The 69,020-nt window shown below is 35.8% G+C and overlaps 3 protein-coding genes across 3 annotated transcripts; 1 reads left to right on the top strand and 2 right to left on the bottom strand.

Moving 5' to 3' along the window:
- Nucleotides 1-20,343: 20,343 nt before the first annotated feature.
- On the top strand, nt 20,344-26,930 carry LOC129256977 (meiosis expressed gene 1 protein homolog). Its single transcript, XM_054895212.2, has 3 exons — nt 20,344-20,457; nt 23,787-23,952; nt 24,874-26,930. Exons 2-3 carry the CDS (start codon nt 23,818-23,820, stop codon nt 25,000-25,002), a joined length of 264 nt encoding a protein of 87 aa, XP_054751187.1. The 5' UTR covers nt 20,344-20,457; nt 23,787-23,817; the 3' UTR covers nt 25,003-26,930.
- Nucleotides 26,931-31,665: 4,735 nt separating this feature from the next.
- LOC129256978 (long-chain specific acyl-CoA dehydrogenase, mitochondrial-like) lies at nt 31,666-53,110 on the bottom strand. The gene is made up of 9 exons (XM_054895213.2): nt 52,870-53,110; nt 47,226-47,378; nt 46,703-46,840; nt 45,026-45,190; nt 40,030-40,096; nt 39,256-39,420; nt 38,265-38,480; nt 37,681-37,808; nt 31,666-33,929 (listed from the first exon to the last, which is right to left on the bottom strand). Exons 1-9 carry the CDS (start codon nt 52,989-52,991, stop codon nt 33,749-33,751), a joined length of 1,335 nt encoding a protein of 444 aa, XP_054751188.1. The 5' UTR covers nt 52,992-53,110; the 3' UTR covers nt 31,666-33,748.
- A 2,354-nt stretch (nt 53,111-55,464) lies between these two features.
- Nucleotides 55,465-68,623, bottom strand: LOC129256213 (synaptotagmin-1-like). The gene is made up of 7 exons (XM_064097380.1): nt 68,163-68,623; nt 66,749-66,946; nt 65,152-65,406; nt 64,389-64,639; nt 63,030-63,159; nt 61,982-62,110; nt 55,465-60,306 (listed from the first exon to the last, which is right to left on the bottom strand). The coding sequence occupies exons 1-7, from the start codon at nt 68,364-68,366 to the stop codon at nt 60,235-60,237; spliced, it is 1,239 nt and encodes a 412-aa protein (XP_063953450.1). The 5' UTR covers nt 68,367-68,623; the 3' UTR covers nt 55,465-60,234.
- Nucleotides 68,624-69,020: the final 397 nt, after the last annotated feature.

The following is a 69,020-nucleotide window of genomic DNA, read 5'->3' as shown; positions in this document are numbered from 1 at the left end:
CCAGAAAGCTTGATATTCTATGCATTTTTGGTACCAATGATTAAGATGGGTATCTAAAAAACAATAGATTCGAGCGCGAAGCGCGAGCTTAAAATTTTGATATTTCGATCTGAAAAAAATGACAGTTTAATGGACGTTTGTAATAAAGAACAAGATTATATCCAGCAAAAGATTATTGCAAATCGAAGCGGGAGTTCTTTTTACGTTTAGTCCTGAAAACGGGACATTCTATTCACCTATTTAATCATGAAAAGTATGGGGTTTTGCTACAGAAATGATGCGAGCGCGAAGCGCGAGCTGAAAATTTTTATATTCCAATCTGAGAAGCGGATAATTTAAGCACGATTTTAAATAAAGAACGAGTTGTGTAGCTCAATCTCAATATACGACTGGTTGCGTAATTATACACTCCCGGTACTAGCAACGGGTTTTAGCAAAGTTTTGGGCTAAAATATCGAATCATCTTCATAAAACACTATAGTAGCTGTCTTAAACTAAAGGCCATAGAGGTGGCACAATGTGGAATGTGTAAAGAAGAAAAGTGACTGACCTTCTTTTTATTAAAGCATTGGAAAATAAGATCAAAATTAAAGGATTTGCTCTACGCTTTTGTATGATTCTGGGATTTTAAAAATAAAATTAAAGATTTCATGACATCTGTCATTCTGTGGGCAACTGCCCCGCCCCAGTCCACTCTGTAAGGGAATGCGATAAGCTTTGTTATGACCATTCAACAATGAAATGTATAACCAGGTGCCGCTGATCATTTTTGACCGGCGCCGATCTAGATTTGGTTGGCAATAGGCCCTTCTTCATTATTCTACCGGCGCCTATTTATTGGAACCAGGGGACGCTGATTATTGTTGACCGGCGCCGATTTAGAACAAGTAGTGCTGATTATTTTTACCGACGTCACGTAAGATTCAGGCAGCGGCAATTCATAATTGACTGGCGCCGATTTAGAACCAGGAGGCGCCGATTATTCTTGACTGGCGCCGATTTTTAACCAGGTGGTGCTGATTATTCCTGTCCGGCGCCGATTTAGATTTAGGTGGAGCTGATTATTCTTGATCGGCGCCGGTTAAGACTCAGGCAGCGCCGATTTATAACCAGATGGCGCTGATTATTCTTGACCAGCCCCGATTTAGATATAGGTGGCGCTGATTATCCTTGATCGGCGCCGGTTACGAACTCAGGCAGCGCCGATTTTTCTTTACCGTCGCCGATTTATAACCAGATGGCGCCGTTTATTCTTGCCCGGCGCCGATTTAGATTTAGGTGGAGCTGATTATTCTTGATCGGCGCCGGTTAAGACTCTGGCAGCGCCGATTTTTCTCGACTGGCGACGATTTATAACCAAATGGCGCTGATTATTCTTGTCCTGCGCCGATTTAGATTAAGGTGGCGCTGATTATTCTTGATTTGCGCCAGTTATATGCAGACAGCGCACTGCTGATTATTTTTAACCGGCGAAGTTGTTGGGAAAAGGGTAGTTAAAAAATAAGGAAGATGATATTATTGTGCTTTGCTGGGGATAGTCTTTCCTTACTGTTGCTAATATTATATCTGTGTATAACTTTTTTAAGCGGCGCCTTTTCTTTTCTTTCCTTTATTTTTTTCAAGCAGCGCCTTTTCTTTCTTTTATTTTCTTTTTAGCGGCGCCTTTGGCGCCGCTCAAATATTAGGGGGGCGCGCGCCCCCTGCGCCACCCCCTGGATCCGCCACTGAGTTAGATATAGTTTGATAACGCTATACAGGTCTAATTAGCTGCGACAACATCACATCAGCGACCATCTAGGTAGCAGCCACATCATTCTGACGTGTTTAGTATAGTCTACGCTTGTAGACCTTTATCAGTTATCACCACATTAGTCATTCATCTTATATATCTTCTCATTCTGTTTTTTTGTTCTACGTCTTCGCCTCCTCCTTAAAATGGATTGGCAAGGTTTCCACCCCATCAGGGAAATCAAGGAAATCAGGGATTTTTTAAAACGTTTTTCCAGTCAGGGATTGCCTCAAATCCGGGGAAAATGCCTCCATTGAGGGCAAAATCAGGGAATTTTGATCGGCCCAAAAGTCGAAAGCACGATAGTCAGTCAGACTGTTATATTTTGTTGTATATTAAAACAACATTCATTGAATGACATGTTATTGTGGGTTTTTTTTTAGTGTATAGCCTCTTTTACTACAATACAAGTATAGGCCTACTGGTACATTATACATGCATAACTAAAATAAAAATAATACATGTAATTCACTGCAACAACTTAGAAAACATGAGAAACTGGGAATGGGTTTAAATAATTATCAAGGAATTTTTGAACTTCATCAGAGAAAAATCAAGGATTTTTGTTTTCTTGAAAAGTTGGGAACCATGACTGGGTTAAGCCAGCGTTAACTATCTACAGTAGATCGTATACATAGAGATGGATAAATAAAAATCATATTTTTTCCACCTCAATATTATATAGCGTTATTTTACAGAAAAATAGCAAATTTGATTGTTTTCACCAAAACCTTCAAAAATCCCCTGAAACAGACAAAAATCCCCAATGTTTGTTTAATCCCCAAATATATGTTTCGTCCCCACAGGCTTTCGAAAATCCCCATATTTTCAAAATTCAGTTGGGGACGAAATATACGTCACTCTAACTGTACTCCAATATCGAGGGGCGCGCGTGTGAAGATTCGAAGCCGGCGCGCGGAAAGTAACTTTAAAAATTCCACCAGAAAATTGAAAACAAGTCACCATGCAGACTTTACTAATTATACCAAATGGCATGTAGACGGAATGAATGTTAGACTATCTGGAAATTAGACCAAGTGGAAATTAGAACAAGTGGAAATTAGCCGAAATGGAAATTAGACCAACTGAATAATGGACCAAGTGAGGAATAGACCAACTGCACATTAGACCAACTGCAATACAGACCAAAGAATAATGGACCAAGTGAGGATTAGACCAACTGGTATTAGACCAACTAGTATAAGACCAACCGACTATTAGACGAACTGGTATTAGACCAAATGCAATTAGACCAAGTGACAATGAAATACATTAGACGAAAAGGCAATTAGACCAAATGAAAATTAGACCAAGTGATGATTAGCCCAACTGGGCATTAGACCAAGTGGCTATTAGACCAAGTGGTCATTAGACCAATTGGCTATTAGACCAAGTGGTCATTAGACCAAGTGGCTATTAGACCAAATGGTCATTAGACTAATTGGCTATTAGACCAAGTTGTCATTAGACCAAAAGAGAATTGGACTAAGTGGGTTTAGCCCAAATGTTGTTAGCCCATCTGATGATTAGACCAAGTGATAATAGACCATCCGTCAGTAAACCGCGGAACGGTTGTGAAATTTAGGGGGGTGGGCTGACCATGCAAAAATCACAATCAGATGGTCATTTTTACGGGTTTTTTTGGGGGGGGGTGGAGGGGGCAGCTCCCCCCTCCCGTTTCTGCGCTCTCTGATTTGGGCGATGTATTTCATTACGAAAATGTGAAGAAAAAAAAACCGTTTGATTTATCATAAATTCATTTTATTTGATGACGAATCCAGGGATTTAGCAGTTTTTCTTATTCATTACCCCATCCCTTGACTCCCTGAAATTCAGACCCGATACATATACCGATTTCATCTTTGCAACCAAGACCACTGTAGGAAGCATGACATATACCCATCCCAGTGAGGTACAGTTGGGGGCGGGGGGGGGGGCTTGTATGGGGAATCTTGTCATCCGTCATCCCCCCCCCCCCCAAGAAAAAAAAAAGAATTAATAAAAAAAATCACGACCAAGAAAAAAAAGAGAAAAGGAAAGAAAGGAGGGTGAAATATGATATTTTCTTAATATTATATTCATTCATTCATATGCATTTATTTCGTTCATATATTGAAAATAACATTTACAAAACATATTGGAATATACAAGAAATAGAAATAATTAATGAAACGAGGAGACAGCTTAGAAGGCAGAGAAGCTTTTTTGATGCTGTCACCAAAAGAACAAAATACAAATTATACAAAAAAAAGCTTACAATATACAACGCCTAAAAACCCTAAATACGTAACATAAACAAAGTAACGATAAAGCCTGTAATAGAAAGTGAATTAAGTATTGTAGTTGTCGATTAAATATGATTTTAGTCTCCTTTTGAAAACGGAAAGGGGAGGGCTATCTTTTATTTATAAAGGAAGGTTATTCCAAATGATTGGACCTTTGAAAAAAAAAATATTTTTTAGCAACATTAGTTCTCGAATATCAAAATTTGATTTTGGTAATAATTTTTTTTGCTCGCTTTATAAATTTTGCCCGATACACCATATCTTGCCCACCCCTATAGGTTTGGTATAAATTTTGCATTGTGATCATATAACCCTATATATAAACATATATTCTGATCAAACCAAACTCGGTCAATGGCCTCGAAGTCCTTCAGCAAAGTCAAAAACCTTAATTATCTCAGGTTTTAGATCTGCACACTTGAGAGAGTTTAACAAAGTTAGAGATGGCTTATCCCAGATTAATGGGATCAATGATTGATAGATTCTAAGAAATGAAATCATTCGTTGTAAATTTCACAAAGGAAGTATTTAATCTGATTATTGTTTTATAATTTCTAAAAATAACTGTATATCTTTATGAAATATAGAACGAATACAACGATTAAAATTCAAGCATGAAATCATATGCACTTGCATTATAATCCCGCAAAATGAAATTGCCTTTGAATAATCCGGATTTGAATCCAGTGGTGTACAGATGGAGTGGGCTCCATGGAGTGGCCCCCCCCCCAAAAAAAAAAAAAATAATAATAATAATAATTAAGAAAAAATAACAAATCGCGACCAAAAAAAAAAAAAGCAAAAAAAATGAAAGGAAAGAAACTGAGAAAAGAGAGAAGAGTGAAATATGATATCATTTTCTAGAGTATGACAAAATCTTTCACCAAGTTGGCTTTTTGAAGTAAAAATGTTGACATTTTTTCTCGTCGCTTCGCTCTCTCGCAACTTTTTATAGATTTTGTCCGAAACGCCATATCTGGCCTCCTCAATATTTTGGGCTCATTTTATACGCCACTGGTTGTAATATCTTACTATATCAATGAAAAAAGGTTGCGTGACAATAACATACAAAATATTTGTAGATAAATTATGTATGTTGCGTCGGATTTTGTCCAATATAAATGCTTGTTTTATACGCAACGAAATTCATGTAAGTTCGGGATGGTTTCAGGCAGCAATCACTATCTAGAAAGCTCGACAGAGAGATGCCTGACATTAACAATCTTTACAAGAATATTGACGCATCAAAAGTTATCATATACAATAATTCCCGTTTGGTCGACTGCTCCACTCGTTAGTCAGTGCATGCAGTGCTTCAGCATCTCCAGCACCCCAGCTTCCCATCGCCATGGTAATATTCGGCAGAGAGGGTGATAAAAATTTTTTGACCTTACTATTTCTTCGGCTTATATAGTATTTTGACCATGAAAGACGATTTCTTTCTTAGCATTTTTCGGAAAGCGCACACATTCAGTAGTCGGGCGGGGGGGGGGGGGGTGGGGGTGTATAGACATTAGTGACGATGATTTTAAATCGATCTAGGCTCTGATGAGTTTTGAAGAAGAACTATTAAGAAAGAAGCGGGTTATTTTTTTATCACTCGTCGCACTCACTCGTATAATAATGTGGGCATATTATAGTTCGCCTGTAATTCAAACATCGAGGGGGTGTTACTCGATACAGCTGAGGTCCGAGGCTCAAGACCTGGGTCAAGTCTTTCAGATTTTAACATTAAAAAGACTTGAAATAATGATAATATCTGATGATAGAGAGACCTGCATGGCGAAGATGTTTATGATGAATGACAACACTTTATTAAAAAAAAAAAATTTCTCGCTCTATACCCACTGTAGCGTACAGCATGGTGATAATTATCTAGCTAATCAAAACATTTTAAAATAGAAGGACGGACATTCTAGATTTTTTGAAGAGTATGAGCATGACTGTGTATCATTTTTATGGTGAAATATGACGTTTAACCAATAAGAGTTCCCCCCCCCCTCTCTCTCTCTTGTTATTTAGTGCAAATAGGATTGTGTATGCAGGTTTATTTGAGAAGGGCAAGAAAATTCAACAATTTACAGTCGACCATAGGCCTATATATTTTAATCCGACATACGAAACACCCTTTTTTTCGCTGCAGCTCTCTCATTAATCCTAATCAAGATAGATTCGGAAACACGTCACTAATATTGTAACCCTCAAAACTAGAAAATATTAGACGAATGGATAATAGATTGTTACTCAATATGCGACGCTCAGTGACTTTACAAAATAGCAATAAATTCCTTTCTGCAATAAAACGACGAGTAGACCATACTAAAAATCCTTTGAAAGAAAGAAAGTTTTGAGAGTGATGTATCGTGAGATAACCACTCACAAAAATGCAAACCACCCTTCAAAAGATTATAATCTCAGCCCTTGGCGCAGATAATCTACTAGATTGAAGAGCGCCAACCTCCAACACCAACCAACCAACCTCTTAATGTTCGAGAGACAAAGTTAAAGGACAAGTCCACCCCAACAAAAACTTGATTTGAATAAAAAGAGAAAAATTCAACAAGCATAACACTGAAAATTTCATCAAAATCGGATGTAAAATAAGAAAGTTATGGCATTTTAAAGTTTCGCTTCATTTCACAAAACAGTTATATGCACATCTCGGTCGGTATGCAAATGAGGAACTTATGACATCACTCACTCACTATTTCTTTTGTATTTTAATATATGAAATATGAAATATTTTTATTTTCTCGTCATTGTCATGTGAAATGAAGTTTCATTTCTCCCTGAACACGTGGAATTCCATTATTTTAACATTTTGTGCTTCAGGCAAGGAGGTCCTAATCGTCAAATTCGTAAAAATTGAAATATTGTATAATTCAAACAATAAAAAACAAAAGAAATAGTGAGTGAGTGACATCATCGACTCTCTCATTTGTAACTGGCTCGTTCATATAACTATTTTGTTAAAAATAAGCGAAACTTTGAAATGTCATAACTTTCTTATTTTACATCCGATTTTGATGAAATTTTCAGCATTGTGCTTGTCTGATTTTTCTCTATTGATTTAAATCAACATTTTTCTGAGGTGGACTTGACCTTTAATACTGCTGCCAGAACTAACTTATCTCCATCTTCTTAAAATTGACAAATTGAAGAGGGGGGGGGGGGGGGGGGTCACGAAAGTTGTCAGCTCCAACCACAGTAATTTTTTCCAATCAAAGTCTTGGCAGTGGATTCATTAATTTGTCATAGCTGACAATCTCTTAGTCAGTGCTAGAGGACTACTTTTATAAATAACATTCATGCAAAAATTCACAATCTGCCAAGTAGTAGTAAAAGTAGTATGTGCTCTGAATGTTTTAAGCTGACATAAAAGTGCCGTGATTATGATACAATTTCATCAACGAATTCTGTCTGCCAGAAACTCTCATTCTACGTTCATTTGGACATCTATATATAAGCTACATTGGAAAAAGGGCGGCAGAAAAGAAAAGCAGATTGAGGACGAGATATAAAGCAATATATATGTATACTCGATCTTTAATAGGGCACCACCCAACCAGCTTCGACAATTACCCCCAACAATTATTTACCCTCTCACCTTGACACCCCCATTCTTCTCCAGAAAGATTAAAATTACACGATAATGCCGCATGAGGATATTAAGGTCGGCTTTTGTACCTTTATACTTTTGCATACTAGTATGGATTTCCCCAGGTATAAAGGTGGCTCACACTGACCATGCTGACTAAACAAACCAAATTGATATATTTAAATATTTTTTACGAGGCGTTTTAATGTTTAGTCCCGTATTCTGAAATAAATAAAGCAAAGATAATATTTCAATAAAAGGCACCTATCGAGAATATCGCAAATTTGATTTGTGATATTAGAAAGTTTGAATTTTAATGTGAAAATTACAACTAGAATACTTATCAGCAACTTGGAATAAAATGTCATAACTGATTGGCCATAATTAGGCCTACTATTGGCCAATATGTGTTGTTTGAAAACAATTTTAATAGATCATGTATATATCCACACTCTCTATCCTCAGTAGGTATTAGACTTCTTAAGTGGCTTTAAAGCATTTTACAAAGTTCAGGTTGATGCACACAATGAAGGAAACAAGCGGACAACTTGTGCATGGGACTCGGTGCTCATACCATTATTGAGGGATGTAGTAGCAAAAAAAAGTAGTCACCAACTTTAAAATTTGTTCTGACCATTTGGAGACTGCAGTTTGAGCTTGATCAAATTCCGATATTCTCGAAGACACGTATTTACTCTTGACAGGTTAATAAACATGATAAAAGGGTGCTAACGATTGCCCAATTCCGACGCAATTCCAACACTTATGACTTTGCAGGTTTTTTTTTTAATCTTGTGTTTTTCACTGTTTTATGTCTTTTATCATGATAATTGTAATCTTATATTTAACATTGTAAATTTCTATATTTTACACAATGTTCTGTCACGGTTATATGACAATTTTTATTAATTATTATTATAATTCGGATAAAGAATCGAATTAATTATTTGCGCCGTCCTATTTTGAACAAATTCAACAAGCTTCAGCAAGTAAAGGGAGTGGTATATGCACGATCACATTTTGTTTGCCGCAGTAATTGCTCCTTTTTAAAACGTTAGATGTGATTTATTTTATTAATATTATTCATTTATTTCAATTATGTATTCATTCATGTATGCATGCAGGCAGACAGGCGTGCATTTCTTTAGCACTTCCCCTGGATGCCGATTTTACTTTTAAAATTCGAACAAATGAATTGAGCTTGACAAAAAAAAGCTTGCTTTATTGAGTTGTTGGTGCATGGTTTCGATATGATGGGAGTGCAACAGCATAGCCTACGAGTGAAAGTACACGCCATCATGCTGCTTAATGATATCTCATATAATAGTTCCGAAGAGTTGTGGGCCAATAGCCGATCCTTGCGTTACACCATAATCCAGGGACTGATAAATAAATAGTACACCTTAATTCCGCACAAGTCTGTTTGTAAAAACTAAAACACAAACTGGTATTTTTCCATGCCATTGTCATGATATTTTTTGCAGAACAAAGATTAGAAAGCTGCTGATAAATCGAGCAGACCAAGAAATGCACAGCAGTCTCAGAATATGATGACAATGTAGATGGAGTTTCGTAACTTCAGTAAATGCTCAGAATCGTGGATCAGTGCAGTGCTGCCTTTCTAAGGCACTTTTTGTGTAGAAATAACAAGCCTTAAACTCGTCTTGAACCCGGGTTGGGCTTACTGATTTAACAATATTTTCTTGAGATTATAAATATACATGTGGCTGTGTGCGTATGAAAATATACTCATGACTCAATGCATTTTGGCGCAATTTGTTTTAAAAATTCTAAAACACAGACTCCTCTAATAAAATTACCATCCCTGTGTGCGACACTTCTTGTGTGAAGTTTTTTATTGCTCGAGATGAATTTTGAATACCCATAAAAGATGATGGAGATAGCTCTATTGTCAAGAATCAGCAGAAAGGAATATGGAATTAAAGTTTTGTATTTTGTTGTTTAGAAAATAATCTGCACCCTTCAGTTCTGAATTTCAGCCTATTGACGTTGTGCAAGCTGTGCAATTTTTCTTGCACAGCGTTCTCCTTTATAATTGTAAAACTATCATTCAACAGTTGCAGCACATCTACTGTTCATATACTTAGCTTGTTGGAGTTTCAAAAGGGAAGGCTCATCAAGTATCAAGTATAAAGATACTCGATCTTGTAAACTCACCGAACTATTCAACCGTATCACCAACATAAAACATTTCAGCTTATCAGCGTGGACAATGTGTGCCAAATTCTTAAGAGTTCCTGGGGATTTCAATATGAAATCTCTGACTTGATTAATCATTTTCTGTTTGTAAAAAAAATATCGCCTTCACCGGATTTTAAAATCATTTAGAATTTGGGACTTTATGCAAATTTTGTAATTTTTGTTTTAACTTATACAGGTAATATGGATATAAATTACTACAAGCTTTTTCAAGATCGTAGTCATATAGCACTGCAGGCCATATCGTTCCTGGGTGAACATTTCTTGCACATACGATAATACATAAAAGTATATAAATGAGCCTGTTATTTGCCTGTATATTTGATTTCGAAGAGGCTTTTTTGGTGATAATAAATATGAAGCAAATAAGGTACACAATTTCTACATTCATAGCTATTCAGCTCAAATATATTGTTATGATAATACACTTGGGGATGGGGAAGTATTTGGAACAAAGTAGACCTACATGAATCTAAGAATATTTGTTGATTAAGCGCAAAATCTATTGTTATATATATAGTCTTATATCGTGTTACTTTAACGTACGTCATATTGCTCATCACGTTTATACGAATATACAATTTTGCCATTTACCATGTTTATGGTGTGAACATGATTGCAAAGAAGACAAAAAATGCTGTCTATAATTGTTTCAACCATAAAATTTTAAAATACATGTACTGTACATAGAAATTTTGTGCAATACCCATAGCTGCATGGAATATTGCCTCTCTAGATAGGGGCGGATCCAGGATTTTCCAAGGGGGGGGCACATTTTCCCCAAGGAAAATTTGACAAGCAGAACAAAAAGTTCCTCACTTCACTTGTGTAAGAACGGCATAATTACATTTAAAAAATTTGATTGTGGCTCTCAAAAGGGAGGGGCACGGACCGGATTTGACCCCCCCCCCCCCGGATCCGCCACTGGATATATATTGTGAAATAATATCAAATATCGATCACAGTCATATGGAATTTTATTATTACAAGGACCTTACCTGCCGAGTGGACCAGCTTAAAATCCAGAGAAAGAAGAATAATGACAAAAGTCAGGAAAAACGGTTTCCCTTCAGACGGCAACATTTCACAAGGAGTGGACGATATTGTACGTCTATGAAGGCAAATATCCAACATCAATGCCGATAAACCCTTTTTTACAGGGGTTTGTCTTCGCCTACTTGATGACCATCATTCGTTTTAATCCAATGTATGAGAGAACCTGCTTTTCACCATGGTCTATCTATATCAAAAGAATGATGGAAATCGCGTGGAGATTAACAATTTATCCCGTTCGATCGAATGAATTGGTCTACTTCATTGTCCAGTCACGTATTACCGGCTATATGGGTTACCCAGTGATGCAGAAATTTCATATAACCTTGTACAAAGTATTCTTGGAACCTGCTCCAACTTAAACCCAACAGGGACTTTGGTTTTAAGGAAAAAAAAATAATGTCTCACGTTGCGACCAATGTAGTATTGTACAGTATAAGAAAATATAAGGGGCATTTTAGTGTGCCATTCTCGACATATATACATTATCACTTCCGAGAACAACTTTTGCTTTGCAGGAGTCCGCCGATTAGAACCGAATATGATCTGATAAGGTCATTATGATTTTGTAATGGAACAAAATAATAAAATCAATGAAAATGAAAACATAATTTATAGGAGAACAACATCATAACGCTTTTGGATTTCGTATTCTCGATATATAAAAACCTTGAACGGTGAACTTAGCTTGCTTAAAAATCAACACCCCAATTTTCTTTTCGACTTTTCGACTTAGTAAAATCGATGTAATATAAGCATTACTCATTTCAAGTGAACAAAGGAGCTGTGATGCCTTGAGTGATCACTTAACGGTCAAGTCCATACCCCAAAATAGTTGATCTGAATCAATAGGGGAAAAGGTTGGTTTAAGGCTTTAACCAGCTGAGGTTGGTTAATATCGGGGTTAATATTTGACCGGCGATTGTGAAGAGTGCATGCGTTACCCGATTTTTTTTGTATACTTAAACTGGTTTAACTTGTGGTGATTTCCTTTTGACAACAGCTTGAATTTTACCTAACTGCACTTTGCTATATAATTTCCTTAACAAACTTTTTGCTACATTTTGGTGTACCATTTATAACATAGCTAAGCTGCGTGGAGGATCAGATCTGCTGAGAGAGTGGAGACTGGACTCTAAACGTTTTAATTAAGGTAGTAATTATCATTTCGGCAACTTGAATAGCCCGACGTGCTATTTAGGCTGCGTTTATGCGACCTCAAGCGAGAATCATGATTTGAATCATGATTTGAATCATGATTCAAAACACAAACATGAATCACAATACCACAGAATCAGCGTTCAGACGACCTTCATTTTAAAGCTGTTTTTCCTCGGATTCGGACCGATCCAGTGCGCATCACAGTGCGCAGTTTGACAGAGGAAGTTAGGTCAACTTTTTCGCACGTGTTTTGGCTCTCGAAAAATCAATCCTCTACCTTCCGAATTCAGTCTATCATACCACAATTTGTTTACTTATTATGCTTCTTGTCGGTTTATCGAAAATTGTGTTCGGATGTAAATTTTAGCGTAGATCCAATTTCCTATTGACACTTGTTAACTCAACAACAATTGATATCATGGTCTGTTCAGTTAGTTCATTTACTAGTTCACTTGAAGTTAAAGACATGACCAAAAAAGATGGAAAGAAGTGGACGATGCGATGCCCAACACAGAATGCATGCATATCATATTATGTATAAATACACTGAGCACAGCGCGTCTTGAGCTTGGCAAGAGTCAAAACTAAAGTAGCCCGACACAATGACGTCATAGAATCATGATTGTAATCACGATATCGTTTATTCGAACATTTTCGTACGTGATTCTGCAGAAACGTCTTTCCAAACGCCCCTTTTTTCGTGTTTCATGTTTGTGATTCGCAATCGTGATTCTGCAGAATCATGATTTGAATCATGATTCAGATCATGATTCTAGGGTAAAAAATTGGCGGATAAACGCACCCTTAGGCTCACGCGAGCAGCCAGGATCGCCACCAGGAGAAATTGATGCCATGACTGATGGCAGTAATGTGCATAAACAATGGAGAATATAACATTTTGAGATAAAATAAGACAAATATTGTATACGTAAAATTACCAGCAGCCCCCACAAGACCGTGTGTAGCCATAGACACCGGAGCGGAATAGGAGGCACTTGCCCCCCCCCCGAAAAAAACTTTGGGAGGGGGCAACTGCGTAGCCAGGATTTCATTTTGGAGGGGGCGATAAACGCGCGCTCCCTAGGGGATGGGTGCAGGGAGGGGGAGTTTCCCCCTCCCTTGCAAAGCGCGAAGCTTTCGGTGTTTCATAGATTTAAATGAAAAGGAGCCGGTCGATCTCTCTTGTCTCTAGTACCTATATCAGCCCCAATTCAGTTGATTCTATTGTGATCTTGAACCTTGTTTTCAAAAGTGATTGTTGAACGCACGAAAAAGGGATAAAATGGAGAAAATTGAAATAATATTAACCCCGCGCGAAGCGCGGAAGCTAAAGCGTTTTATCAATTTTTTGCAAAGAAAAGTCCCGAGAAAGGGTATTCTCTAAGTTATATTAAATACTTCCCTTGGAAAGATCAGATATTTGATTACAAGCAATTTAGCGACAGTGCATATCTTAACTCGCAAAACAGAGGAGAAGAGGATATAATGTCGGGAGGAAGATATTCCTCCCGCGCAGAGCAATGAAACTCTGAAATTAAAAGGGCGGACGTTTCGTCAAATGCAGATATCTCTAATACCCCCATCGGCTCTAATTCAATTGATTTCCCCCTAAGATTATTGAACTTCATTACAAGGAAAATAGTGCGCAAAAAGTTGAAACTTCTGTGATTTATTGAAATTATATAAAACAGGATGATGTATAATTTCTTTAACTTATCCTGATGCGCTTCATTGTGAATGATAAAGAAGTCATTCAAAATTTCAAACTGAAGGCGCAAAACAGGACAGGAGATGAATGTGCAGACAAATGACATGAAGTTTAGTAGAATTTGATAAAAGATATTATACTTTTTTATTTAATACGACACGAATTTTATACCTTCCTCTATTTAAATTAGGAACCTGTTTACCCCCAAATCACGTTGTTTAGCAATGAGCTGAAAAGCGGGAGAAGTTGCCTATAATTATGGAGGTGACGGCAGAAATTGATAGAAAGATTTTACCCGCCCGGAGCCGACCCGACCAGAAGTTGCGCGATCAATTAAAAAAGGATAACTTCATCGGGCTATCCTAAGTCTAATTTCATGCCCTATTGTATATATTTGAACTTAAACTGGCAAGAAACACATATAGCTGAGGTGGAAAAACAGGGTTAGAAAAAGCCATAGGGTGAGGGAAACAAAAGAGAACTACAATATTGTCATTGAAGCAAAATTCATATTTATAAATTTAGAGCAAAAGTGAAAGTTTCTTTTTTGAGAAAAAAAAGAATAAAAAGAAAAACCCACAAAGCTACCTTTCTTCCCTTTCCTTCCTTCGCTTTTCCTTTTCTCCTCTCTTAATTTTTTCTCTTCTTTTTTTTTTTCTTTTTTTTGGGGGGGGGGGGGCGACCGCACCCAACGCCCCCCTTGCTATGCGAATTTTTGCCCCCATGTGTCCCTCGTAAAAGCAAGAAAATTATCAATTGTATTAAAACAAAAAAAACATTGAAGGTACTTTTCTTGCAATTTCATAACTGAAAAAAAAAATCGTCCCTGAAGGGGCAAATTATATATAAGTATAAAGCGTCACGTCTATCGACAAGTGTGCCCCATGGCCAGTGTTGCTTGTTGAGATAATCTGTTCATAAGAGTAACATGGGGCTTCAAATATCCCGTTCTCTAGTCAATATACACACAAACTTCCGCACACGATTCGAATTTTAGCGAGATACGAATCCTGTTCATGATGACAGAAGTACTGAATTAAAAAAAAATGATCGGTGAGATAATTATGTTTCCTTTCCATAATCACTGTAAACCACTGGCGTAAATCCCGGGGGGGATGGGGGGATATATCCCCCCCACTTTTCGAGGAGGGGGGGATGGCCTGTACAATCATCCCCCCCACTTTTTACGAAAGAAATATAAAAAAATCACAAGAGATAATTGTTTTATTGGTGAAAATTCTTCCTAAAATACCGCTTAACAAATAAAACAATATTATTGAATCATAAAATGCAAATAAAGAGCCAGTTCACCATTTCCAAACGAAATACTTATGTCCTTATTATAACATTGAAGAGAAACCCCCGTTTCTTCCAGTTCATAAATGTTGGGGTCTTTGGGAAGGGATTAAGATGGAATGTCTAAAAATTTTGAATGTAATCTCTAATAAAACCATTAAACCATCATGGGGTAAAAAGAAAATAATATTGGAGGAGGGGTATTTGCCATATGGACATACAGTGGCGTAACTACGGGGGGGGGGGGGGCATGGGAGGCACATGCTCCCCCCCCCCCCCCCCGTCGGCTGACAAAAAAAACCCCGGGGAAATGGGGAAAAAGAGAAAAGAGGGAGAAAGGAAAAGAAACGTAGTGGGAAAGAAGAAAGTATTATTCATTATAATGTTATATTATATTATAATTATGTTATGTTACATTACATAAGAAACATTTTTATCATAACTTTATGAAACATAATTTGCCCAGGGCCTACGTCTTCATTGTTCCTGGTGCTCGCATTGTCTGTTCAACGAGATATATAATCCTGTTGTACTAAAACATCCCGTTTTCAAGTCAATATAAACCAAATATATTTCCTAGCACTTGAGTTATCATTGTTTTATGTAGTGACATAGGCCTATGCTTCTTTTACGCGACTCAAAAAGTGATTGCCCCATGTTAAGGTCTTCGTATATATAAAAACATTTCCTGTCCGTGATTACGTTCGCATTAGTGGATTGGTGAGATATGTCTGCTCTCCATGAATTCCTAAAATCAGTCCTTAAAATGTCCCTTTTTCTGATCTGAATATCAAACATTTTCAGCTCGCGCTTCGCACTCGCATCATTTGGTTAATGAAATACGTATGGTCCAAGTTAATTCCTACAAAGAAACCTTAGAATGCCCCACGTCAGGTCTGAATTATCTAACTTATCTAAATTTTCTGCTCACGCTTCACGCTCGCAATATTTGATAAATTTCAGCTCGCGCTTTGCGCTCGCATTGTTTAGCGAGACAGGTACCTATCATGATTACTCAAATTTGATTATAATGGCCCTATTTAGGTGTGAATATAAAAATAATTCAGCTCGCGCTTCGCGCTCGCATTATTTGATCAGTGAGATACATATCCGTTCAATGACATTGTCCTTAAAATGTCTCTATTAGGTCAGAATAACTAGCAACTGAGCGCGCGAAGCGCGCTCACTCAGTGATTCAAAAATTTTGCTGGTGCCCCCACAATGCCGTGACCCACGGTACGCCACTGTGGACATATCAATTACAATTCCTTGCATATCTAAAAACATGATTGCATAAAAAATGCCAAAATATTTCAGTCATCCCCCCCACCCCTCAACACGGATTTACGCCAGTGCTGTAAACTGTCCTTAAAGGTCAAGTCCACCCAAATGCTGACTTGAATAAATAGAAAAAAATCAAACCAGCATATAGTGCTGAAAATTTCATCAAAATCGGATGTAAAATAAGAAAGTTTCGCTTATTTCTCACAAAACAGACAACTAGGTGAGTCACTCGATGAGTCCATCACTATTTCTTTTGTATTTTATTGTTTGAATTATACAATATTTCATTTTGTATAGATTTGACAATAAGGACCAACTTGACTGAACCACATAGTATTAAACCCCGGTATCAAACAATGCTAATTCCACATGTTCAGGGAGGAATTAATTGTTGTATCACACTATCACTTGACAATGAGGAGAAAATTAGATTATCACATTCACCCTTCGTAAACCAGAGTTGCAAGGGTTGTTATGTATTTGTTTACAGTTTTCTATATTGTATTATGGATGTCATTATACAGTGCGTCCCAGAAATAACGAAACCGAGATTTAGCGATGATTTATCATAACTTAATCATAAATAAAATAGACAAATGACCTACCAATCTAAAGCTTAGAATCTCCTCTTTCATCTGATACTACTTAGATTATTCCTCATTCATGCATGAGTGAGCAAAAACAATTCGAAGAAAGAATGCCAAAAACTCATTTGAATGTCAAAAAGAAAATCACATGACTAAAAAGTTCAATATCTGCTCTTTTCTTTAATACCTTAATCACAGAAAATGGTCACGAAGTAAAAAAGTTATGATCCCTCGAAACAATGCTTGTTTTTCCATAATTTCATCAAATAAATGTGTTTTCACCGGTTTCCCACAGAAGCTATCGCACGGTAACAAAAGACTTAATGCATGGTTGATTTATTTATTTATTTTGTTTTATTTATTTTATACTGCAGGGTAGGCCTGTTCAGTTCTTAAAACTGCTTTACAAAGGCGCCCTGCAGTTTAAAATACATGTCAAGATAACTATGAACAACAACAACAAACAACATCAAAAATACAAAATACAAAATATCTAACATCAGAAACAATTAACACCAAAATATAGAGTGGGAAGTGACAATTTAAACATACATAGCATTGTAAATCAATGGAATATCATTTCGCTCTTTATCAATTCGTATGAAAGGCTTTGCATAATTTTTTAAAAACTAACAAGGAGGTACAAACTTGTAAATTTGAAGGAAGTGCATTAAATAATTTGGGTCCGACATATATGCGAAAGATTATCTTTTATGTTCAATTCTAGCTTTGGGAAGCTGAAGGGGGCATCGTAAAGAATACCGTGTCCTGTATTTCACGGGCCGTTTACATACTAAAGGTTTTAAATAATTTGGAACTAAATCATTCATTATTTTATATACAAGAACACAATACTGATATTTTATACGCTGATCTACTGATTGCCACTTCAGTGACTGCAACAAAGAAATTTGTGATGTATTATAATCTTTTTTCAAAAGCATTCTGGCATATTTATTTTGAAGTTTTTGTATCTTATCTAAATGTATTTTTGCACTGCTTCCCCAAGATGTAATACAGTAATCAATGTAAGGTAAAATCATAGAAAAGTACAGCTTCTTCATAATATCAAAGGACAGTAAGTGCTTAATCCGCCTTACACAACCTATTGCCCGATATATTTTACAAACGATATTAGTAATATGTTCGCACCAAGTCAAGCCCGGACCTAAGTATTTAATCTTTTTTACATTTTCTAATTGTATGTTCCTGATCGTCAACAAAACGGACTGTCGAGTGAGTTTGGAGGCTTGCCTGTAAAACCTCTTCATTTTATGAAATTATTGAAATTCAAGCCTTATTTCAAATAACCAGAACTTTGTTATTTCTTGACCATTTTCTGTAATTGAGGTATCAAATTGAAGAGCATATTCTCCGTTAAAATCAGTGAGATAAAATACCCTTAAAATCTCTCCGAATTGGTATTCTGAGAACAATTTTATCTTCATTTTATCTCTGTAAGACACACCTATTCTTTAATCAATATCCAATTAGAAATGCGCTTTTATAGCTCTCTCATATCACTCAACCAATGAAAATCCATTCCGCCAGGAGGTGTGGCAAAGGAGTAAGATTGCGGCAATTCATTGACTTCAAATACGCTTGCAATATACGCTAGCGCGTCTTTACAGAGATTTCTTTAAAAAAAAAGGACAATACTCTCATCTTTTTTTAAAGGCTATATTTCATCTTTTCAAGCATCATTTCAAAGACAATATTAGTCAAGAAAAGTCTCATGAAATACTTCCTGATTGTACAGGAATAACGTTAAGGTATTATTCTCAATAAATATATAATTTTTCTTCGTTTTCATGCCAACATTTGTAGTTAATTCACCAAGAAATAATGATGAAATCAACGTCGCGGAGATAAAATAGCCCCTACCCTCTTTTAATTTAATTTAATTTTTTCTTCAAAGTAACATAAGCGCAAGCACATCATCCGCGTTGCAATGGCCAGATACGCGAAGGGTATGTCTACGCAGGCACTCCCCTGTTGCGTATCATCTGTAGATACGCAAGATAAAATTTCTACGCAAGATAAAATTTAAATTTTTATCTGAAAGATAAAATGTCATCTCAGAATACCAATTTCATTTTAAGAGATAAAATAAAATATTTTAAAGATAAAATGACCTCAGAATACCACCCCAGATATTAAACTTTTTCGAAATGTGGTTTTCTTTTGAAAACCCAGATACGGCCCGCCAAGTGACTTTTTGGTATCCCCTTTTCAAATTGTTTTTGCTCACTCATGCGTGAATGAGAAATAAACTAATAAGTAATTTCAGATGAAAGAGGAGATTTTAAGCTTTAAAATGGTAGGTCATTTGTCTATTGCATTTGTGATTAAGTTATGATAAATCATCGATAAATCTCGGTTTCGTTTTTTCTGGGACGCACTGTATGACCCGCTAATCTTGAATTGAAGAGGAATAATATGATACTAGTACCATTTTATTCCTCTTCAATTCAAGATTCATGTTTAATCTTCCGGTATTAAAGCATGAAATGTCCAAAATGTTGAGCTATCTAACGTTTATTTATTTAGGCATATCATGAAATACCTTATCTTGTTTTTATAAGAATAAGACTAAATGTCCTTTAAACTTCAGTCATTAGACTGACCCGTCAATGCCTTAAAAATGCACCAACAAAAATAAGCTATGCGTCCAATATTGAAAGGAATTTGGAAGAAAATATTTTATTTATTTAGTTATTTATTTACAGATCTTTCAACAGGATGCCCAAATCAACATAAACATTTCTCTCCCTTGGGATCCTGCATATTAAAAAATAAGCCCCCCCGGCCCCTCAGTCTAGATTCCAAATGGGCTGGCACCGGCCCCTTCCATCGTGACCCCTTTAATTATGTTGTCATGTAGTCTTAATTCTTATAGACATAATTAATACGGGCCCAGATGAGTATCTAATGATCTCGGCCCGTATGGCTGATTTTGAAAGAAAAAAAAATCCAGAGAGGTTTATCTAAATTGAGGACTCAAAACTCGTATCCAGTTGTGGTGTGTCTGGACAGGTTGTATGTCCGGACGATCAATTTTAGAAAGTCATTTGGAAAAATTTACAAGCGAAGTTTCATCAATTTTTAGTGCAAAATGTTAGGAAATATCACAGAGAACAAAATATAAGATGATTACAACTATTGAATTCAATATTTTTAGTGTAATCCAAAGACAAAAAAGAAGGCTTCAAAAATATAAAGTGTCCGGACACCCGACCCCCCATCTACTACGCGGTACGGTGGGGCGCCGGTGTTAACGTTAACGCCATAGCAACAACACAAATGCATTTGTTGATGACGACGCGCGCGCCGATATGTAGCTTGCATCATTTCAATTTGACAACACCACTGCCGAACCTCAACGTTAACGGAACTGGAAGGCAAAGCTTCAAAGTTTGAAAAAGGAAAGCTTAAATTGACGAGTTGTAACAGACTTCCTTATTTTTCTACAAACGGTAAGGAATAATATATTATGTTAGTTATTTTAGACGAGATCTGTGGTAGATCTACCATACCGTATCGTAGGCAGTAAAAAGTCTAACTTTAGTTTAGCCTAGGGCCCGCTGTAGTAGGCTAGGGTCACTTTTTACTGCCTACGGCTACGGTAGGCCCTAGCTACTAGCCCTATGCATGTCGGTCTCGCGCGCCCGCGCTGCCGGGACGTTCATTCATTCACTCCGATCTGAGCTCCGAGAAGAAACGGTCGAGCGCGAGCGGCCTGCCCGCTGATTTTGTTTTTATTCCACAGAAAATGTCAGTTGGTAATATGGTTGGAACTATAGTGAGACCACCACATATCGACCACCTCTTTTGAAACCAACCACCTTGCGCGCATTAAAATTATTGCGTACCGGTATATTTTACAAACGATACGCGCGGGAGAGTAGGCGCAGTGTCCAGGCATAGGGGGGGGGAAACAGTAAGAATCGATTTTACGAGATCAAAGAAGCAACAAAATGTAAAAATTTAGTAGAATTAATCAAAATTGTATTGACCATACCCAAAGTTCCAAACCCCACTGAAAAACCAAGAAATCCATGGCATTACTCATTAGGAAACGGCTTTAGAAGAATAGAACAAATATCCGTCGTCAATCGTCGAATCATGTGCCGGAGCTCGCAGTGGATATGTCTGTAGTGCGACGATCATTTAGCATGGTGATTTGGAAGAGTCAAAATATTTCGCCACTGCGACAAGAATCGGCCGTAAACTTAGTGTATCGTGGGTGGTCGGTTTCAAAAGTAGGGTGCAAATGAGCAACTGTAAAATCGTCGCATAAGTTGTTCGCCAATAAAAACGCGAAAAGAATCAGAGTCGCCGATCGAAACATGGGAATCTGATCTGCTCAATTTTCTGCACAAAATGAGATGAAAACTAGGTAAATCTGATAAATATATTCGCAGATACGATGCTTAGAAAATTAGGTGGTCTATAAGTATAAGGGGTAGTTCCAACCATAGGCATAACCCTTATCGACCACCTAATTTTCTAAGCATCATATCTGCGAAAATATTTATCAGTTTTACCTAGGCTAGATTTCGTCTTATTTGTGCAGAAAATTGAGCAGATCAGATTTCCATGTTTCGATCGACTCCGATTCAATTCTCGTATATCGGCGAACAACAAATATGACGGTTTTACATAAATTTGCTCATTTGCACCCTTCTTTTGAAACCGACCACCCGCGATTTATGGCCGATTCTTGTCGCGGTGGCGAAATATTTTGACTCTTCCAAATCAGTTCTATGATTTCAACATGCTAATATTTGTCTCGCTACTTCCACTGCGAGCTCCGGCACATGATTCAACGATTGACGACAAATATTTGTTCTAAAGCCGTTTCCTATCGGAAACAGGGCGGGTTCGGGTCTAGTCAAAACAATTTTGATAAATTCTACTAAATTTTTACCCTTTTCCCCTTCTTTTTCTCTCGTAAAATCGATTCTTACCGTTCCTATGGACACTGCGCCTACTCTCACGTATCGTTTGTAATACGCAATAATTTTAATGCGCTCAAGGTGGTCGGTTTCAAAGAGGTGGTCGATATGTGGTGGTCTCACTGTACATGTATACTTGGCAGGATGGGGGTCGGGTGTCCTGACACTTTTGTCTTTATATTTTTGAAGCCTTCTTTTTTGTCTTTGGATTAGGCCTACACTAAATTATGAATTCAAATAGTTGTAATCATCTTCTATTTTGTTCTCTATAATTATTTCCTAGCATTTTGTATATGACACGCACAGAAAAATCAAGCCTGTCGGAAGTCGTGTGTTGTGGACGCCAGAAGTGGCATCGCAGCATGCACAAGCCTTTACAGTAGTTAGAAATTCACTGCCAAACGCGGTTCTTTGACTTTGTGTGAGGTTAGATCCGCCTAGATCTAGGTATAGTCTACTAATACTATCCTCACACTCGTGTGAGTGGACTTAGACTGATAAATCCGCTGTTATTGAGGAGTTTTTCAACATTTTCTGTGTTTTTTTTGTCCTCTTTCACAGACGGACACAGATAAATTTATAAAAAAATAAATTCATATTAATGCAATCAGACAGCTTACCACCTTTCTGAAAAATCACCATCAGCGCAGTTCTGCTGAGCATACGAACATGCCAGCTAATCCGCTGGCGTGTCCGTACGCTCAGCTGTAGCTGACGGCAGTCGAAGAAAAATCTGGCTAATCCTGATCTGTTTTTCTTCAAAATTTTCCATCATATTTTTAAATTTCTTTTTCCTGGTCAAAAGCAAAATTTAGGAGTAATCGAGGAGAGTGTGAACTCGCACCCTTTTTTCCGTAGACGCTGTAGAGTCTAGTTACGGCGTCGGTGGAGCTCCACCACTACGAGCCCAATGGCCGTAATCGGTCTACCATTGAGCAGCTTTCGATTGTCTGCGACTGCAACGTATTCCTAGTTTACCGGAAGTGGTGACACCGCTCGTTCAGTATCACGTTCGTACATTGATGAAAACAGTTTCGACTTAATCGACGTACCCGTACTGGGCCCGTACCAGACCACAGCATATACCAGCGTGAAAGCGAGCGGGCCGTGGGCCGATGCTCGGCCGGAGAGTCAGGCGCAGCATCACTCTACGAACCAGTGGGGCGACTGAGGGTGCAACACTTGCACTCTTGCGCAAAAAGCCGGAAAAACACAGTTGTTTGGAAATAGAACATCAATTACCTATCGGATATGTAGTGTCTGAAAACACGACACACTAAATGTAATGGAAAAGCTGGTAACAAGCAGTAATTTGAAGTTTACCAGCCCTGCTGAATCAACGAAACTCAAGTGTTGATGCGGCTTCGTTCATTTTTGCGAAGCATGGATGACGTCATCATGCACGAACAAGCGCTCGTTCGAGCACTATGACACCGAACGTCAAAACCCTCAAATACGAGTCACAGATTTGGGCAGTGAACAAGAAGGCTCGTCACAGAATACTTCGCGCATGTGCAGTGCTCCCAAAATCCCTTAATCTCGTACGTCCACATGGCTCGTCTCAGAAAACGAAAGGTCTCAACTGACTTTACTTAGACTACACACGATTCAGGGATTTTAATGAGAAAGGCTGCATTTTGAGGCTGTCTAATGAAATGCCGGAAATGCAGTAGGGCCTTGAGTACTAACGTTGGACCCTATTTTCCCGCATTTTTTAGTCAGATTTTTTTAATGAATACAGTCTAGCCTAATTTTGGTCTGTGTGTATAGAACTTCTTTCACTAGAAATAGCTCCAGATTGTATTAAATATGAATGAAAAAATATTGATCTCACTTTTCTCTTACAGTTCACTGCTCTTGCCAAAGAACCATCTTAAAATGGCTGCTGTTGCTCAACAACCAAAGGGAATATCCAGACCCAAAAAATGGTCAGATGAAGTAGAAGAGAACTACAGGTTTCAACTGGCTGGATACAGAGATGCTGTTGAATATTCCTCTATTAAAAAAGATGAGGTATGTTGGAACCAGGATTCTACATAACTTATATTTTTTTTAATGAATGTAACTGAAAATGTTTACTTTCACGGGATGTTATAATTATCAGTTGACATTTAAGGATGTGATGAGAAGTCCACTAATTGTTTGTCAAGGTGCACTGTGTGTTTTAAATAAGCTATGATGTGCAATGTCCAATTATTCTAGGCCAATACCATTGACATTTGCATCTGAATGATGCTGTGAAGGCATAACAAAATTATTTGTGTATAATATTGTCTAAAACACCTTACCAGGAAAAAAAGAAAAATATTGAAAATAAAAGGATACAGATAATGCATTATGAATCATGAATCAGTGAAAAAAAGGAATTATTGTGTATACGCATTAATTTGAATTTTAGTGAAAGAAAAGAAAGGAAGGTATTTTTTCATATCATCATTGCCACATACTCTGAGCAAATCAATATTGTAAACCATGATAGAAGAGTCTCTCCCCAATTGTTAATTTATTTCAGATGTTGAAATATGAAAAAAAAAAAATCATGGGGCCAGTGCCGCCAGTTAGGGAGTATATCATTTATCCATGCCTTTATTGGGATTTTATTTTTTCATTTTCAGCTTTTTGTGAAAACTACCTTTAGATAAAAGTATATATGAGCTTTTGTAATTTCAGCCTTTTTGTTATATTGTGGTCACTCTCTGTCCTGGTATTCACAAGGCATTTAATTGTGCCCCCCCCAAAAAAAAATGCCAACAAAAACAATACCAAATAAACACATAACAAAGTTAAAAACAAACATACAACCATGTTGTCCATATTGATCAACAAAAGAAGTCTGCACCAAAACCATTCCATGATTGGTGTCTTTGCATATTTTTACTAAGTAATAATTCGGTACTTTTATTGTTATCAAATTGTTTTATTTTCTCATTACAGCCCAACAGATGGCCAGAGACTGGTTATGTGAAGAAACTGCAGAGGAAAGATGGTCTTTTTTACTACTACAATAGGAGTAGGGAATGTCAAGATAAAGATGTACACAGGACCAAGATGTACACTTATTAGACATATTTAAGCCAGTCATTCTAAATATTATATGTATACTCATCTCTGGATACTTTTTAATTGTGTTCAAAGACACCATTACTATTCTTTAATCTATTGGTAATATTCAGTGTAATGTATTAATATTCTCATACTTTTATTTTACTTTTTTGTATTTGTTAAGGATATTGTCATTCATTCCATTAAATAGATATCCTCTTATTACCTCTGATATTTCATGTGCTGTACTTACAAGTATGTGTAGTAGTCTTTTTTTTTTAGAATGCAGCAGCACATACTTTATGTCAAACCACAAATGTACTAGTATGTCATTGTTAGTGAAACTCATGGCCATTGTAAATAATTACTCATTTTCATCTGTATATTGTAAATAAGAGTTGAAGTGAGTTGTATGTATTGTATGCATGGAAAAAAACCTGTCAGTCGGGACCAATTCAAATGATGGTGCAAGATAACCATTTGTTCTACTGTAAGTGCAGGTGTGAGAGTACTAGTTTTTTTTTCTGGGATACTAGTATCGCTTTGTATTCTTGATTCATACCAGAGTGCCTTGATATCTAGCTGGTACTAGAATGAATGTTTGAATTAGACTTTGGTATGAGCTTGGAGGTTAACCATTGCCCTAGTCTAAACTATAGATGAATCTATCGGTTTAAGCATGGATTTGTAAAGGCCATAAATTGGCATTGAAATAGTGATGTGAAACTGCTTTAAAATAGCCCGGTAGTGTGACATCATTCACCTTGAAAATATAGATAAGCATAAATTTGCAAGATCATCTGACATTTCCAGCAAATGGTTGCTGAATCAGCATCCCCTATTATTAAGTCTTATGATCCAGATGTTTTGTATGTGTTTTTTAATTAAATGATAATTGACTATTTTAAACTACAATGTACATGTAGAAAGGCTAAATCAATGTCAACTACTACAAAGATGTATGAATGACATCATGAGATGTAAAGTGAACAGATATTTGAATTTCTGTAGAAAAATGCAAAGGTCGAAGAGATTAAAGGGAATTGTGAATCTTCTGAGAAGATATAGATCATCACATGTTGCAGGAGTTTTTGTCTTCATGATTTTGCTTACAGTGTTAATCTCAGTTTATTTTGTATTTGTTTCAAACACATTTCCTCTGGGAAGAATGTGAATGTCTACTAGAGTTTTGAAAATTGTTAAATCAATAGGGGTACACACATTTTCTTTTTCACTAAAATTGGCAACAATTATATTTACATGCATCTCAATATTATACTAGTAGTATTCAGGGTAAAAAGAAAGTGTCTCCTTAAAAGAGACACCTCTCTATGGGTTACTAGTAATCAGATCTTTGTAATGCCATAAACATTAGAGGGCACAATTGACTATGATTTGAAGTTTGAATCATCCCAAATTAGGCGCAGGAACCAGGATGCAATTTAATTCACAGGAAGGGAATTGTATACACTATCCTGATTGCTGTTTCATTTAGAATTGCAGAAAGATACAGAAGATACCATAAATTTCATGTTATCGGTCATGGTATAGATTAGTCTGATAAATTGTATAGTGCACCCCTAATTTACATGTAGCTAGGATTGAAGCATTCATGATAGTTTGGCAGTGTATATAGATTAACCAAAGGGGGTTGATCTAGCACATTTTTGACAAAAATATTTGAGAGAGATTTGATTGAAATACTTCTGAGCTATGAATACATGTCTAGTAAGTTTTCATAAAAAAAAATATTATTTAAGTTCATTCACAAACTTTCTGTTGCAAGAAACAGCAATGTTATATTATGACTAGGGCATTGGGGTAATTACAGTTTGCCTTGAGATAATATTTTTTGGATTACAACAACTTTGCATACCGTACTGATTTTAAACTGAATATCTGTCATTTTAAAGTGAATGTGAAATAAAAAGACAAGTTCAAGTGAATAAGTTGTTTGTTATATCTTGGAAATGCTTTTTCATTTATACAATTTGGGTCTCATACCTTACACCCCTTCTTTCTTTTAAAGTTCATGTCCACCCCAGAAAAATGTTGATTTGAATCCACAGTGAGAAATCAATGAAGCATATCACAGAAAATTTAATTGAAATTGGATATAACATAAGAAAGTTGTTAAAGTTTTGCTTAGTTTTCACAAAACAATTACATGCACAACTCAGTGATAGGCAATGAGAGAGTCAATGATGTACATCACTGTATTGTTTTTATTGCTTGAATTAAATACAATGTTTCAATTTTACAGATTTGAAATTAGGACCATTTTGACTGAGCCATAGAATGTTATTATATGACATATTCAAATTATCCCCTCCTCACCCTGTGAAACAAAGTTTTATTAACTTTGTTTCACAGGGTGAGGAGGGGATAATTTGAATATTTATATAATAAAATACAAGAGAGGGGACATCAGTCCCCTCAAACTTTTTTTTACACCCAATTTTGATCAAATTTTCAGTGTTCTAATTGTTGGGTTTTCTCTTTTTATTCAAATCAATTTTTTGTTGGGGTGGACTTGTCTTTTGAATGTAACACCATATAACATATAATTGCTAGATGTCTGTGAAAATTGATTGATTTTATCATAAAACTATGAGTTCAGAAAACAAACGTTGATTCATAATATTTTCCGTAAGTTCTTTGTATATAACAAGTGGAACGCCTCTGGCAGTCTCGCCTGCATTACGCGATTCGATATAGCAGCAGTGCTGACTTTGAAAACAGCTATTAAATAATTATTCACAAAAGAATACTATGTCCATTGACCCAACTTGACCTTTGACCATGATCATGTGACCTAAGACATGTGCAAAACAATCATTCATACTTGATTACCCTTATGTCTATGTTTCATGAACTACATGTGTAGATCCATACACTTTCTAAGTTATGATGCAAATTCATCAAATACCCCAAACATGACCAAAGTTCATTGACCCTAAATGACCTTTGATTTTGGTCATGTGACCAGAAACAAGCAAGATATTCAGGGATACACGGTTAATCTTATGTCCCAAGTTTCATGAACTAGATCTATAAACTTTAAAGTTATGATAATTCCACCAATACCCCAACATTATCAAAGTTGGTTGACCCTAAATGACCTTTGATCTAGATCGTGTGACATGAAACTTGCACAAGATGTTCAGGGATACTTAATTGCTCTTACGTGTAAGTTTCATTAACTAGATCCATAAAATGTCAAAGTTATGATGACGATTCCACAAATACCCCCAACATAGTCAAAGTTCGTTGACCCGAAGTGACCTTTGACCTTGGTCATGTGACCTGAAACTCAGGCAGGATCCTCAGTGATACACTATCACCCTTATGTCCAAGTTTCATGAACTAGGTCCATATGTAGCTGTACATTAGGTTCATTTACATGACTGGAGTTACGTTGTTTTGTAAATTCTCAAATTTTATATAGGAAGTGCAATCAATTAATAACGTATCCATCTGTTGTACACTCGCAATCTCTCTTTATGACAATCTGTCTTTTTTTACTATCTCAATTCACCTCGTTGCTTTTCTCCTTCCTCTCTCCCTCTTTCCCTTCATTTCTCTCTCTTTGATTTTCGCTCAATTTCCCTCTCTTTCTAATTCCTATTGTAATTCTCTCTGTCCTTTGCTTTGAGTATAACATTTTTAATCAGGTTATCACGGGAAAGAAAACAAGTGGAATGCCTCTGGCCGTCTCACCTGCATCACGCGATTCAATATAGCAGCAGTGCTGATTTTGAAAACTACTATAACTCGCACAAGATGTTCAGTGATACTTGGTTACTCTTATTTCCACGTTTTATGAACTAGACCAATACACTTATAGAGATATGATGGCAATTCAACAAATACCCCCAACGTGGCCAAAGTTCTTTGACCTTACATGACCTTTGACCTTGATCATGTGACCTGAAACTCACACAGGATGTTCAGTGATACTTGATTACTCTTATGTCCAAGTTTTATGAACTAGACCAACACACTTTCAAATTTATGGCTGTAATTCAACAAATACCCCAATTTGGCCAAAGTTCATTGACCCTAAATGACCTTTGACCTTGATCATGTGACCTGAAACTTGCACAGGATGTTCAGTAATACTTGATTACTATTATGTCCAAGTTTCATGAATCAGATCCATAAACTTTCAAAGTTATGATGGTAATTCAACAGATACCCCCAATTCGGCCAAAGTTCATTGACCCTAAATGACCTTTGACCTTGGTCATGTGACGTGAAACTCATGCAAGATGTTCAGTGATACTTGATTAACCTTATGTATAAGTTTCATGAACTAGGTCCATATATTTTCTAAGTTATGATGACATTTCAAAAACTTAACCTTAGGTTAAGATTTTGATGTTGATTCCCCCAACATGGTCTAAGTTCATTGACCCTAAATGACCTTTGACCTTGGTCATGTGACATGAAACTCAGGCAGGATGTTCAGTAATACTTGATTAACCTTATGGCCAAGTTTCATGAACTAGGTCTATATACTTTCTAAGTTATGCTGTCATTTCAAAAACTTAACCTCAGGTTAAGATTTGGTGTTGACGCCGCCGCCGCCGCCGCCGCCGCCGCCGTCGGAAAAGCGGCGCCTATAGTCTCACTCTGCTATGCAGGTGAGACAAAAACGAGTCTTGCCATTCAGATGTGAATTTTTAATTAATCTGTACGATTTTTTATTTTTTATTTTTTTATTTTTTTTAAACAACATTTTACAACAAATGCATGTACTATCAGTATCAATTTATTATTTAATTTAATTTATATCGTGATATAAGTGTATTTAAGATGTAGAATTTGTGTAAATTCAGTTGTTCTTTGTTTGATATTGATTGTATTTTTCATGTAAATGATTGTAAAGGGTAATGCAATTCGGCTTTTCGGCCGCTATAGAAACCCTTGTTGAATTAAACCGTTTTAAATAAAAAATAAATATACTTTAGAAGATATGATGACATTTCAAAAACTAAACCTTGGTTAAGATTTCGATCTTGAATTCCCCAACATGGTCTAAGTTCATTGACCCTAAATGACCTTTGACCTTGGTCATGTGACCTGAAACTAAGGCAGGATGTTCAGTAATACTTGTCTGTACTTGATTACACTTATGTCGAAGTTTCATGAACTAGGTCCATATACTTTCTAAGTTATGATGACATTTCAAAACTTTAACCTTGGTTAAGATTTCAATGTTGACGCCGCCGTCGGAAAAGCGGCGCCTACAGTCTCGTTCTGCTATGCAGGCGAGACAAAAATGGTTTATTCGATATCTATTTATTTTGCCATAGATGATTCTGAATTTCAAGTTGATGTAACCTCCCCATTAAAATAGATATTCCAAGGCTAAAAAGGATTGTTGATTAAACACTAAATAGTTGGAGAATCCATCCCAAAAGAAAACTTTTATTAAAAAAAGAAGAACAACCAGAGAAGCACATAAGTATAAGTGAAAAATCAGGAAAACAACAAGTTATGATTTTGTTGTAAAATGTAATCACTATACATGTACCTATGGTATGAGGATTACAAATCAACCATTTATGTAAAGACAATGTGAAGTCAGATCGATACTTTTACATTATCTTTAATATAATCTCCCTAGGCCCCCATTCCACAGAACGGAGACCGTTGAAAGACCACTGAAAGACTTAAAATTGATGAGGTCTTACAGCGGTCTTCAAGATCACTGAAATTTGTCATCTCTGTGGAATGGCTCAGAAAGACCCCTCAAAGAACTCTGAAAGACTGATGGATATTTCTTGTCTTACTGGTCTTAGAGTAGTCTTACAGAGATCTTTCAATGGTCTTTCAGAGATCTTTTATGCAACAAGTGATCTTTCAGAATTCTTTCCATGGACTTTCAATGGTCTTTCAATGATCTTTCAATGATCTCTCAGGAGTCTTACAGTGATCTCCGCAAAAATCTTGAGAGACTGCCGAAAGATCATTGAAAGACTATTAAGACCTTTGAAAGTTCATCGAAAGACCACTGAAAGACCATTTTCTTGTAAGACCGTTGTAAGACTGTTTTGAACCGTTTCAAAAAGTTTCATTGTACGATCATTGAGAGACCTCTGTAAGATCGACCAAAATTCATGGTCTTTGAAAGGTCTTTCAGCGGTCTTGCTCTCTGTGGAATGGCCCCTTCCTGATTATTAATTGCATGTGTATTACAAGTGTGTTGAGAGTTGTCCTTGCTACTTGTCATAATCTACTTGCCAAATATGCACTTAATGTCAAATTGGCAATTTGGAGAGTAGATTTTACAGACTCTTATTCAACAAATTTTAAATTTTCAACATTCTGATATTCGCACAAATGATTTCACTACCAAGGTAGGATTTTCCAGTAAAAGGTTTGTTCAGTCATTGTGTGAGAACGTCTGTAACTAAGAAAGCTCTACAAAATTTATTACAAAGTTGGAGGGCTCAATTCCTTCATTCAGGAATCTTTCTAATCTTCTGGCAGCTAAAGCTACAGACCAGTCCAATTCTGAACTAGACAAACTGTGTCATAATTTGGTTGTTACATCTTTGGACAAAAATCTTTTGAAGAAGTATTATGTGATATCAAATGTAATTGTGCATGTAGACCATGACTGAACAAACTTCTGTATAGAAGCTAGGGTTTAAATAATGAAAATAAAACCATAAGTAAATTCATTACATGTTTATTAAAACAGTACGTTCGTTCGTACACAAAGATATAATCTCTTCTCATTCCCTAATGACGAACAACAAGTAGACAAAAAATGAGTGAAATAATTATGTACAATGTTCAACCTACATGTATCCTGCCATTGGTGGTTATTCAAGTCTCCATTATATTATATTAAATCATTTGCAACTTAATTAATCATATATACACATTATGAAAATGAAGTGTACTTAAATGTACTTGAAGTGGCACTTAATAAAGCATCATTTAATCCTATGTTGATTTTTATTTCATCTTTGAATAAAAAGAATAATTCAAAACACAGTTGGTGAACTAGTAACCTTAAGGTACCGGTATTCATCCTATTACTCAGTATCTCAAGCAGTTGGTCCTCTAGTTGCTTACCAACAAGATTTATGCTTTCTTTGCAGTCGATTACCACCATCATTACTCCCAAAACTTGCTGAAAATATATCAATTATATGGCACTCAAAAGTAAGGACACATTCATGCATTTCCAAATGTATTAATTTAAAGATACTGGCTGAACAAACTGGGCTACAAATCTTGATACATTATTGCAACAACTGGGAAAACACTGATCAAGTTAACAGATTTCAAAATATTTCAAGGGTATTTGATCTAACAAGTTGTCTTCACAAAATTGGTCTCTGCATACCACATTAAGTAAATGTTTCATAAAGTCAATGGCCTTCAACCCCCCCTGTCAAACTCAAACATACTATATGTCATGAAATTGTATACTAGTAGTAAATACATGTACCAATAACAACAACAATATATTGCAAAGTTATGTCTTAACATCAAGTACATATCAGGAAGTATATATTATATTAAAAACTTTATGATGAAAATTAAGAAGCACGTCCTGTCAGAATGGTCATGAGGTCATTTAATAGAATACAAAGACAAAGCAAGGTTTATAACTACCCTGTACAGTCCTCAATAAAAGTAACCTTACCTAAGTCTGATTTCCTGGGATCACATAAATGTGTCTATGAAGTAAATATTGACTTATTTAAGAGGAAAGCAACAGGTTTAGCATAATCTGAAGTGATTTACAAAGTTACCAAATTGAAATTAATGCTTTGCCAGGCAGGTCCATACACAAAATAACTGACATTATGACATGTAAAAATAAATTGTCAAGTTACAAGCATATTAGAAAAACAGAAATATTTTGAACAAATATACTTTCCAACGACTTTCTGGAACAGATACTTTCCACATTTCTCGCTTCTGTAAAAAGTATTTGTACAATTTTCAAACCCACATGAATGCTGTCCATAATATACGTGTATTAAAACAAAAGATACATAGATCCTCGACAGGTGATTAATGCACATTATATGGCATTCAGAGAAAACAGCTGTAGCACGCCAACACATGATGCCTATTGCACACTCGAGCAAGAGAGCCGGCAGTGCAATAGGATACCAAAATCAAAGAGCGTGCGTACCATGGCCTGCACCTACAAAAACTGCATAATCGTACCCGCATTAACTGTACTACATACACCACACGCATATAAAATTAGCAAAATAAAATGCTTGGGGTAGGCTATATTTCTACTAGATTTACTTCTAGTCTATTGGCCAAAATTGAGCAAAATAGGTATTTTGATATTTCGATTTTGATATAATCAACCAAAAAATAGTTTGAGGTAAAATACCTGAATTGCAAAATTAATATGAACTATAAATGTTTTGAAAATGTAAGTAATTTAATAAGAATTACTATTCATCAATTAAATATATAATAGTTTTGACAAACTACATCATGTTGAATTCTACAATGATATTTGTTGCCTTTTCAAGGTTGGTGTTTTATAATATATTATGAAACCAATAATATTAACTTTGGATATATGAGTAATATTGATTTTGATTCAATAATATATATCACATCCCTTCACATAAGAGCAGACTTGCATTATTAATCATAATTAATCAATAATACATCATACTGACAACAAAATACCTGCGCTTGGAATGGGTTAAATATAAACCTTTATTGAAAAGACTTTATGGCACGTATTGTTAAAGCAGATCCTCTACTTTTAATCTGAGGCTATGATGGGTCGATAGATGAGTTCCTTCATAATCTCATTGCTACCACCATAAATGGCACCAACTCTCGCATCACAGTAAGCTCTGGCAATCGCATACTCCCACATATAACCCCATCCACCATGAAGCTGAAGGCATTCTGTTGATACTTTGTTAATGACATCTGAACCCCTGGCAACAACAAAGAAATTAAATAAATTGATGATTTATTCATTTCCAAGGCAACAAATTCGTCTTCTAAATTGGTGAGAAAACTTATGAAATCGTTCCTTTAAAATTTACTTTTCTTTGTATTTCTGCCTTTTGAACAGCATTTAGATGTTTAGACTCAGCCCTACTATTAACAAGGTCTGGGTTGGATTTCTTTCCATCTTTCGTTCTTTTAGTTTACTTGTTTCAAGGTCTGTGGCCATAGATCATACGTAACTATTGAAAGACAATATAATCTTTCGGCTTCTCCACACTTTCTAAATTACCTTTTCCATGTTCTTTGAATTGTAAATTTATATAAGGGGGGGGGGGTGGCTAATACAGATTAAAATGAGAATTTTTATTAAGTAACAAGTGGAAGTATGATGGCTCAATATGGTAAATAAGTTAAAACCCAATGCCCTGAAGACATCCGTCTTCTTTGCTGAGCCCCTCCCCCCCCACCAAAAAAAAAGGAATTCAACCAATCAATCCCTTGATTTCTCATGATTAGCATACAAATGCTTTAAAGCCTGTCTAAATCTTTGAGAAATGTTTGATTCAAATTATTATTTTCAAACCTTTCAGAAGTGTAGTCACTCTTCATTGATTGGTTCTTTATTCAGATGTTGATTTTTCTGAATATCCAATTTAGTGCACTCTGTCATTAATTTATCAAGATTTTCTTAAACAAACTAGGTCTTGTTAACACTTTTCTTGCAAATTTAGTAGAGCATAACATGAATCTGAAGATAAAAGCCTGAAATTTGCATACTATTCCTTGAGAGAGTAGTTTTTATCTCATTTCTAAAAAGATAGAAAAAGTAAAATTGTGGTGACCTGACTTCTCCAATTTAGGTATTTCAGTTTATAGTCAGGCAGCATATGTCATCTACCTCGACAAATTGGCTAAGTCTGATTTTTCATTTTTATGTGATTGGTGACATCACAAGGAACAACTTTCAACTTGGTGACAAATTTCTAATGGTCATCTTGACCATGTTAGGAGTCAAAATGGGGTCAACAGGGGTCAATTTTTGAAGTTGCCCCAATTATGTCGAGTGACACATCATATTGTTTGTTTTGTTATACTGAATAAGAGGCAACAACGTGCAGGCATGCTTATTGTAACTAGTCATGGATGTCCATTATGCTGATGTGATATATTCTGACCATTACCCGATCTCTGGAGCCAAGAAGGACTACAAATAACATGGCTTGTACTATTTTATCAAGTGTCTTTTTTTTCCAAGAGCATACAACATGAAACTAAACTTAACCCTCAATCTCCCGGGGTATTTTGATTCTTGTCATTCCCGGGGGGGGGGGGGGGGGGGGCCCTTAAGATCTCAGCCGTTGATTGCGCGATCACAACGAAAATTTGCATGATGGTAGAGAATGACGTAATTTACGCAGTTGCATTGGTAAATTTCACTGAATTCATACATTGTTATTTTATATGAATTAATTATGCTAATTCATTCATGAAATCATACTTTTTGCTCTGATTCACTAAATAAAGCTCCTAGAATGCTATTTTTTGGTGAAAATATTCTTTATAGCATTCCTAACAATTGTGAATGAAAAAAATTCTGGTACCAAGACCAATTTCTAATGTATTTTATAGTTTTTTTAATTTCTTATGTATTTCTCTGTTTTTTTACTTTTTGTTTTTTATTGTTTTTTCGATGGAAATCCTTCCAGATTTAATTCTGATCATAAACAAGGCAAAATTAATTAAGTTTAATCAGTAAAAGTAGAAATAATGATACATTTATGAATTCTGGCCAAATACACAATTTGCATTGGATTCGTACATGAAATCACGTTTATGAGCAATTTTGGGTCTGACATGCACTTACATAATGTTGCGTAATGTCGTAACCGCGTACCCGGGCGTCACAAATTTGGTCTCAAAATTTGCGCGAGACTTGAAAGTAAAAAGTCCGTGAGCGGCGAGGTTAAAAAATTTTGCGCAGCAGATATATCGCGAAAATTGTTGAGGGGGGGCCATTATGCCCCCCCGGGAGAATTAGGGTTAATACCAGTTCTCACGATAGTGATGTGCATAGATGCAGATTTTGTTTTTGTTCTTTTGTCGTTCTTGTTTTTTTCCTACTTGCTGAACTACCTGGATGTTGCTCGAAAGAATAATCAAATATGTCATTGAAGTAAACCACGGCCATACCGCAGCGGGGGGGGGGGGGGGGGGGGGCAGCTGCAACCAGAAATTGTGAAGACTTGCATTTTTACTGAAAATTAATATAATTTACCAGAAGTATGCACGGAATCCTTAAATTTCACGTTGCAAAATGCAAAAGGGCCCCAATGATAAGCTCAAAACAGCACATGCACCAGAAATGTCCCCAGAGATCGAGTAATGGTCAGAATTATCACATTAGCCTAATGGACACCCATGACTACTATGAGCATGCCTGCAAGATGTTGCCTCTTTGTCAGAAATTATATAACCGTCACACATTAGAATTAATTAAGGAGCAATTGGAGCCCAACTTATCATATCATCATCAATCCTAACCTCATTCTCTTATTCGTAAGTTAATCCAAATAAGATGTTAGGCATCTTTCTTAGGAGCTGGGAGCACTGATCACTCGATGCGTTCACTCTGTTAACATAGTATTACACATATACCCCAATAAATTACAATAATTTCTGTTGATTAAAATATTCTGTACAAAGCAAATGGATGAAATGTTTCTTTACATATCAAAGACTAGTAAATTGAAAATGAATTGAAATTAAATTGAATTCCTAAATCAAGAAACTCTGAAAAAGCTGGTTGCACTTATTACATCATGAAGTTGATAAGATTTTAAGGGCATTTAGGGTTTGTCAAGTCGTTTCAAGGTATTCCTGCAATACCATGATACCACACTGAATGTATTCGACGTCTATCTCTGTTTATCTATTTTGTTCATAAATAAGGACATTTGACCCCTTTATATATACTGTCTTCTTAGATAGATACTTTTCAAAATAAAGAACCCTGAAAAATAAGACTTCTAAAATTCTAACCGCTTTTAGTGTATTTTGGCTTCCAATGAAAGTTTGTTGACCTTTGACCTTTCCCTGACCTTGTCTTGACCCTTCATATCTTCTGGATAAGGACTTCTGATGATGGACTTACCAAAATCAAAAATAACAAAGTACACACATGCATAAAAACACGGAAAATGAGTTTTCTTAACACCTTCAGTGTAATTTGCCATTTATCGAAAGTTTGTTGACCTTTTGACATTTTCGGTCATATCTTTTTAACGGGAGGTCAAGAGTGTATGGTTGTGTACACTTTCTTGTTCAGTATAACAAAAAAAACAATATGATGTCACTAGAAATAATTGGGGCAATTTTAAAAATTGACCCCTATTGACCCCATTTTGACTCCGAACATGGTCAAGATGACCATTAGAAATTTGTCACCAAGTTGAAAGTTGTTCCTTGTGATGTCACCAATCACATAAAAGTGAAAAATCAGACTTAGCCAATAATTAGCCGGTAAATCATGACATATGCTGCCTGACTATTAAATTTTACACCTATCACACAAAATGTTTTTCATAACATTCACTCTCTTTCATTTTATCTGGCAATAAAGTCAAAGTTTGATATGAATAATCCTTAGGATTTAATAGCTGTAAAACTAATATTGACTACCACTTGAAAGTGGACAAAAAAGAGCACATTTAAAAGCAATAATCTTTGAGGTCTTACCAGTACTTTGACATAGATGCAGTAAACGTGTCTAGTTTGCCTTCTGCAGCCAGTCTGAGGCAATCATCTTGGAAGCTCCTTCCAATGCAGATCAATGTCTTCAGCTCAGCTAGCTTATGTTGGATTGTCTTTGGATGAAATAAAAATGAATAAAAAAAATTCAAATATTCTTTCAATACAGATCAATATCTTCAGGGTGTTTCATAAAGCAGAATAACTTCTAAATTGCAAATGAATAAGATCATTGATCATTTCTACATAACACATGGACATGTATATCATTACTGCTAGGGAACAGAGATCCATCTGCATGACATAATGTCATGATTGTTTTGTTTATTACTCAGCAATTACTCACTTTCTATTGAAACCATTTGGCACATGAAGTTTATAATATCTCTTTTGTGGTACGTTTTTTTCCAGATTCTGTTTGAATTCATGTTATGATCGTTACCACAACTGGAACTCAATGTTTAGTCATGCATAACTGCATGGCAAAACTTTAAGAAACAGCCCCAAAAATCATATCTATAAATGATAAATAAATAAATACAATGAAAATGCAAAGTACAAAAGGAACTCACCTGGATGTTAGCAAGTGTTTTCCCAAATGCTTTACGTTGCCTGACATAGTTCCTGGTCTCCTCAAACATGAACTCTGTGTGTGCCTGACAACCAACTCCAATAATAAGCCTCTCTCTAGGAAGTTGATTCATCAGCATATAAAAACCTTGGTTCTCTGGACCTAACAAAGCACTGGCTGGAAGGCGTACATCCTCGAAGAAAAGCTCACAAGTATCCTTTATTAAATAGAGAATAAAATCCAAAGTCATTACAGATTCATTTCATTTCAGTGTGGGTGTTCTTAGATACCAGCTTTTGAAATATATTTAAGTGTAGTTTCTTATGGAAAAATGGAGCAATCACTTCAAACGTCATTGATAATAATTCTTAACACATGAGCCCATTGATTGTTAAATCCACATCATTCACTTATACATAAAAAAGATGGAACTTGGATTTTGATAAAGAGGGGGAGCAAATATGAAATTTGATACTTCAGGGGGCACAGATTACATTTTTCTTACATTTCAAATATTAATGTTTATGTTCAATGGACAATTCTAAAAACACAGATGCTCGTCCACCCCTTGCGTCCCGCCTGGATCTGCCACAGTGAAATATCCTCATTCTTATTCAGCTTTATCCATAGCCTTATTCTGTAAGTGTAACTAGTCTTGGAAAAGCAAATATATTTTATTCGATCAAACAAATTTTGATGAATGGCTTAAACGTCCAGCAAATAACATGAGAAGAGAAAAAAATTCTACATATATCGTGCTCATTTTTACCTGTCGATGGATATGTCATACTGCACCTTTGTCTTTGCATTGGGCAACTTCCACTCCCTGGGGAACATCTATTGTTAATCTACATTAAATCATATCAATGACTAGTAACATGAATACAGTGGGTATGAGGCCAGACCTCATTATCCACTGATCCATAAGAATATCCATCTCTAAAAAATAAAGAATTAATTGAATTAAAGAGTGTTTAGAGATTTGTACTCACCACAGCCTTCTGTCCAACCTTTTCCAGTGGTTTACCCTTGGTAAACCCTGGCATACCAGCTTCTACCAAGAAAAGACTGATGCCATGAGCTTTCTTCTGAGCATTAAGATCTGTGATGGCTACAACAATCACCACATCAGAAAGGTAACCGTTTGTGATGAATACCTGATATGGTAGAAAATAGCAAGAGTGGCTATTCAAGAGTTATAAGAACAAGAAGTGATTACTATATATGTTACATGTCACATAGTCGCACTGTTTAGCTTTCATTTTTTGCTCCCACATGGTCATTAGAAAACCCCACAGAAATAAAATCTACAGGAAATCAGGGTGAAGCTGAATAATAATGATGCCACCGTATCGTAGTTGTCGCCATCAGAAAAGTGATGCCTAAGTCTCACGTCAGCTATGCAGGCAAGACAAAAATAGTTTGTTTGTATCATTTTGGTCTACTTAATTTTTTTTTTTACAATTCTGATCCTATATTTTTCACTTTAAAGTCACTCGAGTGAGGGAAAAATTACATTTTTTTATTAGTCTTATTAAAAGCTGGTCAGAAAGTGTCCGAGTCTGACATATATTCGATTGGCACAATATACTGCCTCCTTAATTTGATGATATATCATCATGCAGCTGAGTTAATTTAGCCGTAATCTCTGAATGAAATTCCTTTCTGAGCATATTAGTCCACTCCTTACGGATTTAAGGGTTTATTAGTAAACACACATGTACATTCATGGATTTGTAGATTTAGGAAGACTTTTTTTTATTTACCTTGCTCCCATTCAGAATGTAATCATCTCCATCTTTCTTGGCTGAAGTCTTGATACCTTGTAGATCACTAAAAAAAATTAATCAAAGTAAATTAAGTAATGACACCTTATAAAGACTACTCAAGGGAGACAAGAAGTATGTTTATAGGCATGGTCTTTATAGATAGGTTTCTTTAACTACTCTCCAGTGAATAGAAAAACATAAATAAATATTGGTATTGATGAATGGTCACATTATGAACCATGGCAGTAATGATAAATTTGATTTGTTTTTGTATGATTGAATGTGTAACAAGAATAAAAATAAAACAAATAGATAACATAAAATTATCACAAAAGTGTTAAAAAGATGTGAAAAAAAGATGTAAAAAGTGTGACAACTTATAGGCCTATGTATATAATGCATCACTGCATTGGTCATACCATGCTCAAAGGACATACACTTATTCATCAATGGGATTACGCATTGAATAACAGGTGCAAGTTGGCATGTAAACATGGCTATAATTCTTTATGAAACAACCTCCAGGTATTTATATATTGGTCTCCAATATGCAATATTGGATTTAATTTAATACTTACCGGTAACTACTGAATTATTGTAATGTACAATTCTATCATTTATATGTTTTTCTTTCTTGTTAAATGTTATACTGTATTATATTTTGTGAGACGTGAAAACAAGCCACACTCAAAATGAAACTGAATACCGATAAAAGTTCTCATAAGTTTATTTCAAAGAACAAGTGGAATGCCTCTGGCGGTCTCACCTGCATCATGCGATTCAATATAGCAGCAGTGCTGACTTTGAAAACTACTATAAAATAATTATTCACAAAAAACACTATTCATATATTGATACAATACTACGTTCATTGATATTTGACCTTGATCATGTGACCTAAAACTTGTCAGTGATACTTGATTACCCCTATATCCACATTTTATACACTATATCTATAGACTTTGAAAGTTATGACAGCAATCTAATAATTACCTCTAAAATGGCCAAAGTTCAATAATCTTAAATGAGCTTTGACTTTCGTCATGTGACCTGAAACTCGCAAGAGATTTTCAGTTATACTTGATGACTCTTATGTCCAAGTTTCATGAATCAGATCCATAAACTTTCGAAGTTATGATGGTAATTCAACAGATATCCCCATTATGGCCAAAGTTCATTGACCTTTGACGTTGGTCATGTGACCTGAAATTCGCACAGGATTTTTAGTGATACTTGATTACTCTTATGTCCAAGTTTTATGAACTAGACCAATAACCTTTCAAAGTTATGATGGTAATTCAACAAATACCCCCAACTTGGCCAAAGTTCATTGACCCTAAATGACCTTTGACCTTTAATAATGTGACCAGAAACTTGCACAGAATGTTTAGTGATACTTGATTACTATTGTGTCCAAGTTTCATGAATCAGATCCATAAACTTTCAAAGTTATGATGGTAATTCAACAGATACATGTACCCCCAATTTGGCCAAAGTTCATTGACCCTAAATGACCTTTGACCGTGATCATGTGACATGAAACTCAAGCAGGATGTTCAGTAATACTTGATTAACCTTATGGCCAAGTTTCATGAACTAGGTCCATATACTTTCTAAGTTATGCTGTCATTTCAAAAACTTAACCTTAGGTTAAGATTTGGTGTTGACGCCGCCGCCGTCGGAAAAGCGGCGCCTATAGTCTCATTCTGCTTCGCAGGTGAGACAAAAATGTTAATTAATGCATTGCAACAAGAACCTGAAATAAGTAAACAATGAAAATCGCAAACTCAAGTATCAGTTTGAAAATTAAATTTTTATTTGTTGAATTTCTTAACATTACATGCAGAGTGCAGACGATGTAGATTACTTCTTCACTGCTTCATTATGAGTTCATCCAAGTAAAATCCTTCCTTACAACTGTATGAACACTATGATTATCTCAACCATCCGCAATAATCATTACATGAATGTTAAATCGATGACTTATGTGACCTTCCATTTGTATTATTGGGCGATTCCACACTAGAACTTCAAAAATATCATAAATTTAAACATGCTTTCAATAAGTCATAAGTAGTGTAATATTTTACTATGATACCTAAATTTTATGAAAATTATGAGTTTTAACCAAAAGTGAAGTCAGATATAGTTTTTTTTGGGGGGAACAATGGAATTTTCAATTTTCAATAACTTTGCTAATTAAATAGTCAAATACAAACACTGCCTGAAACAATTATTGGCAAAGCATGAGAAGATTGAAAATATTGCAGGTCAATGGAATAATATATCATTGATGGTTCCAAATAATGTCTACAACATTTTCATGATCCATAATAGGGGCAACCCTGATTTTTCCGAACCTATTTTTGGCAATGACCCGTACGACACATGAAAATGCAAAAGTTTTTCCTACAATTTTATTTTTGATGATGCAATTTCATAATATCAGTTTCTCTTTCTTTGACCCATGGGTGATCGATTTATCCCATAAAGATCTAATTACTGCCCTTCATTTTTCAATAATTGTCCTATTAAAAGTTGTCCCGTACGACACACACTGTGTCATACGGGACATGTCCCGTACGACACACAATATATAATGCATTTAATTGCAAGATTTGGATTCAGAAACTATAAGTAGTAGGCCTATTTTAATTCAAGTAATTGATTTGACATAAAGTGAACTGAAAAAATACTTATTTTTATCTCCATAGAACATGAAATAGGTGATTCTAACCATTTTAATTGATTTCATGTGGGTGTATTCTTTTGTGAATCCCTTCAACTAAACTGGTGATTTTCACTCTTCAGAGCAGGTTTATTTCTTTGTCACTGAGCATGAAAAGAATACCTTTATAATTGATTCACCCTAACCTGGAAGATGACTTCCTCTTGCATGCTAATTAGGAATTATTATAAGATGTAAAAACAAAATTACATATCAATCAACTATTTGGACTTCCCTGGATGATCACAATTTTTTAAATACAGTATTGAAACTCCTTACTTTTTTCAAGTTGTAAAAAAGAAATCTGGAAAATAAGACAAACCATATGGTTTCATGAAATGCAGAAAGGTTTGAAAAAGTAGAACCGCATTTCTTTAGAAAAACAATATTTTGTGGAATTACAAGTGAAAGTTGTGACATATATCATGTATATATACATTTTATATGAAAAATTATAAAATTTTAGCCCCATAATTTACACAAACAGTTTCATTCATTCATTGTTTAAATAGTGTATTGGAAATCATCAATTAATTCACTAAAATATAACTTCACACAAAACCTCAGGTTTTTCAGCTCGTAAAAATGCTGTGAATCCTTGTACATTTCCCATCATGAAAAAATAATGATAACATATTGCTCCCGATTGTATATATTGAGGTTACTTAATTATATTGTCCTGAATGACTACTTATTAAAAGACTTTTCATTAAAAAGGAAGAATTTAGGGGCAATGTTCCCCTTCTGATTGATAAAAAGTTCATTGTTTTATTCAGGCTGCCCAGTACAACACGCAAGTGCCTGTACAACACACAAGTGTCCCGTACGACACACAAGTGTCCCGTACGACACAGAAGTGTCCCGTATGACACAGAAGTGTCCTGTACGACACACAAGTGTCCCGTACGACACATTATTTTGTTTATGATATATTGACAGAAATATTAAGCCAATAGCAGTTTCTAACATAATGAATGTCTTTAGTTTGATAGGATTATCATTATCATCAGCCAAATAAAGTGATTGAAGAAGTCAAAGAGACATAAAGTAAGAAAGTTTGGCTTCAATTTAGAGATGTCCCGTACGACACATTTTGAGTGTCCCGTACGCCACAATGTTCTCGAAAATTGTAATTTGCTTTATTTATTCATGAATGTTTATTTTGCTTTCTTTCATAGATGTGTTTATTCTTGGGTAATTGAATATCAATTTGAGTTCAGTTTCTATGAAAATTATCTGTCCAACTCACAGACTTTAGAGTACAAACTTGAGGTTTCGAAAAAAACACTTTTTCTGCGTCCGTACGACACATTACTATTTTAAATCTGTATTATACAGGATGTGAATTCAAGTCATTTTAAGACTTGGTTTTTCTAACACTCTGGTAGTACTTGATGATCCCCTTTAGTTACTGGAATATTTTTTGTTTTTCTTGTCAAAAAACTGTCAAATGTTCTCTAAATGTCCCGTACGACACGTATGGAATCACCCTAATGGACTTTATTCTAATTCCTACAGTAAACACATGAGTGCTCTGTTTTTCTGACATTATGAATTATAAAATCAGGCATACACACTATAATCATACTTGTTGGCTCTTGTCCATGACAAATACGCTCTCAGCTTCAAAACCATGATTTCAGTAGCATAAGGCAGCTTTTCTTTTATCTTTGATATTAGTTTAACACTACAGATACCATTTCTAGTATAGTTATTCTGTTTTTTTTTTTAAAGAATCCTCATCTATGAAGATTTTGTGAATTTTGTTTATTTTGCAATTTTTGTCTTATCCCCACCCCCCCCCCCTTCAAGATATTTTTCTCTCTTCACACACACACAAAACACTTTTAAAAATCAAACATGGTAATAAGTACAACAAAGAGTTCTATTTTTACACCCTTTCTCTAGTCTTCCTACACACTATGAATTAAGCACCAGAAAATCATATTATTTGAATATGAATACATTGGGATACACAGGGACATGTGATACCTTTTAAAGTAAAATGGTACTTCATAATTGATTCACTTATGTATCAAAAATGACATAACAGTATATATGATTAGGTTATATAATGCCTCTAGTCAAATGTTAATTCACAATTCACTCACATATCAGACATTGCAATATTTGATTATGATTACACTAGGCTAGATTATGCTGATTCATGTCATAAATTGACAGCTTATTATCTTATAGTAATAATATTTGTGAGTAGGAGATAGGGAGCATTGGAATGTTGATATATACATGAATGATATTTACCTTCCAGCTGCAGGTTCAGTCATTGCCAAGGCACCCACTTTAGTTCCAGCTGTCATTGCAGGTATGAACTTTTCAATCTGTTCTGGGGTACCATACTGACTTATGTAGGGCATGACAATGTCACTATGCATGGGGAAGGCTGTACCAGCTGAATTCACATAAGCTCTATTTGTTACAAAGTGAAAAATATCATCATCTAAATTCACTTAATGTTTGTTACAGGAAGAACAAGAAATAGAAGGGGCATATCACCTCATTTTTAGTTTTTGGCATCCCTCCCAGTATTGCATGGATAAGTCAAGCTTAGGTTTTATAATTAAAGAATATTATGTTTATATCATATGGGCTATTCCACGGTTACCCACGTTACATTTGGAGACACCTTGACTCATACTTGGAGCTGTAACTCCATTATTATTGATAGGAACTAATCATCTCTTTATCACAACATAGCACGCAGTCTGACTATCCTTTGTATAAAAACAAAACTTGGGAAATTTCATTATGCTCCTGGCAAATCTTTGAAATGTGTCGGTTACTCATGTTACATGATTTGGACATGCATAAAATGAAAAGTGGACATAAGTGAAAAGGGTCCTCATACAAGGCTTTTATGAAAGTTGTTTATATCCATTTCAAAGAAGTATATTACTAGGGAGACAAATTTGTATATAATTAAAAAAATAAAGAACACATGGTTTTTACTAGGGGTGCAGATAAAGTGGTTACTCACGTTACAGTTCAGATGGGCTATACAGTACAAAGACACATTGAGCTCATGTCCACCAACCTATGGAATTCCCCATATACACATAACATTTCTTACTAAAAATTAATTCAGTCTGATTTTATAAACAGATTTAGGTAATTGTGGTCAACTGCTCATATTATGTACATATTACACTTGACATATCTACCTCAACCTTGACATATTGATACAAAATCTGGTTATAGGTTATTGCGATCACATTATGTGCATACAATTAAACCTTATCAATAGATAAAGATGTCAACAAAATATACACTTTTTCTTTCAATTTTCCAACAGGTTGACGATTTTGCAACAGGATATAAATCTTAGATCTGAATGAAAAAAAAATGTCATAATGATTTTGGCTTTAGTTTGAAGTACTTCTGAATCTCAACATCTAAACAACAACTTTATCATGATTATCAACCTCCAAGTTCTTTGTGTCTTTACATTTTGCGCACAGGGGGGGGGGGGGCAAAGCCGCCATGTGCACCCCCTTTGAGAGGCACAATTAAAATTTGTAATGTAAAAGTGCCGTTAAAACCAATGTGTGCCCCCCCCCCTTTTGAAAGTGAAGACCTCTTTTTTTTTATTTGTCAAATTTTTTCGTGGATGAAATGTCCTTATTTTTTTGTTGAAAACCTTTTATTCTTTGCTTGTCAAATTTTTCCTCGGGAAAATGTGCCCCCCCCTTTGGAAAATCCTGGATCCGCCCCTGATTCTGCCTATGTATGTTCTTTCTCTTCAGTCTAATTGAAGCACTTTAAATAGCTCTGTGAGAAATGAATCACATAAAATAAATTGCAAAACAAGACTTTCCATAAAAAAATGATATTAGGTGTTCACATCAAGAAAATAGGTCTACAAAATACAATACGAGGCAACTCAGGCAAGTTACACACTGAATGTTGAAAGGCTATACTCACTGTTCCTCCCAAACTATGGAAGTCATTAACAGGTCTCCTCCAATTCCTCCTTGAGACTCTGGGATGTCAACACCAAGCAATCCAGCTGAACCCATAGCTTCCCATAACTCTTTATCCACCACCCTCTGTTTCTCATACCTATATATTCAAAAAAATATATTTTCAATACTGTAGTGAGAATATCAAGGTATTGGTTTTTTTGTGTTTTATGTACAAATACATACATCCCATTTTAAGTAGCATGCTGATCGTAACTCAAATACCTCCCGGAAATACCTACAACACAGATTTTGCTTTCATCAAACTTTCCCTGAAGTGTATCTTAAAAATTTAAAACAAGGATAATTTGAATTTCATATATGTGATTTAACAGATTTTGAGCTATGTCACTTTCAAGCTAATTTTTTTTTGGTGATACTAATGCTACTGGTCATTCTGAGAATCTAGCAATTGTAATAGGCAACCCTAATATACTTATGATCATTTATTGCATTTTGAAGAGGGTAAAGTGTTTTTTTTTCACCTGTCCTGATTTGGGGCTACCTCCTCTTGGAAGAATCTCCTGACACTGGTTCTAAACATATCATGTTCCTCACTGAAGATAGGCCTCGTTCCAATATCCATCATGGTCTCTGCTTGGCCAATCAAAGGCCTGTTACTGTTATATGTGCTGGTACTGAGAAAATTGAAGAGGAAAATAAGATAACCAACTTACTACTGAGTACTGCTGAGAGAAGTCTGAAAACTTGATTAATCAGAAAGATAAATCTTTCATATATTTTAGCACTACATTACTGGCCTGCAGTAGTACCTTAAATCATTAGTTTCTGGGTTTGTTTTGTCAGTATAATTAGACATCTATAGAGATATTAATGAATTCAGAATATAATTATAGCCTGAAGTGGAGGAGTAAAACTTCACTATTTTACAACAAGTACAAAGGTATAAAGAGTCAGATCTATAAAATCAATTAAAATCATTTACTTTTGAAAATAGCCCTCTCTGACACTTCATTTGAAAAAAAATCAATATTTTACATAAAATTATAAAATGTTTTTCCTTTTAAATTTTAATGTTTTAGACACCGTAATTGATTGCAAATGCAATTGTCTGCTAAAGTCAGCTCCATTACAGCCGACGAAAAAAACAGTGCAGTGGTGAGTGGATCCTTGTCTTCTAAATCCCTTTTTTAAGAATTATTCCAAAAAGTAATTATTAAAAAAAAATCACCAAACTAAAAAGAATTAAGTTAGACGTTCACTGTTTCAGCCATTTATTTAGATTATTTTAGGGCTGGATTCATGATAGGAAACGCAGAAAATTTGGGATAAAGCCGTTTCATTTCATCCCATCCTGTACTGTGTGCACATGATATATAGGCACAATCCCTGGCTCCGTGTTTTAGATTTTTTACTTTCTAGGAACCTCCTGCATCCTGGCTTGGAATTATTGGCCAAAATTCACAAAGTGGTTTTTAAAACCATGGCATCCGTTGAACCTATGGTTTATTAACTTTACTCGTCTTTAGGCCTAGATCTCTACAGATTTCCTGTATAAATTATGTTTATTCACTGCGTATATCTAGACCCTATATTAAAAAAAATCCAATGCTGATGTGCGCTTTTCGCACAGTGCGGCAAATTGACGCCTGTTGCCGTGGTTATTCAAATTTTATTCATGAGTCCACGGTTTTTAATTAATGAGTCCACTCTTCAAACAGTGGACTCAGTTATGCCATGATTGTCAATGAATAAAATAGACTAGCAACAAGCAACAATTTCATTTGGCGCACTGTGACAAACCCGTGCATCACTCAGCATTGGACATTTTTTAATATACGCGGTAAATAAGCGCAATATATACAGGAAATCTGCATAAACCATGGCCTGGGTTCAACCGATGGTTTAAAGGGATGGTCCGGGCTGAAAATATATGTATCTAAATAAAAAGAGTACATTTCTGAGCAAAATGCTGAAAATTTCATCAATATCAGATAACAAATAACGAAGTTATTGAATTTTAAAGTTTATCAATATTTTGTGAAAACAGTCATATGCAAATTGTCATGAATAGTCATTAGGTGGGCTGATGATGTCACATCCCACTTTCCTTTTTCTTATTACATGAAATCATGTTTCATTTTTTCATACATGTGTAAATGATGTGTCTCCATTATGATAAAATAAGTTGTGGCAATAAATAAATAACGCACTTAATCAGTTGTCAATCCAATTGTTTTAGTTCTTGGTAGAAAATTTTTGAATAAACCTAATTTCATATAATAAACAAGTGGAATGCCTCTGGCCGTCTCACCTGCATCACGCGATTCAATATAGCAGCAGTGCTGATTTTGAAAACTACTATAACTCGCACAAGATGTTCAGTGATACTTGGTTACTCTTATTTCCACGTTTTATGAACTAGACCAATACACTTATAGAGATATGATGGCAATTCAACAAATACCCCCAACGTGGCCAAAGTTCTTTGACCTTACATGACCTTTGACCTTGATCATGTGACCTGAAACTTGCACAGGATGTTCAGTGATACTTGATTACTATTATGTCCAAGTTTTATGAACTAGACCAACACACTTTCAAATTTATGGCTGTAATTCAACAAATACCCCAATTTGGCCAAAGTTCATTGACCCTAAATGACCTTTGACCTAGATCATGTGACCTGAAACTTGCACAGGATGTTCAGTAATACTTGATTACTATTATGTCCAAGTTTCATGAATCAGATCCATAAACTTTCAAAGTTATGATGGTAATTCAACAGATACCCCCATTCGGCCAAAGTTCATTGACCCTAAATGACCTTTGACCTTGGTCATGTGATGTGAAACTCATGCAGGATGTTCAGTGATACTTGATTAACCTTATGTATAAGTTTCATGAACTAGGTCCATATATTTTCTAAGTTATGATGACATTTCAAAAACTTAACCTTAGGTTAAGATTTTGATGTTGATTCCCCCAACATGGTCTAAGTTCATTGACCCTAAATGACCTTTGACCTTGGTCATGTGACATGAAACTCAGGCAGGATGTTCAGTAATACTTGATTAACCTTATGGCCAAGTTTCATGAACTAGGTCCATATACTTTCTAAGTTATGCTGTCATTTCAAAAACTTAACCTCAGGTTAAGATTTGGTGTTGACGCCGCTGTCGGAAAAGCGGCGCCTATAGTCTCACTCTGCTATGCAGGTGAGACAAAAACAAAAGAACAAGTGGGGATATGACATCATCAGCCCACCTAATGAATATTCATAAAGACATGCCTAGCCCTAGAACTGTTTCACCGGAATAATGCAAATCTTTAAAATCCAAAAAGTTATTGGATTTTATTTCCATGAATTATTGGATTTTAAAGATTTGGCAATAACTTTGTTATTTGTTATCCGACTTCGATCAAATTTTCAGCTATTTGCTCTGTGAATTTTACTCTATTTATTGAGATATAAATACTTTCAGCCTGGACTATCCCTTTATAAACCTCCTTTAAGCTCCACCGTGACCATTCCTTGAGGCTTGCCTGTATGATGGGGTGACCATAATTTGCGCACATTTTAAAAATTATCATGAAGTTGATTTTCAATCAAAAAATTCTCAAAGCTCACACAAAATACCAGACGGAAGGTATGCAAGATCCCAAAGTCAAATTCGCTTGACGGAATTTTAAAGTAGGTCAAGGGTTTCGCTTGTATCGCGATCTCAAAATTCCATGGCGATCGACTAGTGATGCGCCCTGGCCCTCGGCTGAAAAAGTGTCATAAAAAAGTGTGACCTTAAGATTAATTTACGCACGATCGTTTTGCAAAGCTTTAGAATAGAAATAAGGTAACAAAATTTGGCAATCCTGTATTTTAGGGGTCTAAATTATTTTAGGTTGCTAACTTCAGGCAACAGCTCCACGACTGTTGTAAACGGTAGTTCAGTAGTGCGTACGTACGTGCCGGGTATGGCGGGCCGTTAATGCCATTATTATAGGACTACTAGTATACAGCTACACGCCTCTGTAGTAGATGTAAAGTTGTATTTACCAATGGAGTATCTTGCAATATATAGGGGCCAGGGGGGGGGGGTGGTATAGAAATAGAATAACGGTATACATAAAGCCATCGGGGTGTCACGTGACACCCCGACGGCTTTAGATATACCGTTATTCTACTTCTTTACCACCCCCCCCCCCCCGGCCCCTATATATCGCATGATACCACTCCTAGTACCAATGAGGTCCAAACATTACATGTATGCACACATTCAATGAACAAGGTTATGATATAACCTTGTTCTCAGTTATATCTCCATGTGTGGCAAAATAAGGATGGCAATGTTTGGCTTATTTTCTCTTTTTCTTTGGGACAAATGCTTGATTTTTTTACACTGACAGTTTCCATTACACATATTCGTCATATGACTTGGCCCTTAAGTAAATTTGATTCTTTAAATTATTTTTTTCTTAATTAAAAATAGAGATAAAAAACGAAAATTTTCTTGCCATATTATTTTCCACCAATAGAGGGCGTACACAAAAATATGCCAAAAATTCAAGTTTTTGAGCGCTCTAGTGAATACAAAAATTATTCCCAAGTTACTAATGAAAAATAAATTGCAACTGTACAGAAATTAGTAATTTTGGTCACAAAAGTGATATTTTAATCATTTTTTAAAGTGTGTGCTCTGTATAGCATTGGCATGCCATAGATAGACTAGTCCAACCTGTAGATTCCCCACAGGCAGGGTGGTTGCAGTGAACAAGTGCATGTATGGACCTCATAGGCGACATTATAAGTGATAAAACTGGTTAGACATTGCCGTTTCTATTTGCACCCAAGGACTTTGGCAAATGTACGCCTTAATACAAATTGGATGGTAAAAATTTTGGTATGAATTAGTCCTTAACATCATAAATAATCTTTTACAATGTTTAAAAGTTAATGGATTGAGGTTAAACTTACATTTTCAGTCTTTTTTCTTGAATTCTTGGTGAGCGTTCCAAACGCTGTGAGGACTGATCAACTCCGATGTGATTCACGTACTGGTCAGCTGATCGGTCAGGTGATCGGTTGGTTATCTTTTTGTCAGACGTTCATAATTTATATTACAATATATCACAGAACAAAGAATTGATAAATGTCCATATAGACCCCCGAGATAAGATTTATAAACCACTTCAATGAATATAACATCTCTGTTATGCCCCTGCACAGACTCGTCTACATTGATTTCGATATTTAAGCGTCATTATAAAATTATAACAAAATGAACGCCTTGATTAAAGGCCATAAAGCCTAGAGACTCGCGAGCGTCATGTAACAACTCGCCTTGGATTAGCATGTACAGGATCCTATGGCGACAACAGCCGTCGCAAGAGTTTGCCAGTAGAGGCGACGAAAACACAAAATTTGGAAAGAAAAGAACCAGTGAGTACCCATTTTACATTATAATTAGTCAATTAGTATATAATGAATAAGTTAGACCTAAATTAAGGCCGTAATTAAGAGGAATGGGCTGGAAATTCAAGGCCAAAACGTACCCGTCTGGCGTCGCCTTTTCCAACACGTGTTGGAATAGCGGCGTCGCCCCAGAGACTGGAGAGTGCATGATACCCCATTGGTAAATACAACTTTACATCTATGATCTACTAGTATACATAGGCGTGTAGCTGTATACTAGTAGTCCTATAATAATGGCATTAACGGCCCGCCATACCCGGCACGTACTACGCACTACTACTGAACTACCGTTAACAGCGGTCGTGGAGCTGTTGCCTGAAGTTAGCAACCTAAAATAATTTAGACCCCTAATAAAGGCCTAAATAAAATACAGGTATTACAGCCTTACAGGATTGCCCAAAATTTGCCCATGGTTTGCCAATATTTTCACAATTTGAGACCTCACCTTCAAGAAATTTATCATACTAAATATTTTTGGGTCGCTTTTTCTGTTGGTGATATCAGTTTTTCAAAATATTAATTAGATAAAGAGATATTCGACCGTGCGCAAAATTAGGTAACGCGCGAATTAAGGTTACACCACCACCATACATGAACATTAATTTGCGGGACTGTACCGTACTCTCAGCTCTCCAGAATCTACTTCCATATTCTGCTACATTTTCGCCCCTTGGCTTAGATTGTCCTACTATGCTCACCTATTGACATTCTCTGCGGCAGCGGCGGAACACATATTTTTTCCTTGGAAGAAGCCAGGTCTAAATACTCCATGCCTTACTGAAAATTTGCTCAAATTACCCAAAGATCGCAACATTGCCATTTTCTTGCTTCTGTCCGAGCTAGTTAATGTATTCGTATATGCGCGCTGATGCTTAATTTTAGAAGCGCGCTAGCGAGGTCTGTGGGCGGGGTCGGCGGCACAACACACCCATGTACCGTACCGCACCTCAAACTCTTGTATAAGGGGACACCATATAGCCCTAGGTGGATAATATTATATACCTTCATGGGGTACTCTTGGTTCCAGATAAGGGGTTCACCTGCTTATCATATGGACTGTTACTTTACGTCGCACGCGTCAGGAATATGAAAAGGGTTCAGTAATCATAAAATCAGGGTAGAATTGAATTTATTCAAACAAAAGTCCAGAGCAAAGTACAAACAAAAGAAATGGTTACATAATAAAAAACTGAAAACAACAGGTTTGGGACCCCAAAGAAGCACAGCTTGTAATCAGGGGCCCCTGCATATGAAATTTTACTCAAACATGGAATAACTATGAGGAAAAAACTTACAAGGTATTTAAATAAAGATCATAACAGAAACATTACCCACACACACACATTCACACTCCAAACATGTCACCCCCAGGTGCAACTAGCAACTGGTCTTAAATTATGGTCATATAGGTCAATTGTAATTGATGAAAAGTGTCACTATTCATAATCAGAGACAAGGGTCAATCACACAATGACAGTGATTAGATAAAGTATTAAACTTTGATTTATATGGTGTCTTGGTTTGCAGATCGAGACTGGACAATCTTTTGAAATATCAAATATTCAGATCATTATCCCCTATATTTCAGGTAACCGGTAATAATTTATTGTGAGCTTATTTATCATATCAAAGCGGGGATTCAAATTAAGGCAAACTGGTATCAGGTAATATTCTGAAGCAATTGAAGCGATTAAAAAAAAAAGGAATTTTGCTATTTCATATGTAATTCAATTAAAAAAAAAAGTGGAGTGTGTGACATAACCGGTACCGTTCTTTGAATACCAGCCAGGATACACATCAAAATAAGTAAAACTTTCAAATTTTACATACACATCCAATTTGGTTGAAAATTTTATGTACAGTACTTGTACTTTTATCTTTTTCTTCAAAACATCTTGTCGGGATGAACTTGACCTTTCAAAAATATATGAATTTCATTACATGATCTAAATATATTATCAATGGCAGAATATTTTTGTAAATTCATCACTCTTTCTGAAATTATATACCGATTGTGTAGCTTCATATTATGAATAAGAGGTGTGGTTGTGGGTCAGCATTGCTTCCAATTACATATTTCTGTCTACTAAAAGGTGGACGTAAGTGACAAGACACTTCAAAAAAGCAGTCTCACTTTTCCCAAGAGCTAAGATAAAGTACTTTTTGGGTTAAAAGAATAGCAATCGCATGCAGAAGAAAATACAGTACTCCCTTTTCAGCGTGGTTTACATTAGGCGCGTATAGTAATGTGAATAAAATTGAGGGGGCAGAACATGCCATAGCATACATGGGAAAATTTCAATGTATTCATGAACGAGTAAAGTAAGCGAGCAAAAATGTTACCAACAAAACATGAAAAAAAAAATTTGCAAGAGATTTTCACGTAGTATCAAGAAAATAAAATCATATTTTATCCTTGCTATGGAACTTTTGGGGGCTCAATGATTTACAGGAGTACTGAATAGGTCTCAGTGAGACATAACTACAATATACACTCCTCTCAGCAATAGAAGAGTTAAATGCCCCACTCCAAATCCCATGCAGGAAACCACTGTGCAATTGGTTCATTTACAGCACTTGCTAGGTCCAATAGGTTTGACTTCATGATTTTCATGACACTAATTATGCTTTACTCCAAAATGTCTATATCAAACTTAAAACAAGCTTTTCCATGCTGAACTGCATGATTCAGGAAAAAAAAAAAAATTTTGTGGTTTAATTTGTCTAATCTTTAGATATAGATCCCTAATATCATGCAAAATTCATCAGTAAAAAGAATGATGTCTGCACGTACTGTATGCCCATTGTTATTGTTTTAGCATCTTTTAATGCAATGCTTAAAAAAAAGTTTACCAATAAATGAAAATGGACTCCAAAAATACTAAAATTGGCAATACAATAAGATATTCAAATTCACTGTTTTCCATGCAAATTTGCAAATTCCAATTCACTAAAAAACTTCATCAGTTCATATTCATATATGACCCACAAAAATAAAGGAAAGTTATTAAAATGATATTCAGATATTGCTTATCAGAAGAATACAATATGATCAAATGGGCTGCAACTGATCAGTTTTTATTGCACAGGATTTTTGAAGTTTTGGTAACTTGCTATCACAGTATTTTTCACTTTTTTCACTTTTTTAAAGCACTCTTTTTGCAGGGAAATCTACATGGGCATACTGTAACTGGTTACGTACCTACAGTTGTATCTTGATATTTACTCTCTTCGAACATTGGCACATGATTAGCTAGATCATTTTTTTCCACAAAGAAGACTCCAAAATAACATTTTCTATTAGAAAGAATGATTTTTTTAATTTCAAAGTAAAAATCTTGACATCTATCTTTCAGAATTACATTATTGAATCGTAAGTTGGAACACAACATTATCTGCAATCTCAATCACATTTCATTTGCACAATGGTCATTATCAATGAAAGAGATAAGTTAAGTAAATGTGGACGGATGGTTATGAAACCCAATAACAATCTTTAAAAAATCGGGTGCCGGTTTCATAAACGTAAGATTGTGGTAACTTTGCCATTATGATAATTACCAGAGGGCTCAGTATCCAAAAAGGTTTAATTGGTACTAATTACAATAATCATATTCATTATGAGACAAGGACCAGATTGTAACCTTTATAATAATATTAAAGAGATGAATCATTGGATTGTCAATTTCTCTCAACATAATCAATCTTAATAGAAAAATACAATTCCCCAATGGCCCAATGCCATGGCATAGTACACTGAAAAAGAACCAATAATAAATGTATGATTAAAAAAAAAATTCACAACTCGGTGATATGCAAATGAGACAGTTGATTATGTCCCTCACTCGCTATTTCTTTTGTATTTTATTGTTTGAATTAGACAATATTTCATTTATTACAGATTTGACAATAAGGGCCAACTTGACTGAACCATATAGTATTAGAATAATAATTTTCCCTGATTCTGATTTGTCAAGAGGCACTGTTACTATGGTAACTGTCGGATAAAGCAGGAATTGCCGGATAGATCGTCTGACAAGTCCTTTCATGAAACGCTCCCCAGAACTGCTCTGAATCCATACCCTATATTCTTGGATTTTGGCAAAGTTAACATGGACCAGTTTCACACTCACTTGTGAATAAGCAATTACGTATCTTGAACCCATAAAAAGGAAAAACATCCCCATGATTTAGAGGTTAACAACATGTGAATGGGCTGACAATGGAGAAAAGTGGGCACATAAAAATAGTAGAGTTGATTGTATGCTTGTTTGCATATAATGATCAATGTACACTGTTGGTCATAAAGGTGGAATAAAATATTTTTGAATAAAAATCGACAGTTTTGTTGGTATTTGAAAGGCTACTCGTGGACAAAATGGTAATTGAGTGATTACATAATGTTTCCCCATTACACAAGTGACATTATAACATGAGAAATTTGGATTACGTAATAAATTATTTTGTTGTAGACTATAAAAGCCTATGCATATGATATTCTGTCCCTTTCCCTGATTTAGCACTGTGTATAAGAAGGTTGCATTTTTTCGAGTTCCTTGTACCGTTTGAAATAAAAATCGGTAGAGACGTTCCCTGGACTATGCCTGGTCCAACGGCAACAGCAACACGCGAGAGAGTGGTAGCACTGCGACAGGAGGGCAACAAGCAGACTAATTTCGCAGAAGTCCTAGGGATATCACAGAGTGCAGTCTCTAAGATCCTGAAACGTCAACGTGAGGCGGGGAATGTGCGGCCACGGAAATCTCCAGGACGTCCCAGATTGACCACAAGAAGAGATAATCGCCAACTGTTGAATTTCAGCCGCAGAAACCGGAAATTGCCCACGAGCCGTCTTCGTCGCTTGTGGAGGAGATATCATGGGATCAACGTTTCCCGATCAACCGTTAATCGCAGATTGCTCCAACATGGTTACCGAGCACGACGGTTGACCAAATGTCCACGCCTGTCTGTTCGCCACAGAGTAGCTCGTCTTCTTTGGGCTAGGGAGCACAGAAGGCTTCATCCAGGACATTGGCAACATGTGGTCTTCACGGACGAGAGCCGGTTCATCCTTGACCGAAAGGATGGGAGACAACGAGTACGTCGATTAGCCGGGGAAAACCTTCGCGATGAATGTATCCACGAGACGACTCAAGGCGGAGGGGGCTCAGTGATGATATGGGCCGGCATCCACTGGTGGTTCCGGACGGAAACGTCAACGCCGCCGCCTACAGGGATATCTTGGAGTTCCACTGTCTTCCTTATGCAAGACGAGTGTCTGGGCACAATTTCCGACTGCAGGATGACAACGCTAGACCGCACAGGGCCGCTGCAGTAAGGGAATTCCTGGAGGCAGAGGGCGTCGTACAGTTGCCATGGCCAGCTTGTTCGCCGGATATGAACCCCATAGAGCATGCATGGGATGCCCTAGGCCGAGCCATCAACGACAGAGAGGTCATTCCTCAAAATCTGCAGGAGTTGGCAGATGCTCTGAGGGAAGAATGGGACGCTATGCCTGTTGACGTCATCAACAAGCTAGTGGACAGCATGCCACGACGTCTGCATGCGCTGGTTCGTGCCAGGGGTGGACATACCCGATACTAGTGACTGAGTAAGAACAATGACTCAAGTTTGATGCAAATTTTTCCATGAAATCACAAAAAAGAAGTCATCTGGAAAACTGAGAGAGATTGAAAATAAATATCTCATGATCCTTTAATTTACTGTATATTGTCGTCATTGTTGTTCTATGCTCATGACATCCATCGCTTAGGACATAAACTTGTAAAATATCACTGTCAAACGTGTGTAAAAGGCAGAATAATAAAGTAAAGTGGTTATCATGCACCATAAATGCCATATTCAAATCATGTTGTAATAATTACGCTGTGAAAATTTGGTTAAAAAAAATATTCCACCTTTATGACCAACAGTGTAAATAATCATGTATAAAAATCAGCATTACCATAAAACTTTGTATTACAGGGCACTTAGCTACACTATACTGTCTTTGTTACATTTATACATTGTTCTTGTGTAGTCTGTCTTGCAATGCATGTATATTTCCTTTAAATGTGGTTATTATATCATTTGTGGTATATAATGGCATATCAAAATCAAATCAAACAAAGTGAATTGATTAATGATTCAAATACACAGCAAAAAGTACTTAAAATGGAAACACACACACACACACACACACTTTTAACACTTTTTTTAAAAATAAATGAGTTGCTTTTATTCTAGTTATCCCTGCTAATATAGGTTAATTCTACGTAAGAAAGATTCAATATTTACAGAAACTTGCACATTAAAATAATTAGATCTGGTATACAAAAATACATCAATATATACAAGTAATGTTTTTCATACAAATTGTAAGATAAATCTCATAATTATCATTCACATTCAAATCATTAATGGATAATAAATGTACCATTTACAAAACATTGATGAGATACCAACAAGAGAATAACAATGGTAAATCATTCATAAATTATTTAACATCATTCTTTCTACTATATTTCAATAAAAATCTCAAGGTGAAATTTTCATAATTATTGCCTATCCTACTTTATAGGTTCCCAAATTAGTCTTATAAGGATTTGTATACACAAACATTGGATCAAAAGGTTGAGGGCCTCAGCGGGTGACCTTCATTTATTTCTGAATTTAAAGGTCTGTCTGATCAATTTTTCATAGAAATTTGACTAAAATGTTAGTATTTAGCACAGTGTTATTTACAATGATTGTAAGCATAACAAAAGGACGGATGAATGCTAAATTGATTTCTTAGTCTCCTTCCACCTTCGGTGGGCTTGACAAAAATCAACAAAAGGTGAAATGGATTTATGGATGAAAGAATAAAAAGCATCTTATATCAAACATATCATGGCCTTGTAATATGAAGGAAGATATTCAAAATTTGTAGAGAATTGTAATTCAGTAGACCATCCATGGTTTGCTTAAGACTTATATTAAATAAGTTGATTGTTTGCATTTTTCTTGTTACTGGAGACAGGACACACATGTTCATACATGCCCTAAGTGTACACAACTGACCAATCCCATTTTCAAAGGTTTCTTACTGCGAGGACTAGAGATAGAAAGTGATCAGCATGTGGCAGTTTGTAGTACAGACAAATGTAAAGTCATGCTATATCTGTTTGTCATACAAAAGCTAGAGCTACATTCAGGGGTGTGTCATCACAAATAAAAAGAGCTGAAAACAAATGCAGTGTTGAAAAAAAAAGCCAAGATTGAAAGAGCTCCAATACTTTAGTACAGAAGAAAGCTAAAATAAAATAACATTAAGCTGAAAGTCATAAGCAAAAATAGCTGAAATCAGCTATAAAAAAAATGAACTCTTACACCCCTGTAGAGTACTAAAATAAATAGAAATATTAATAAATATTTTCAATAGAGCATAAAACTACATAAGAAAAGATGATAAGCCCAAGATTTCTTGATTTTTAAATGCTCATTATTAAAGGGGGATATTTGACATTCATACATGGTCTTTACCAACCAAAAAGGTATTCTCAATCACCAAGAGTAGAATCAAATATGTCATGAAGTTGCTCCTAGCCTTGTGTGACAACCTCTAAAGGCGACCGCACACCTTACGATTGGTCTGCGACCCTATTTCAGAATAAAATGTTGTAGAATTTGATGCTAGTATTCAGAATTGGAATATCTTACTGTGTAATGTTCTAAATAATCTTACGCATACCTATGTTCAAATCTGTGACTATGATATCATCCTTCTTAGAATAAAAGCGAATTTAATATCTAGTCGTAATGACGTCATAGCAGTCGTACGATTGGCTACGATTTGAAACTAATTTGGCCTTTATTCCAAAATAAAGGCTTGCCATCTTTCAAAATGGTTATATCAGTATTCTTTCAATTAATTTTAACCTTAGATAAAATGATATGTTCATTAACATTTCCAGAAAATGAGCAAAATGCGACTTGTTCCAAAATCGGATCGCAAGCAGTCGTAAGGTGTGCGGTGGCCTTAACTGATTCAGAATTAACTATGCTGGAACTGTTGTAAAGTTTTACGTGGGTACTCCATTCACAATTCGTACCTTTGCAGAAGATCCCGCCTTACGACTGTGGACTGTCAACACCTGAATATAATTTAACAAAAACAAAGGAATATGTTTAGACTCGTTGCTCCATCAATTTAGAATAGGAAAGACTAAACTACATGAATTTACAAAGAGTACAGATAATAGTAATCTATCTAAATGTCTAACAGTCTCCAGTAAATGAAAAGCTTTTGCATATTATGTATGAAGTCAGTCACTTCACTCTAGAGAATTAAAAAAAAAACTCAGCCTACTCTTATCAGCTATGACATCAAATGACAATCAAAATGAAAATCACTATCATTTTTCAGTGATTGACAGCAATAACAGTGACTGATTATAAATGAGTCCAATTTTTTTACATCATTTAGAACCCACTGGTGAAATAATTATTCATAAAGTAGTAATGGTACAACTTGTATGAAATAACAAGTGGAATGCCTCTGGCGGTCCAATATAGCAGCAGTGCTGACTTTGAAAACTACTATAACTCGCACAAGATGTTCAGCGATACTTGGTTACTCTACGTTTTATGAACTAGACCAATACACTTACAGAGATATGATGGTAATTCAACAAATACCCCCAACATGGCGAAAGTTCATTGACCTTACATGACCTTTGACCTTGAACATGTGACCTAAAACTCGCACAGGATGTTCAGTGATACTTGATTACTCTTATGTCCAAGTTTCATGAGTCAGATCCATAAACTTTCAAAGTTATGATGGTAATTCAACAGATACCCCCATTATGGCCAAAGTTCATTGACCTTTGACCTTGGTCATGTGACCTGAAATGCGCACAGGATGTTCAGTGATACTTGATTACCCTTATGTCCAAGTTTTATGAACTAGACCAATATACTTTCAAATTTATGATGGTAATTCAACAAATACCCCCAATTTGGCCAAAGTTCATTGACCCTAAATGACCTTTGACATTAATCATGTGACCTGAAACTTGCACAGGATGTTCAGTCATACTTGATTACTATTATGCATAAGTTTCATGAATCAGATTCATAAACTTTCAAAGTTATGATGGTAATTCAACAGATACCCCCATTCGGCCAAAGTTCATTGACCCTAAATGACCTTTGACCTTGGTCATGTGATGTGAAACTCATGCAGGATGTTCAGTGATACTTGATTAACCTTGTGTTTAAGTTTCATGAACTAGGTCAATATATTTTCTAAGTTATGATGACATTTCAAAAACTTAACCTTAGGTTAAGATTTTGATGTTGATTCCCCCAACATGGTCTAAGTTCATTGACCCTAAATGACCTTTGACCTTGGTCATGTGACATGAAACTCAGGCAGGATGTTCAGTAATTCTTGATTAACCTTACAGCTAAGTTTCATGAACTAGGTCCATATACTTTCTAAGTTATGCTGTCATTTCAAAAACTTAACCTTCGGTTAAGATTTGGTGTTGACGCCGCCGCCGTCGGAAAAGCGGCGCCTATAGTCTCACTCTGCTATGCAGGTGAGACAAAAATGACTTGAAATTTTTGGAAATAATTCTCAATATAACTGTTGTGTCTGCAAGTCCTGAATGAACAGCAAGTAAGTAATGTGAGTCAGCCACAGTTGGTAAAACACTGCAATTTATAGGTCAAAAGCAAATGTTCTAACTCTCTCTCTCTCTGTCTTAAACTATCCATTAAGCATCATGATATGCAAATAAAATAGATTTTATATAGACTTGCCTTGTTGCCTCTGTGTTTCTGAAAGACTAAACCTGGGTACCTGTACACAGAATGAGCATACATAGCTTCTCGGAACTCTTGCACAGTAGCAGTCTGCGACCACTTTGTCCTCGTCCTTTCAGAGTTTTTCTGCAACAAATTGAAAATAGTGTCAGTGCACAGAGATATACTGTCTCTATATGTTAAGTGATGAAACCCAATATAAGTTTACCCTATACCTAAAGTATATCAACATATTCCATGCATTAGTGACTTGTATCTTGAATTATGAACATTTCTTATGAAAATCTAGTATCCTTAGATCATATTCCACATATTAGGAATATTGCTGTATAATCATCAATCTATAAATTTGCAGTTTTACCAACCAACCAATCACCCCCCCCCCCCCACCAAAAAAAAAGAAAAGATGATGCACTATATGTTGATATTTTTTGGTTTGGCAATTTCTGAATTCAGTTCACTCCAAGGGAAAGCTGATTTGAATAATAAAGAAAAATCAAACCAGTAAAACGAGCTTTGGACACTGATATCTCAATAATAACTTCTAAACTTTGCAAAACAGTTACATGGTGATATGCAGATGAGGGTTGATGACACCACACATTCAATATTTACAATTTGATTTAATACAAAATATTTCAATTCTTGTAGATTTGGTTATTTGATCATCAATGTCCTTTAGATTATACTGTAAGTTACAATAACAGTTATTTCAAAAGTGCATGGAGCCATCAAACCATGTTTTACTTTAAAACAAAGAGAAAAAAGGACTCATGCAGTTGAAATTCATGCCTCTGCCATTGTCAGACCAAAATTACATACACACAACTTTTACAATTTCCCAATGACCTCTGTGAACTTTGACCCAGTGATAACAAATCTACTCAGATCATCACCCCTCAAATGTGCACCAAGATTGAAGATGTTCCATCAAATGTTCTAGTTATCGCAAAAACAAAAAAATTGTTGGTATACAACAACCTCTGTGACCTTTGCACTTTGACCTCACTTCACCAAATCTTAACAAGAAAAAAATATGTCTTACCAGATCTGTCAAAGGAAAATTTCCTGAAAATCCCTGATTAATATCTAGATTATCAAGATCAATGAACACCTGTCCCATATCCTCACTGTCTCCAATCAGAGCTTTATCAAGTACATGCAAGACCAAATATCTGCAGTTTGATAATAAAGAAAGACACAAACAATGTGTATTTCAAAGATCATGCTTGTCATTTGATGGTTAATTGGTGTATTCAGAATTTCCATTTCCCGATCTACAATTGATAATTAGATTGGCAGCCTAATGAAACAATAATTGCCATGAATGAAAAAAAATTATTATTATTATAATCAGGAGTATATTGTAAGCAAACTCTTTGACAGTTGGATTGTTCAACAAAGTTGTTAACTGGGAAAACTATCCTAAAATCATAAACATATTACTCTTGGTTTGAGCAAAATTTATGTTTTGTACTGATGATGATTAGTAAATCAGCAAATGACTTTTCACAACATTCTACAAATCGAGACAATAACTGTTTCATCCTGGCTTTTTTGTATTACATTATTTGGGTGAAGTCTGAAAATTTAGAAAAACTGAAGAATATACATTAGAAGGAAATAAACAAGGAATAAGAAAGTAATAGGTGCCTGAAAAATTATATCACTAAATCTACAAAAATCGTAAATTGGCAATTCGTGTATATTTGACAAATGTTGGCAACAAATTTTGTCTTCCATCCATCATAAATGTACATGTATATTTTTGGTACCCATAAAGAGTAATGGATCCTTCTATGTTAAAACTTCTAAAACAGAAGATTTGATTTGATTTATTTATACATTCCAATAACAAAAGTAAATACAAGTGTAATCATTTTTTCTCAGCATAACATAACAATAAGCAAATGACATAATGAATAACATATGCATACATACATTCTAATAGAATATGATTATACCTAATGGATTTTTTTTTATTATTGAAACATATAGCAGAAAAAATATATATATACCGACATAATACATTTTGAAATGTGGGAGACCTCCATAAGCTTAAAGATAGATATTAAGATATTATGGTAAATAATATGGCTAAGATATTATGGTAGTTCTGTATTTTGGAGAAAATACACCATCATTCCTGCCAAAAATCACCATTACTTTTTCAATCGATTTGAAATTCCATATTGAAAATGAAAAATAAAAAACCATAATTCCCTTTTATCCCACCATGTTTGAAAATATTAACCATTTTTCCTCTTAGATATTACTTTTAAAAGAACTTCTAATTAAGTTGGGTTCCCTTGAAATCAATACATTTTCCATGTAAGATCTTTTCAATGGTTGGTTATCATTCCTGAGCAATTAACCAAACCTCTGACACACACACACATCCTACCTATTTGCAAATTCTTCCCGAGCCAGTGAGAAGTCAAAGGTCTCATCCCACACAGGATCCAGTGTATTCTTCCGGACCTTGGTCTCTTCAACCTTGTGTATGCCAGGGATAAGTACCTTTACATAGGGATGTGGCATCTTCTTAGGATCCCTGCAGACCAATCCCTCTGCATTGTGAACCCTTACCTTCAGGGTATCAGGTAGTTGGTATGTCAATGTGATCTTCAGCTCCCCTTGGATATCCAGATCAGTCTATGATAGGATGCAGAGTTGACAAATTGCATTTTAATATCTTTAGTCAATTTACATTTTACTGATACATACTGTAATGTACATTGAAATAACGACAAAGAGACATGGCTTTTCAAATACACAAAATGCAAATTTGATGATCCTCTGATCTTATTGACAATGTAATATCATAAAATTTATGAAATAAAGTAACATACACCGTGGCTACTGTTCATTTGGTATTTTCAATAAATATTTCCATCGCAGAGTTTAATAAATAGAACTAGTATGAGATGTAAGAAAAAGTTTAATAAAGTAGTCTGAAAAAGGATAAATAAATTGTGGATTTTCCCTGATAATTTCTGAAAGGCATTGATACAAAACCTATTTCAATTAAGTATTTATCCAGAGCTGTACAGGGATAAAGATATTGAGTTGGAAAATAAAGATTTAAAAAATATTTGTATCTTGGTGTCACGTTGTAAATCTATTTTGACACAATGAATTTGTAATTCCCAAAATGTATTACATACCTCTGGTTGCAGCTCAAACCAGCTGGTAATGATATCACTAAAATCCATTCTTCCAAGTTGAATGATGTTCTCACCCATGAAGTCAGCCTTTCCAAAAGGATCATGACTCAGTACTCTAACTCTCAACTGGGTCTCTGATATTTCCTCTTCATTCAACTTAAAGGTGAAGATTTCATTATACGTAGGACTAAGTGTCTTCTTTACGTACTGTGTTGACTTCTTCCCTTCATCATGGGGGTCAGGTATGAGTTCCATCTTTAAAAACAAGTATTCAATTTTATAATAGAGGCTAAGGCATTGACATGGAAAAAAGAATCTTCAGATTTCCATCTTTTATACAAAATCATTTTTATTATGACAGGTTCTATATATTTAACTTCTGAAGGTTGCAATGGCAAAGAAGATGTATCTTTCTTGGGCAAGTTTTGGTCCTGAAAAGGACCACCCAAACTTGATGTTTCGACAAATGACAGTGTGTTCTTGTTATCTTCAGGAGAATGAGCAAAGTTTGTAAAAGCAGGCATTATACTGTCAAGGTGCCATATGCACGGTACCTTGCAGGGAACATGTCTCTGATTGGCTAGATAAGTCACGTGACATCCACATATGCGGACGTAACAGCACACAAAATTTGGTGCGCAAAACAGCGAAGACCTTTTTCCATATTTTCCATCCAATTCACTGTTTTGCACGCCCAATTTTGTGTGCTGTCACTCACATCCGCATATGTGGATGTCATGTGAATTATCCAGCCAATCAGAGACATGAACCCTGCAAGGTACCAGGTACAGGGGACTCAATGGCCATATGTTTAAGTACTAAGTTCGGATAAAACAGGGAGGTGAAGTTGCGCGACAGCCGAGGTAAGTCACTGTTTTTGTTCCTTTTAACTTGATTTTTTCCCCGTTTTTTGGCAATTAATACCAAGAGGGAATATTAATTTGCATTTCGGTCGCATTAATTTTCAAAAGTTTTATTCATTAAAGACAAAAATTGAAGAGCCCCGAAGGGGGGATTTTGCATTGTAAGTCCCCTAATGGTGGCTGCACGATAGCGAGCCGTCTGTGTACGAGGAGAAATAAAAAAAAATTAAAATAAAAAAACTCCTCGAAACAGACGGCTGCCAGCTGTCTAATATAATGCCTGCTATTACAAACTTTGCTCATTCGCTTTCAGGATCAACACTAGCCCAAGAAAGATACATGGTGTACCGTGAAACCTTAAAAGGCATTGCAAACATAATCATCACTGATCATTTTTTTTATTGGAATGATATGAATGACATATATGTTTTGTTTGTTTGCTGATCGGCAATTCGTGAAATACGCAAAAAAAGCTTATACAGTACTTGAGGTACAAAAATAACAAAAATTAACAAACGTACATGTAATAACCTGCCAACTTTACTACAATTCACATGGTAGTAAGCATGAGTTTGTTTGCTTTATCCCTGGAAAGTGGGCATATTTCCATCCAATTTACTGTGTGATTTAATACCACTGAGTAAAGTGAGGAGAGTTTGTCTTTTTGTATATCTTCCTGTAAGTTACTTATTGATTGCTCTCGCCTCTTTCAGCTCCATCAGCCATGAAATTACCTGAACATATGGGTCGGATGTGCGTCCTCTAATATCCTTTGCACTGAGATCCCTTGCGGATACCACCTTTACAAGAAGCATACTCCTTCTTTTATCATATTTCAAGGACAGTTTCACCTCTCCCTTGGCATCTCCCAATGTTTTGGTGACAGCTGGATCCATACGCTTGAACAACTGCTTCAGAATAAAGATACTCTCCTGCATGGATTGTTAAAACAAAACAAATAATTTAATGGAGATGATCATTATTGATTATGTTAATGAGGGGAGACAATAATGAATAATTAATAGTACTTAATAACAGTAACAGGTGAGATAAATGGGCAACCAGGAAGAGTACCAGTAATTCCCTGAATGCAACGACTGCTGTTAAAGTGTTGGCTCAACCTAAAGCCGGGGGTAAAGCTCTACACTTTGACTTTGTATCCTATGGCAAAGAGTACTAAATCCAGCTATCAATTTGTATTGTTATACGTACTGTAACAACAACAATAATAATAAAAATAATGATGGTGGTAATGATGATGATCATAAACAATAATAAAGATTACAATAATAATAATGATTTATAATGATACATACTAAAATAATACTAATACACTGGTAATAAATAGAAAAATAAGAAACAAACAGAAACAATGAAAATATTTCTGGTACAGGAAGCCCTTTTCCAATTTCACTAATCTGGACTTAGACACCATTCTCATTACACTTTCTAAAACTAGTTTACTGGAAACTGGTTCAGGAAACCATTTTGGAAGATCGCTTTGCTAGCATTCCCATATGATCACCCAAAAGTGTTTTCAAAATCACTACATGTAAAGCGGTCTTGTTGCTACGGAAACGCTCTCAGTGGGCTGACACATTTCACGCGAAATTTGAAACCACAGCAAAGGCATTCTACACGTAGAGGACAGCAACAGACGGCTGTCATTTTTTCTCTCTGGCAATAAATAAAAATAATAAGGAATAAATCATCAGTAAAATATATTTTCAATATTTTCTTGGAATATGCACAGTATCAAATCAAAGAAAGATTAGAGTCTAACGACAATATTGGGTCATTGTTCAGACCTACATGTAAAAAAAAAAAAAAATCTAGACAAAACACTATTTAGATTATAAATATAGGCCCAAATGAAATTGGGGCGACATGATTTATACAAATGCAGGCTCGCACTAACACACTACCGTCGGTGAATGGGAATTATAGTAAAACAAATTATTATTAAATAAATCCCCAGAAATAATGGTTATTCTTGCCCATGGCTATGCAGCAGCCAGCTGGCCCATGATGCCTAAACTGGCTAAAGGCTAAGCCGCCCTAGAGACAAAGTTGATGAATGATGGCATGTGATTTTTGCACAATTTTTAGTTACCAACAAGAGTTCAATTTTTCGAATTAAGAACTCACATTATACGTTTCAAAGTCACTTCCCTGACTAGCCATTAATGATGAAGGAGTCTGATGGCGTCTTTTCTTTGCAGTCGTCATTGCCCTGGCAAGCTGCATAACTCGCTCATTGTCGGAGCGGAAATTCTGTCCATTTTGCCCCGACTCCTTGGGTGCAGATGAGGACTCACTTGCCGAATCACGCGTTGAATTCGCAGCTCCCATTTCTACGCCGGGTGGATGGTCTCTTGTCTTGACTTCAGTCTTAGATTTACTTTTAACTTTATACCGTCCCCCTCTCAATTCTATTCTATAAGTATAACAGTCTCTGGATCGTCTATAAGATGAAATCCATAGATAAATCCCGAATCTCCTTGTCCTACAATAGCCCCCCCAAAATAAGCCCTGCTTCCTCAGACTCAGTCGTCATACACACATCTCATCTGCTCTCTGCCATATTGTTTATAAGATGACGTCAGTGCGTCATGGTTTCGGCCGGCCGGCCGACGGCGGCGCAACGCTAGCGGGGGGGGGGGGGGGCAGTGGCGTAACAGGGGTCGGTGGCCAGGGGGGGCAAGAGCCAAAAATTTCCCGGTCATATCATGGTATGAACAGGATTTTTTATGATTGTGCCCCGAGCATTAGGGCAAAGCTCAATGCGTGATAAGTATCCCCCCCCCAAAAAAAAAAGAGAGGGCACAGCAGTGCGCGCGCAGCAAAAAGTTGCTTAATATAAATCCCGAGCGAGCGAAGCGAGCGAGAAAAAAAAGAGCTTTTCATGAGAATCTAACTTTGAGATTGATTGTGACATGGTATTAAAAAAATAACATCATATCTTACATCTTCCTTTCCTTTTCTTTCATCATTTCTTTTATGTTC

Source organism: Lytechinus pictus, chromosome 3 (assembly GCF_037042905.1).
Source record: "Lytechinus pictus isolate F3 Inbred chromosome 3, Lp3.0, whole genome shotgun sequence".
Lineage (NCBI taxonomy): Eukaryota > Metazoa > Echinodermata > Echinoidea > Temnopleuroida > Toxopneustidae > Lytechinus > Lytechinus pictus.
This window is presented reverse-complemented; position numbering and strand designations above follow the sequence as displayed.

What these genes read in the sequence shown, in the direction of transcription:
- LOC129256977 (XM_054895212.2), top strand. Translation starts at nt 23,818, where the DNA reads ATGGCTGCTGTTGCTCAACAACCAAAGGGAATATCCAGACCCAAAAAA. An exon ending in CCTCTATTAAAAAAGATGAG is followed by an intron (nt 23,953 to 24,873) that starts GTATGTTGGAAC and finishes TTCTCATTACAG; the next exon opens with CCCAACAGATGGCCAGAGAC.
- LOC129256978 (XM_054895213.2), bottom strand. Translation starts at nt 52,991, where the DNA reads ATGGCAATGTTGCGATCTTTGGGTAATTTGAGCAAATTTTCAGTAAGG. An exon ending in AAACACTTGCTAACATCCAG is followed by an intron (nt 37,809 to 38,264) that starts GTGAGTTCCTTT and finishes TTTCATCCAAAG; the next exon opens with ACAATCCAACATAAGCTAGC. An exon ending in GCATCTATGTCAAAGTACTG is followed by an intron (nt 33,930 to 37,680) that starts GTAAGACCTCAA and finishes TGTTGTTGCCAG; the next exon opens with GGGTTCAGATGTCATTAACA.
- LOC129256213 (XM_064097380.1), bottom strand. Translation starts at nt 68,366, where the DNA reads ATGGGAGCTGCGAATTCAACGCGTGATTCGGCAAGTGAGTCCTCATCT. An exon ending in GGTTTGAGCTGCAACCAGAG is followed by an intron (nt 64,640 to 65,151) that starts GTATGTAATACA and finishes ATCCTATCATAG; the next exon opens with ACTGATCTGGATATCCAAGG. An exon ending in ATTTTCCTTTGACAGATCTG is followed by an intron (nt 62,111 to 63,029) that starts GTAAGACATATT and finishes AATTTGTTGCAG; the next exon opens with AAAAACTCTGAAAGGACGAG.